The sequence below is a fragment of the Rutidosis leptorrhynchoides genome, chromosome 7, assembly GCF_046630445.1.
Source record: "Rutidosis leptorrhynchoides isolate AG116_Rl617_1_P2 chromosome 7, CSIRO_AGI_Rlap_v1, whole genome shotgun sequence".
Classification (NCBI taxonomy): Eukaryota; Viridiplantae; Streptophyta; class Magnoliopsida; order Asterales; family Asteraceae; genus Rutidosis; species Rutidosis leptorrhynchoides.
Window position 1 is genome coordinate 260,781,836 of NC_092339.1, and position 72,089 is coordinate 260,853,924.

Sequence of the window (72,089 nt, forward strand, 5' to 3'; positions counted from 1 at the left end):
AACGAGGGCCTCGTAACAGAGACTCATAATCATAATTCAATGTATCTGATAATTCAATCATTTGATATTATCTTCTAATTTCATCGATAACTATAATAAACTTATATGGAAACAAAATACGTTCATGTAAAGTATTATATATCTAATACGTTTTCAATTAATAAGTGTATATTATATATACATATCTATATACACATAATTGTTCGTGAATCGTTAGGCATGGTCAAAGGGTAATTGATTACATGATTATAAAATTTCAAAACTTTCGAGACTCAACATTACAGATTTTGCTTATCGTGTCGGGAACATATAAAGATTAAAGTTTAAATTTGGTCGGAAATTCCCGGGTGATCACAGTACCTACCCGTTAAAGAAATTTCGTCCCGAAATTTGATCGAGGTCGTCATGGCTAATTATAAAAATGTTTTCATGACAAATATATGTTGATAATAGAGTTTTATCATCCTTGAGTAATATAGATAAAACAATTTGATTATGCGAAGAGTATAAGTGAAGCTATCGCAAGAGAGTGGAATGAGTAAATGTAGAATCGTTTTAACTGATCACGTATTTATGATTGATTTCCTAAATTCAAGGGATCTAAAGAAAATCTTTGCGATAAGATTTGGTTCTTCGGCAATTAAGGAAATTAGGATTTTCTTTGATTAAATGCGATGATCTGTCTTGATTGCTTTGTCTGATATTTCACCATAAATCCATTTTTTTCTCTCAACTCACACCTTTTATTCTTTCTCCTCAACTCATACTTTAAAACATTCGTTAATTTGCTCCATTCCATTCTGATCCTTAATATCCTCTTAACTTTCATATCTGTCATTCTTCTTTTTCATCTGCCACCAGAAGAAGTTACTTTCTTCTACCATTACTTGGGGTTATAGTGTTTTTTATTTTCCCGTGTCTTTATATTGCTATACGCGTTAATATATATGGTTTGCAATTTCGGGGTTGCTATTAGGATTTATATTCTCTATTATATTTCGGAGCTTCATGATTTCATTTTCTCTTCCCGTCCGCGAGTCAAGCGAATAATGGTCCAGAATTCGTAGATATGAAGTTTTTTTGGATGAACATAGTCAATGTTTTAAGAAGAAAATCGTAATGGCACGATCTTGATTTGGTAAATTATCAGAATATCCGAAAAGATAGAACTATCAAAAAGATAAGTTCTTAATATGCTTGGAGATTGGGTAGAATGTAAGAGTCGTGTAAATGGCACATGATGACGGTATGTTCTGTGAATCATCACGTTCCATTAGAAACTCAGCATAAATTACTGTAATATAATCACGTTGATCAAGTGTCATTATATTATACTAACTCATGCATCAGTTCCCAACACTACTTCAAAAACATTCATATTTTAAATTCGAAGGTTCGCAGAATATAGAAACTAAAACAATTTCCTTTTATGATATAATTCGGATAGTGCAGAGAGATATTTAATATCGAACGAGAATATTTATGAAGATATCTTCAGAAATATTGAGGATATTAATAAATAAAGGTACGATGATATCTTAGTATTTCAGAATCAAGTTGTGACGAAGAAATTTATTCACGATGATTTAGAGCGATTAAGGAGTAAGGTATTCGTTAATGACTTCAGCAGGTACTGAATCATTTGGATTCTTTGAGGGCAAGTTTAGTCTTTGTGATTTGTCCACGGCTTCCTTCCTAGTTTCACATAATCCGCTTTTCGAAACTAAATTTTTTTTTTATTGAATTTTTCCAACCTTCCATTCATTTTTATCAAACTTTTGGCCGTTTAGACCATCTACAATTTTGCTGTTTCCTCTGCATTTAATGCTACCATAACTGAATCGTCGGTTGTCAATGCGAGGTGGTTTCAAATGAAATGTGTTTTTAGATGATTAAACCTTGATGGTAATACGGTGGAATATAAAAGGTTCTCCGGTAACGATAAAAGAGCATATATATAATCAAGGTGATAATAAGGTTGTTTCGAACGAAAATTCGAAGTTGACTTGCTGGAGCTGTGACAAAATTTGCTACTTTGAAAGGAATTACCAAGTTATTTTGGGTAATAATAACACTAAAGGAATTAGCACAGATACGTGTTAAACGTTTACTCAGTTTCTGAGAGTTTTTCAGGTGCATATCTATGCGCATCAATCTTTTCTTCCGTAGATGAAGTGCGATTGGTTCATCCTCCCGATTGAGGTGTTTTCAAGAATTATGAAAGGTTTGAACGCAGATTGTAATCGTCAATATACAAATGTGGTTTAAGATGAAATCAAGTGACAAACTTGAAGAATTGTTTAGTTTCATATGTTATAACCAATATTTTAATTCATTTTAATTGTCCACTGTTGATAGTCCTTAGTTGATTAATCCACAGTTAGCTAGGAGCAGTTAGCTAGGACTTTGTTAGCATGGATTCTTAACAGAATTTCTCATAGTTAATTTGTTTGTTTCTAACAAATTTTATTCCGTCAAATGTTTTCTTCATTATGCCACTTGTTGGATTCTGATAGGTCAAAATCCAAATATGAAATTTGAATGGAAATGGTTATTCTGTGGTGAACGGATTTCATATATCTGTGGATGTAACTAGGATAGGAAATGACTGTTGAATCAGATTTTAAGAATGTACAGTGTAACTTATTAATGTGAAATCTTAAATATTCCTCGGGTATTACCTACCCGTTAAAATATTTTCATCATTAACAGTTTTTATGAAAGAATTTTTAAATCACAATCTTTATGAAAATATATATATATACATATATGTTTTCTTCAGATGTAATTATGGATTTAACGAGTCAGTATAATATTAGACTCATTTGATTTTCGATTTGAGCTAGAATAAGTAATCTCTAAAAACTATTAGGATCCACATATTCTTCGCAGAATATTGATGAAGTTATGCATCAATACTTCATTGTTAATTGCTGTTGGTACTCCTTGATATCTATGGTGCGTATGATGTTGATGTTCGTTGAACAGATTGTGAAATTAAGGCTTGTGATGCGGATGATGTTGTTGGTGGTGGTACTGTTGGTGCCAGTGATGTTGCTGAAGCTGGTACGTTTTACACCATACTTTTCAAGGCTACAACTTAGGTGCGAAGCTCGTTGACTTATTACTCCGGGATGATTGTCGGTAGAAACGAGCGAGTGAATAAGGTCTAGAATTTGAGATAGTATATAATCATAGCGAGATATTCGGAAAATGATGGTGAAAATGGTGTTTCTAATAGGTTCACCGGTAAGTGCTTCAGGTTCTTCGCCAAGAGGGGAATGTGGTGGATGGAAGGGATCACCTTCTTCTTGTCTCCAATGGTTAAGTATATTACGAACCCATCAGATGAATTGGGGATGGCTGATTGATTGATTCATTCTGGTGACGCTGCTTTCGGAGCTGGAGTGGGACTCCATATTGGAATCCGAGGGACTTGAGCTAGTTGTGAGTTCCATTGCGTATGATTGAGTAAAAGATTTTTCGATATGAAATGATTTTTGAATATCGGATGATATTCTAATTACATAGAATACCTATATATATATAGAACAAAAGATTTCATAGATTACGGAGAAATTTACGAAATATATCAGGCAAAGTTTATAGTGACAGATACACTAAGATATGGATTAGCAGATACGCTACGATATGAATTTTTGTCTATACACTATTCATGCAATCAATGCAGTACGATGTGTCTAGACTAAGAATGATAAGAAGGTAATTTTTGACAAGAAATGATAAGCAAAACTTTTGACATGCAGACCAGGTTCAAGTCCAGACTCATTAATATAACCTAACAACTACTAGGTCGAAGTCCAGACTTCACTAATGCATCCTAACAACTCCTGGTTAGACACACTAAAGTAGACCTGGTTCGCTAAGACCACCGCTCTGATACCAACTGAAAGGACCCGTTCATATACATTATAAACGATTCACAATAGTTGATTACATTGCGAGGTATTTCACCTCTATATGATACATTTTACAAATATTGCATTCGTTTTTAAAAGACAAACTTTCTTTACATCGAAAATTGACAGGTATGCATACCATTTCATAATATCCAACTATAAATGACCTAATCCGTCATTTACTTAATAATAATCTCTAAAGGACTTCAACGATTCGAATACAACGTCTTTTGAAATATATCATGAATGACTCCAAGTAATATCCTTAAAATGAATTAATGCACAGCGGAAGATTTCTTTCAAACCTGAGAATAAAATGCTTTCAAGTGTCAACCAAAAGGTTGGTGAGTTCATTAAATATAGTAATCATTTCATTTTCATCATTTTTAATAGACCACAAGATTTTAAATATCATAAAACGTGCAGAAGCCCCATTCCAACCGCATAAAAAAATATCTTTCATATGAAGAACACCTGGTGAGGATTCAAAATATAATAGTAACCATCTGTGCCGGTCTTTCACCCCACAGCTGAATACATGTGCCTTCAAAATATAGAACCTCTGTGCCGGTCTTTACACTCCACGGCTGAACACATGTTTATAAAATATAGGACAACTTGTGCCAAAATGTCATAAATAATAAACCATTCATATCAACCAACCATCTCATGGCAAGCATTTCGCATTGTACTAGAGATAAAAATCATTCATATCAACCCCAATCCCAGATAATTCTATCATAGAATGCAGTTAAGGTACTTGTGTCTATTGTGTCAAACATTTATAAAAGCGCATGTATTCTTAGTCCCAAAAATGTAAAGAGTAAAAAGGGAATCAAATGAAACTCACCGTATTGTATTTTGTAGTAAAAATACATATAACGAATTGAACCACTAAACAATGCAAGGTTGACCTCGGATTCACGAACCTATATTATTCATATATTTATTAAAGCATAATCTTGAAATCGAACAATTTTATATATTACTAGTGATATAGTTATTATATTTAATAACTTATAGGTTTTATTAATTAATTAGGTACTTTTATTTTATATATACTTTAAATAAGTAATTATTATTTATTATAAACATATTAATATATTTATGTTATATGTATTAAATATAGTTTTTATATAACTTAATAGTTATTTGATAAAATAGTATTAATGATAATAATTATAAGGTTAAAAAATAATATTAATAATGATATTAAAAATAAAATAACCATAATAATAATAATATTAGTAATTCATTTAAATTGTAACTTAAATGTGATTTTTATCATTTTCATATTAATATCCTTATTTATAATCTTTATATTTATATTCATAATAATAAAAATAATAATCTATTTTAATAATGATAATAAAGACAATAATAATAAAAAGTAAAAATTCTACCTTAATATGAAAAAGACTTAAAGGAATGCCCCAGCCCAGGCTCGAACCCGCAACCTCTCGCTTAAACCCAACACACTACACCATCCATCTACCCTTACTTTTCTGATTATAACCAGATACCGATTATACTTAAACCAAAATTTACGGTTTCCTTTTTCTTCTTTTAAATTCAAAACCTATTTAATCTTTTCATCATCCCTTTTCATCTCATCTTTGTTTCTAACCCGTATATCATCTAACAGCAATTTGATATTGGCATAACTAATATAACGGCCAGACTGATTTCGTGGCCCAACAATAGGAGAAGACCCGGCCCATCTGGAATTTTGTATTAGTTCACGGCCCAACTCGTATAGTTATTAGAAAAAAAATAAATACTAAAATGTAGGAGTTTGGACTCGAACTCAAGACCTCTCGGTTAAAGGCAATCACACTGAACCGTCCCTCTATTTCTATATTTCTCTTTAGTACCACAGAAAATAAATATATAACCTGTATATATCGATTTCTTATTCCTCTCTCATCAGTATTATCCTGGCCCAATTCCTCGACCCAACATCATAAACACGGCCCGAGAAAGAAATCAATCATGGTTGTCCGTAATATATCGGCTAAACCATACAAGTAAATGCATGGAATGGTTTAAAAGATTGTATAGGACTCTAGCTGCCGTATTAATAAATCACGAGTGGGTTTTCGGTTTGTTTAATATATATAAAGGGATCATGTAGTGTTAAAATAAATTGAGCTGCAAGTTGCTAATGTGATCTATCTTGGATCCAACTTTTGGACTTTACAGCTACCATGCGTCGCCTTTCCATTTGGTATGTGGGTCTTCATCTTTAACTCTAGCAACACTTTTGTGATACATAACACTTCATGAATCATTTTCAAATACTCGCATTATATTAAAAGTATACCATTTGTCGGCCACAAATAAAGTAGTACCCCCTTATAAATGTAACATAAGTGTATTAAAATCTTCACAGGAAATGTTGATAGTTGTTGCACAGCTTTGTAAACGAAAAGCAGAAGCTGACATATAGCAGAGAAAGGATATGGCAACAAGCAGTGTTATTTGTAACACGCAATAAAAATAAACAGAAATTTGTTGCAGTGGTAGAAGAGGATCGGACGATTGTTGGGTTATTTTAATCGTCACATATAAACAACAATGATAGTAGGTTCAGTTGTTGTTATGGTGGTCAAGGTGGTGATTGTGTTTGTTGTTTGTGGTTCATGAAGAAGAAAGACAATAAGAAAGAAGAGAGAGAGAGAAAAGAGAGAGTTCAGTGATGTTGTGATCGTGGTAGTTGTGCAGCAGGATATCAAAGGGGTTTAGTTTGAACATTGGTTGTGGTTAGAACCTACGGTGACGAAGTGGTGGTGGCATGGGTTGTCGATGGCTTAACCAAGGTGGTGAAGTGGGTTTCGATGAAACAAGGGTTTTAGAGAGAGTGTGAGATAATAGATAAATAAGTTACTACCCTACTAACTGAGTAATTCAATCCCCTTATGGAACCTGAAGTGAAGTCGACAGGAGGACTCACCAGGACAAAAAAATATATATAAAATAATAGAGTTGTTATCGTAATGTATCTGATTCTTATTAGTTGAAATTGACGTTAAACAGATTGCGGAAAGTTACAAAATTGTAATACAGTTTGATTGGTAAATAAGGAATTTCCTATGGTTGACAAATACAGAGAGATACAAACAAAATAAGTGAAAACGATGCCTAACAAATTTTGTAGTCTTGTGATTGTTTGGAATCGATTCGTACTGGTTTCAGACAGGAAAAGCAGAATCATCTAAAGGCTGAAAACGATTGAACTGGTTACGCTCTTTTCTGTTATTTATATAGATATATCCGTGTATTTATATCTTTATATATATCTGAATCCCGTATTCTGTATATGTATATGTATATATATAATCTGCGTATATTCGTATTTTATATCTATATATCTCTTTATCTTCAATATTTATATATCTAATTATGGCTGTATTTTACATATTAAGTGAACATAATATTATTAATGATACAAACATTAATATTAATTATTAATATCAATTTTACTAACCAAACTAGTAATACTAATAATAAAGATAATAATAATATTAATTTCCTAATAATACTAGTAAGAATAATTATAATAACAATAAGGGTAATAATACATGTAACAAAAATAATGATAATAATAATTTGTATTATTTTTATAATAACATAATGATATCTTTAATAATTATATCAATATATTATATAATAATATTAATATTAATATTACATATAATAATACTATTATTAATCATAATAATTAACATTAAAATTTTACTATTTGTCATAATGATAATATTAATAATAATAACAATAATAAATCAAATGTATCAAGTTTCAGTATTTTCATAATATTAATAATACTAACTAATGAATTTAATAATGATATACCAACTTATATTATAGTTTGTAATTGATATTTACATATTATTAATTATATTTGTATCCAATAATATATAATGTAATTCAATATATATATATATATATATATATATATATATATATATATATATATATATATATATATATATATATATATATATATATATATATATATATATATATATATATATATATATCTTTATAATTATTTATAAAATTCATACATATTTATATATAGCTTTATTTAAATAACCCATTTATTATCAAGTATATTATTTTACTCACTTAATCTTACTTATAATCACTTTTACCATTTATTCCGAATATCGTTAAAAAGAAACGATTTCTCAAATCAACGAAGGCCTCGTAACAGAGACTCATAATCATAATTCAATGTATCTGATAATTCAATCATTTGATATTATCTTCTAATTTCATCAATAACTTTAATAAACTTATATGGAAACAAAATACGTTCATGTAAAGTATTATATATCTAATACGTTTTCAATTAATAAGTGTATATTATATATACATATCTATATACACATAATTGTTCTTGAATCGTTAGGCATGGTCAAAGGGTAATTGATTACATGATTATAAATTTTCAAAACTTTCGAGACTCAACATTACAGATTTTTCTTATCGTGTCGGGAACATATAAAGATTAAAGTTTGAATTTGGTCAGAAATTCCTGAATCATCACAGTACCTACCCGTTAAAGAAATTTCATCCCGAAATTTGATCGAGGTCGTCATGGCTAATTATAAAAATGTTTTCATGACAAATATATGTTGATAATAGAGTTTTATCATCCTTGAGTAATATAGATAAAACAATTTGATTATGCGAAGAGTATAAGTGAAGCTATCGCAAGAGAGTGGAATGAGTAAATGTAGAATCGTTTTACTTGATGACGTAGTTATGATTGATTTCCGAAATTCATGGGATCTAAAGAAAATCTTTGCGATAAGATTTGGTTCTTCGGCGATTAAGGAAATTAGGATTCTCTTTGATTAAATGCGATGATCTGTCTTGATTGCTTTGTCTGATATTTCACCATAAATCCATTTTTTTTCCTCTCAACTCACACCTTTTATTCTTTCTCCTCATCTCATACTTTAAAATATTCGTTAATATGCTCCATTCCATTCTGATCCTTAATATCCTCTTAACTTTCATATCTGTCATTCTTCTTTTTCATCTGCCACCGAAAGAAGTTACTTTCTTCTACCATTACTTGGGGATATAGTGTTTTTCATTTTCCCGTGTCTTTATATTGCTATACGCGTTAATATACACGGTTTGTAGTTTCGGGGTTGCTATTGGGATTTATATTCTCTATTATATTTCGGAGCTTCATGATTTCGTTTTCTCTTCCCGTCCGCGAGTCAAGCGAATAATGGTCCAGAATTCGTAGATATGAAGTTTTTTTAGATGAACATAGTCAATGTTTTAAGAAGAAAATCGTAATGGCACGATCTTGATTTGGTAAATTATCAGAATATCCGAAAAGATAGAACTATCAAAAAGATAAGTTCTTAATATGCTTGGAGATTGGGTAGAATGTAAGAGTCGTGTAAATGGCACATGATGACGGTATGTTCTGTGAATCATCACGTTCCATTAGAAACTCAGCATAAATTACTGTAATATAATCACGTTGATCAAGTGTCATTATATTATACTAACTCATGCATCAGTTCCCAACACTACTTCAAAAACATTCATATTTTAAATTCGAAGGTTCGCAGAATATAGAAACTAAAACAATTTCCTTTTATGATATAATACGGATAGTGCAGAGAGATATTTAATATCGAACGAGAATATTTATGAAGATATCTTCATAAATATTGAGGATATTAATAAAGAAAGGTACGATGATATCTTAGTATTTCAGAATCAAGTTGTGACGAAGAAATTTATTCACGATGATTTAGAGCGATTAAGGAGTAAGGTATTCGTTAATGACTTCAGCAGGTACTGAATCATTTGGATTCTTTGAGGGCAAGTTTAGTCTTTGTGATTTGTCCACGGCTTCCTTCCTAGTTTCACATAATCCGCTTTTCGAAACTAATTTTTTTTTTTATTGAATTTTTCCAACCTTCCATCCATTTTTATCAAACTTTTGGCCGTTTAGACCATCTACAATTTTGCTGTTTCCTCTGCATTTAATGCTACCATAACTGAATCGTCGGTTGTCAATGCGAGGTGGTTTCAAATGAAATGTGTTTTTAGATGATTAAACCTTGATGGTAATACGGTGGAATATAAAAGGTTCTCCGGTAACGATAAAAGAGCATACATATAATCAAGGTGATAATAAGGTTGTTTCGAACGAAAAGTCGAAGTTGACTTGCTGGAGCTGTGACAAAATTTGCTACTTTGAAAGGAATTACCAAGTTATTTTGGGTAATAATAACACTAAAGGAATTAGCACAGATACGTGTTAAACGTTTACTCAGTTTTCGAGAGTTTTTCAGGTGCATATCTATGCGCATCAATCTTTTCTTCCGTAGATGAAGTGCGATTGGTTCATCCTCCCGATTGAGGTGTTTTCAAGAATTATGAATGGTTTGAACGCAGATTGTAATCGTCAATATACAAATGTGGTTTAAGATGAAATCAAGTGACAAACTTGAAGAATTGTTTAGTTTCATATGTTATAACCAATATTTTAATTCATTTTAATTGTCCACTGTTGGTAGTCCTTAGTTGATTAGTCCACAGTTAGCTAGGAGCAGTTAGCTAGGACTTTGTTAGCGTGGATACTTAACAGAATTTCTCATAGTTAATTTGTTTGTTTCTAACAAATTTTATTCCGTCAAATGTTTTCTTCATTATGCCACTTGTTGGATTCTGATAGGTCAAAATCCAAATATGAAATTTGAATGGAAATGGTTATTCTGTGGTGAACGGATTTCATATATCTGTGGATGTAACTAGGATAGGAAATGACTGTTGAATCAGATTTTAAGAATGTACAGTGTAACTTATTAATGTGAAATCTTAAATATTCCTCGGGTATTACCTACCCGTTAAAATATTTTCATCATTAACAGTTTTTATGAAAGAATTTTTAAATCACAATCTTTATGAAAATATATATATATATATATACATATATGTTTTCTTCAGATGTAATTATGGATTTAACGAGTCAGTATAATATTAGACTCATTTGATTTTCGATTTGAGCTAGAAGAAGTAATCTCTAAAAACTATTAGGATCCACATATTCTTCGCAGAATATTGATGAAGTTATGCATCAATACTTCATTGTTAATTGCTGTTGGTACTCCTTGATATCTATGGTGCGTATGATGTTGATGTTCGTTGAACAGATTATGAAATTAAGGCTTGTGATGCGGATGATGTTGTTGGTGGTGGTACTGTTGGTGCCAGTGATGTTGCTGAAGCTGGTACGTTTTACACCATACTTTTCAAGGCTACAACTTGGGTGTGAAGCTCGTTGACTTATTACTCCGGGATGATTGTCGGTAGAAACGAGCGAGTGAATAAGGTCTAGAATTTGAGATAGTATATAATCATAGCGAGATATTCGGAAAATGATGGTGAAAATGGTGTTTCTAATAGGTTCACCGGTAAGTGCTTCAGGTTCTTCGCCAAGAGGGGAATGTGGTGGATGGAAGGGATCACCTTCTTCTTGTCTCCAATGGTTAAGTATATTACGAACCCATCAGATGAATTGGGGATGGCTGATTGATTGATTCATTCTGGTGACGCTGCTTTCGGAGCTGAAGTGGGACTCCATATCGGAATCCGAGGGACTTGAACTAGTTGTGAGTTCCATTGCGTACGATTGAGTAAAGGATTTTTCGATATGAAATGATTTTTGAATATCGGATGATATTCTAATTACATAGAATACCTATATATATATATATATATATATATATATATATATATATATATATATATAGAACAAAAGATTTTGTAGATTACGAAGAAATTTACGAAATATATCAGGCAAAGTTTATAGTGACAGATACACTAAGATATGGATTAGCAGATACGCTACGATATAATTTTTGTCTATACACTATTCATGTAATCAATGCAGTACGATGTGTCTAGACTAAGAATGATAAGCAGGTAATTTTCGACAAGAAATGATAAGCAAAACTTTTGACATGCAGACCAAGTTCAAGTCCAGACTCATTAATATAACCTAACAACTACTAGGTCGAAGTCCAGACTTCACTAATGCATCCTAACAACTCCTGGTTAGACACACTAAAGTAGACCTAGTTTCCTAAGACCACCGCTCTAATACCAACTGAAAGGACCCGTTCATATACATTATAAACAATTAACAATAGTTGATTACATTGCGAGGTATTTGACCTCTATATGATACATTTTACAAACATTGCATTCGTTTTTAAAAGACAAACTTTCTTTACATCGAAAATTGACAGGTATGCATACCATTTCATAATATCCAACTATAAATGACCTAATCCGTCATTTACTTAATAATAATCTCTAAAGAACTTCAACGATTCGAATACAACGTCTTTTGAAATATATCATGAATGACTCCAAGTAATATCCTTAAAATGAATTAATGCACAGTGGAAGATTTCTTTCAAACCTGAGAATAAACATGCTTTCAAGTGTCAACCAAAAGGTTGGTGAGTTCATTAAATATAGTAATCATTTCATTTTCATCATTTTTAATAGACCACAAGATTTTAAATATCATAAAACGTGCAGAAGTCCCATTCCAACTGCATAAAAAAAATATCTTTCATATGAAGAACACCTGGTGAGGATTCAAAATATAATAGTAACCATCTGTGCCGGTCTTTCACCCCACGGCTGAATACATGTGCCTTCAAAATATAGAACCTCTGTGCCGGTCTTTACACCCCACGGCTGAACACATGTTTATAAAATATAGGACAACTTGTGCCAAAATGTCATAAATAATAAACCATTCATATCAACCATCCATCTCATGGCAGGCATTTCGCATCGTACTAGTGATAAAAATCATTCATATCAACCCCAATCCCAGATAATTCTATCATAGAATGCAGTTAAGGTACTTGTGTCTATTGTGTCAAACATTTATAAAAGCGCATGTATTCTCAGTCCCAAAAATGTAAAGAGTAAAAAGGGAATCAAATGAAACTCACCGTATTGTATTTTGTAGTAAAAATACATATAACGACATTGAACCACTAAACAATGCAAGGTTGACCTCGGATTCACGAACCTATATTATTCATATATTTATTAAAGCATAATCTTGAAATCGAACAATTTTATATATTACTAGTGATATAGTTATTATATTTAATAAATTATAGGTTTTATTAATTAATTAGGTACTTTTATTTTATATATACTTTAAATAAGTAATTATTATTTATTATAAACATATTAATATATTTATGTTATATGTATTAAATATAGTTTTTATATAACTTAATAGTTATTTGATAAAATAGTATTAATGATAATAATTATAAGGTTAAAAAATAATATTAATAATGATATTAAAAATAAAATAACCATAATAATATTAATATTAGTATTAGTAATTCATTTAAATTGTAACTTAAATGTGATTTTTATCATTTTCATATTAATATCCTTATTTATAATCTTTATATTTATATTCATAATAATAATAATAATAATAATAATAATAATAATCTATTTTAATAATGATAATAAAGACAATAATAATAATAAGTAAAAATTCTACCTTAATATGAAAAAGACTTAAAGGAATGCCCAGCCCAGGCTCGAACCCGCAACCTCTCGCTTAAACCCAACACACTACACCATCCATCTACCCTTACTTTTCTGATTATAACCAGATACCGATTATTCTTAAACCGAAATTTACTGTTTCCTTTTTCTTCTTTTAAATTCAAAACCTATTTAATCTTTTCATCATCCCTTTTCATCTCATCTTTGTTTCTAACCCGTATATCATCTAACAGCAATTTGATATTGGCATAACTAATATAACGGCCAGACTGATTTCGTGGCCCAACAATAGGAGAAGACCCGGCCCATCTGGAATTTAGTATTAGTTCACGGCCCAACTTGTATAGTTATTAGAAAAAAATAAATACTAAAACGTAGGAGTTTGGACTCGAACTCAAGACCTCTCGGTTAAAGGCAATCACACTGAACCGTCCCTCTATTTCTCTATTTCTCTTTAGTACCACAGAAAATAAATATATAACCTGTATTTCTTATTCCTCTCTCATCAGTATTATCCTGGCCCAATTCCTCGGCCCAACATCATAAACACGGCCCGAGAAAGAAATCAATCATGGTTGTTCGTAATATATCGGCCCAACCATACAAGTAAATGCATGGAACGGTTTAAAAGATTGTATAGGACTCTAGCTGCTGTATTAATAAATCACGCGTGGGTTTTCGGTTTGTTTAATATATATAAAGGGATCATGTAGTGTTAAAATAAATTGAGCTGCAAGTTGCTAATGTGATCTATCTTGGATCCAACTTTTGGACTTTACAGCTACCATGCGTCGCATTTCCATTTGGTATGTGGGTCTTCATCTTTAACTCTAGCAACACTTTTGTGATACATAACACTTCATGAATCATTTTCTAATACTCGCATTATATTAAAAGTATACCATTTGTCGGCCACAAATAAAGTAGTACCCCCATTATAAATGTAACATAAGTGTATTAACATCTTCACAGAAAATGTTGATAGTTGTTGCACAGCTTTGTAAACGAAAACAGAAGCTGACATATAGCAGAGAAAGGATATGGCAACAAGCAGTGTTATTTGTAACACGCAATAAAAATAAACATAAATTTGTTGCAGTGGTAGAAGAGGATCGGATGATTGTTGGGTTGTTTTGATCGTCACATATAAACAACAACGATAGTAGGTTCAGTTGTTGTTATGGTGGTCAAGGTGGTGATTGTGTTTGTTGTTTGTGGTTCATGAAGAAGAAAGACAATAAGAAAGAAGAGAGAGAGAGAAAAGAGAGAGTTCAGTGATGTTGTGATCATGGTGGTTGTGCAGCAGGATATCAAAGGGGTTTAGTTTGAACATTGGTTGTGGTTAGAACCGACGGTGACGAAGTGGTGGTGGCATGGGTTGTCGATGGCTTTTGGTTACAAGGTGGTGAAGTGGGGTTCGATGAAACAAGGGTTTTAGAGAGAGTGTGAGATAATAGATAAATAAGTTACTACCCTACTAACTGAGTAATTCAATCCCCTTATGGAACCTGAAGTGAAGTCGACAGGAGGACTCACCAGGACAGAAAAAAATATATAAAATAATAGAGTTGTTATCGTAATGTATCTGATTCTTATTAGTTGAAATTGACGTTAAATAGATTGCGGATAGTTACAAAATTGTAATACAGTTTGATTGGTAAATAAGGAATTTCCTATGGTTGACGAATACAGAGAGATACAAACAAAATAAGTGAAAACGATGCCTAACAAATTTTGTAGTCTTGTGATTGTTTGGAATCGATTCGTACTGGTTTCAGACAGGAAAAGCAGAATCATCTAAAGGCTGAAAACGATTGAACTGGTTATGCTCTTTTCTGTTATTTATATAGATATATCCGTGTATCTATATCTTTATATATATCTGAATCCCGTATTCTGTATATGTATATGTATATATAATCTGCGTATATTCGTATTTTATATCTATATATCTCTTTATCTTCAATATTTATATATCTAATTATGGCTGTATTTTACATATTAAGTGAACATAATATTATTAATGATACAAACATTAATATTAATTATTAATATCAATTTTACTAACCAAACTAGTAATACTAATAATAAAGATAATATTAATATTAATTTCCTAATAATACTAGTAAGAATAATTATAATAACAATAAGGGTAATAATACATGTAACAAAAATAATGATAATAATAATTTGTATTATTTTTATAATAACATAATGATATCTTTAATAATTATATCTATATATGATATAATAATATTAATATTAATATTACATATAATAATACTATTATTAATCATAATAATTAACATTAAAATATTACTATTTGTCATAATGATAATATTAATATTAATAATAATAACAATAATAAATCAAATGTATCAAGTTTCAGTATTTTCATAATATTGATAATACTAACTATTGAATTTAATATTGATATACCAACTTATATTATAGTTTGTAATTGATATTTACATATTATTAATTATATTTGTATCCAATAATATATAATGTAATTCAATATATATATATATATATATATATATATATATATATATATATATATATATATATATATATATATATATATATCTTTATAATTATTTATAGAATTCATACATATTTATATATATCTTTATTTAAATAACCCATTTATTATCTTGTATATTATTTTACTCACTTAATCTTACTTATAATCACTTTTACCATTTATTTCGAATATCGTTAAAAAGAAACGATTTCTCAAATCAACGAGGGCCTCGTAATAGAGACTCATAATCATAATTCAATGTATCTGATAATTCAATCATTTGATATTATCTTCTAATTTCATCGATAACTATAATAAACTTATATGGAAACAAAATACGTTCATGTAAAGTATTATATATCTAATACGTTTTCAATTAAAAAGTGTATATTATATATACATATCTATATACACATAATTGTCCGTGAATCGTTAGGCATGGTCAAAGGGTAATTGATTACATGATTATAAATTTTCAAAACTTTCGAGACTCAACATTACAGATTTTGCTTATCTTGTCGGGAACATATAAAGATTAAAGTTTAAATTTGGTCGGAAATTCCCGGGTCATCACACTACCCACTCTGCCTAGTGTGCTTTTTTCTCAAGACTTATGTCACGACCTTACTTTTTTCATTATCTTTTTCTGTTAAGTATTTAACTTTTGTTAACTGGTATCCTTGCCATGTCATTATTATGTGACTAGATTATATTCTATATAAATTAAATAATATTCCTATATTATTTATTAAATGAAAAGGTGTGACTATGTATTAGTACGTTCCTACGTATAACGTTTTTATTCGAAGAATCGTCTCGGTTTCCAAATCGACAATCGTCACTTACGACTTCTCTTAATTCTCATCACTAGCAAGACATTCTTATGTCAAGTGATTCTATTAAATAATTATTACTTAATAATTATGAATTCTCTATATTTTATTTTATACGAGATATTTTATTTTCAGCCTCGGGTTACGAATCGAGAAACGTCAATTTATACCTACATACTAAAACACGCGCCAGATTTCGTTGTTTCAGTTCTATTGAGCTTGCGCTCACACTACGAATGGTCCCTCAACTTCGGCTCAATTTACACGGCCCCTCAACTTTACACTTTCTCAGGGGTAAAAAACGTAAATATATATAATTTTATTAAAATAATTTTATTAAAATAAAAACAACTAATTTCACCCGAACTTTTTAACCGGCCGTATCTTCTCGCTCGGTGCGAGTTAAATTTTTCCGAGACCACTGTTCAACTCGGAAAAATCTAATGAACACAACGGGACTAACTACGCGCAAAACGGATATCGTTAAAAAAATACTAGATAACGGGCCCTATATTCTCGCTCGGTTTTCATGTATCCCGACATATCTAATTACATTTCAATACCGTACTATGTTCATAATTATTATTTGTAATAATACATGCATTTATGTGCTATTCCTAGTACACCGTTAAGAAAATTTACCGCTTCACTGTTTTTAGCATATATCGCTCATTCGAACTCAAAACGAGTTGAATCAAAAGCCCAAACTTTCGTATTTTGATGGGCTACAATGTTTCTCAGTTAAAATACCCATGTGGGCTCATATTTTGGACGGACATGATAGGAAGGAATGGGCCACATGTGTTATTTTGCTAACTAGGTATTTAAACCACTTAACTTGCTTCTTAATCCAAAACCTAGATCAAATTTGCAGCCATATTTTCTCTCCTATTCCTCTCCCATTCAATTGTTTGCATAATCGGAATCACCTCATCGCGATCTACAATCCTCTTCCTTTCAATCTTTTATTTGGGTAAAATCATAAACCCTAGCTTTTTCAATTTTAATTATTTTTACTATTTTATTGCTTATAGTGATGTATTAGTACTTTTTTGTGATTGTGGTGATGCTTGGTAAATTATAAACGCGATTAATCTCATGTTTTCGGTCAGATCCAAAACGAACAGCCGTTTAATTGGTATTTTCGGGAAACTTAAGATGTTTTTCTAATAAAAATAAGTTGCTCAATGGGTCCTCTCATTGAGTAAATCAATTTGCACATAAGATTTGCGTTAATCGCATATACGGATCAAAAGATACGGTTGATTTAAGTTTATATAATGAATTAATAAATTTATATATTTTAATCAGGTCCCACTTCGGTTTTCGTGCCATTTTCACACGTTTTAACATATGTTAATGTATTGGGATGAATGTTTTGAATCAAAGGTATATAAGGCGCGAAAAAAACTGACGAACGGATCAAAGGTTATGAATTTATTAAGTTTTGATCTTGAATTTCTATTAAATCCGATTTTTATTATGTTTATTGTTAAAATAAATTAGTAAATAATAAAAATGATATAAATAGAATTTAAATATTATTATTAAATTATAGAATAATTTTAATCTAGAATTAAAATTGTTAGTTAGTTGTAAATAGATATTGTTCCTTAAATTAAGGGATTTCAAAATCAATTAATAATTAGTAGTGATAACTTTTCTAAATTATCTAAATCATATTATTTATACATATTAAATGATTATAAATATTATTATTAATATTAAATTTTAATTAATATTATAAATAATAAAACTTATGATTATTAATAATTAATTAAATACTTATGATATATTCTTATATCATTTAAACTTATAATAACTTATTAAATTTAATTAATGAAACTTATGTTATTAAAATAAATACTTATATTATATCGAATAAAATTATAATATATGATATTAAAATTAATTTATTGTTAAATATTAAAGTTGACTTAGGTTGACTAAAGTTTGACTTTTGAGTTGACTTTTTCAGTTGACTTTTACGTTTGCCTTTCATTTGACTTTTGAGTTGACTTTTTCGATTGACTTTTACATTTGACTTTAATTTGACTTTTGGTTGACTTAAATTGACTTTCTAATTAAAGAAACTTTCTAAATGAAGAAACTTTCTAATTAAAGAAACTTTTCAAAATTTGAAACTTTTTAAAATAGAAACTTTCTAAAAATGGAAACTTACTATAAATAGAAACTTACCTAAACGGAATATTTCAAAAAATGGAAACTTACTAAAAATAGAAAGTATATGTAATACTTTAACTTAATCAATTATAATGTCGCGTACTACTAAACCACATCAATCACTAGGACTATCATACTATGACCCGACCTAAGTTAGATATACTCTGACCTACTTTATTATTTAGGTTGGAGTCTAGATCACTCTTGATCTACTTTATTCGTGTACTTGTTAACTCTTTAGTGCATTCTAAAGTGAGTTATAGTCCCATCTTTTTCTACTATTTTAAGTCTTTTTGGGATGAGAATACATGCTTTTTGTTTTACATATTAGACACAAGTAATCAAAAATGGTAAATTATTCATTTGTGAGTTGAACAAAAATATACCTTAGCTTGGTAACATGTAGCTACAGACTCTGTACCGTAAGCACGAATCCTATTAATAGATCTATCGGGCCTGACCACCCCATTCCTTGCTAGTCGCACTAGTCTTCAAGGGAATGTTTAGTACTTCATTAGAAGATACACCTATTCAGTGTATGATCCATAAAAGGGTAGATAAACCGAGTTAAGTTGGGTTACCAGGTTCTCATGAGATAAATGTAATAATATTTTTAAGACGTTTCTCAACATTAAATCTTGTAGTCTAATTTAATTCAAGTTGTTTTATTAAACCTATATCTCACTAACATTCTTATATTGACAGTTTACTCGCATGTTTCATTCTCAGGTGATGATTGATTATTTGCTTCCGCTGGCTAGAGAGTCTGCATATTGTGTCACAGATTTCATTTAAACAATTATTACCGTTGCATTCACTTTTCATACATTTCATTGTTATGGTTATTGGTTGACGTTTTGAGTCAACATTTGTTACAATTGGTTGTCTTTAAAACTTTTAAAATGTTTGGAGTTCCTTTTTGGGTAATCCCTTTCAATAAATGAATGCAATGGTTGTTTAAAAATGTTCATATAGAGTTTTCGATCAAGGTTATGGGACCAAGTAAACGTTGGTTGTCAAGGTTAATTTGACGGGACGTTTCAACTTATGGCACAACCGTCTTAAACGTCATGGCGAGAGTATCATTAAGTATCTTAGGAATAAAATTTGTGTTCATTACAATTCTAGTAATAATCATAATGTTTGTCAATCTTGCATATTTGGTTAACATGTACGTCTCTTTTTGACATTATTCACAGTGACTTATGGACTTCTCCAATTACTAGTTGTGGTGGTCATCGTTATTATATCTTGTTTCTAAATAATTTTACCAATTTTATGTGGACCGTACCTATTACTTCTAAATCAAAAGTATATCACACTTTTATTTCATTTCATAACACGAATCACACACTATTCAACAGATCTATCAACACCTTCCAAAGCAACAATGGCACCTAATATAACAATCACCAATTTCACACTTTTTGCAAACAAAATGATATGCTTTTTGCTTCTCGTACATATACACATCATCTCAAAATGGCCAAGCTGAAAGGAAAATTCGAGCCATTAACAATATTATTTGTACTCTTCTTGCACGCTCTGTTGTTTCCTCTTCCTTATGGCACAATGCCCTCTAAACCGCCACATGCATCATCAATATTCTACCTAATAAACAACGTAACAATCTATCTCATGCTCAACTTCTCTATCATCGTACTCCATCTTATGACTCCTTGCAAGTTTTTCAGGTACCTTTGCTATCCTCTCATTACATCATCTACTATACACAAGCTTCAATCTCGTTTCAATCCTTGTGTCTTTCTAGGATATCCTCAAGTTCACCTTGGCTACAAATGTTTTGACTTATCTTCTAAAAAAGATCTTTTTATTTTGTCGCGTTATTTTTTATGAAAATATTTTCCCATTCTCAAATTCATTCGCAAAAGCACACCTAACTATAAATTTCTAACTAATAGTATCAATCCTCTTTTCTATGATATGGACTACGGCATAATCTCCATCCAGTGTTGTAAATCTCCTTATTTCTCCCCGAGATCTCCCTGAAATCTCGTTTTTCGAAGGCAACCGAGACGAGATGTCCATCTCCCCAGAATCCTGGTCAACGGGGTCAAACTTGGTCAAAGCCACAATTTCTCGGATTTTCTTTCTTATTTCTCGAATTTTCTCGTAAAATCTCGTAATTTCTCAGATTTTCTCACTTATATCTCGAATTTTCTTGTAAAATCTGGTAAAAGTGTATATAAATTGTAACGACCCAACCCGTTATCCACTCGATCTTTCGCATTTTTTTTAAAAGCAGTCCCTGCCACGCCTTATGGCGCGGCGCGCCCCCAACCTGCGCGGCTCGCAATAATCTTATAATGGACCTGTTTGTAGTGACTCGAACTTTTCCATGTTTATATATATTAAATGAAATTTTTATTTACATGATTAAGTGTTTCCAACATGTTAAGCAATCAAACTTATTAAGACTTGATTAATTGAAATAGGTTTCATATAGACAATTGACCACCCAAGTTGACCGGTGATTCACGAACGTTAAAACTTATAAAAACTATATGATGACATATATATGATTATATATATAGTTAACATGATATTATGATAAGTAAGTATCTCATTAGGTATTTTAACAATGAGTTATATACATAAAATTGAGTTTATTGAATTAAGAAACTCGAAACGATATATATATAACGATTATCGTTATAACAACGTCTTACTAAATACATATGAATCATATTAAGATATTGATACACTATATTTAATCATGATAAATGATAAGTAAACATGTCATTAAGTGTATTAACAATGAACTACATAAGTAAAAACAAGACTACTAACTTAATGATTTCAAAACGAGACATATATGTAATGATTATCGTTGTAACAACATTTAACTGTATATATATCATACTAAGATATATTAATATATCATAATATCATGATAATGTAATAATTTAACATCTCATTAGATATAATAAACATTGGGTTAACAACATTTAACATGATCGTTAACTTAAAGGTTTTAAATCAACATTTACATGTAATGACTAACGATGACTTAACGACTCAGTTAAAATGTATATACATGTAGTGTTTTAATATGTATTCATACACTTTTGAAAAACTTCAAGACACTTATCAAAATACTTCTACTTAACAAAAATGCTTACAATAACATCCTCGTTCAGTTTCATCAACAATTCTACTCGTATGCACCCGTATTTATACTCGTACAATACACAGCTTTTAGATGTATGTACTATTGGTATATACACTCCAATGATCAGCTCTTAGCAGCCCATGTGAGTCATCTAACGCATGTGGGAACCATCATTTGGCAACTAGCATGAAATATCTCATAAAATTACAAAAATATTAGTAATCATTCATGACTTATTTACATGTAAACAAAATTACACATCCTTTATATCTAATCCATATACCAATGACTAAAAACACCTACAAACACTTTCATTCTTCAATTTTCTTCATCTAATTGATCTCTCTCAAATTATATCTTCAAGTTCTAAGTGTTCTTCATAAATTCTACCAGTTCTAGTTTCATAAAATCAAGAATACTTCCAAGTTTACTAGCTCACTTCCAATCTTGTAAAGTGATCATCCAACCTCAAGAAATCCTTGTTGTTTACAGTAAGATATCATTCTAAATCAAGGTAATACTCATATTCAAACTTTGATTCAATTTCTATAACTATAACAATCTTATTTCGAGTGGAAATCTTACTTGAACTTGTTTTCGTGTCATGATTCTGCTTCAAGAACTTTCAAGCCATCCAAGGATTCTTTGAAGCTAGATCTATTTTTCTCATTTCCAGTAGGTTTATCCACAAAACCTAAGGTAGTAATGATGTTCATAACATCATTCAATTCATATATATAAAACTACCTTATTCGAAGGTTTAAACTTGAAATCACTAGAACATAGTTTAGTTAATTCTAAACTTGTTCGCAAACAAAAGTTAATCCTTCTAACTTGACTTTTAAAATCAACTAAATACATGTTCTATATCTATATGATATGCTAACTTAATGATTTAAAACCTGGAAACATGAAAAACACCGTAAAACCGGACATACGCCGTCGTAGTAACACCGCGGGCTGTTTTGGGTTTGATAATTAAAAACTATGATAAACTTTGATTTAAAAGTTGTTCTTCTGGGAAAATGATTTTTTTATGAACATGAAACTATATCCAAAAATCATGGTTAAACTCAAAGTGGAAGTATGTTTTTCAAAATGGTCATCAAGACGTCGTTCTTTCGACTGAAATGACTACCTCTTACAAAAACGACTTGTAACTTATATTTCCAACTATAAATCTATAATTTTTCTGTTTATATTCATAAAATATAGTTCAATATGAAACCATAGCAATTTGATTCACTCAAAACGGATTTAAAACGAAGAAGTTATGGGTAAAACAAGATTGGATATTTTTTTTGATTGTTGAAGCTACGGGAAATATTGTAACAATTCTATACAAATCATATCCTAGATAACTTATATTGTATTATACATGTATTCTAATATATTATGTAATCTTGGGATACCATAGACACGTATGCAAATGTTTTGACATATCATATCGACCCATGTATATATATTATTTGGAACAACCATAGACACTCTATATGCAGTAATGTTGGAGTTAGCTATACAGGGTTGAGGTTGATTCCAAAAATATTTATACTTTGAGTTGTGATCTAGCCTGAGACGTGTATACACTGGGTCGTGGATTGATTCAAGATAATATATATCGATTTATTTCTGTACATCTAACTGTGGACAACTAGTTGTAGGTTACTAACGAGGACAGCTGACTTAATAAATTTAAAACAGTAAAACGTATTAAAAATGTTGTAAATATATTTTGAATATACTTTGATATATATGTACATATTTGTTATAGGTTCGTGAATCGACCAGTGGCCAAGTCTTACTTCCCGACGAAGTAAAAATCTGTGAAAGTGAGTTATAGTCCCACTTTTAAAATATAATATTTTGAGATGAGAATACATGCAGTTTTATAAATGTTTTATGAAATAGACACAAGTAAATGAAACTACATTATATGGGTGAATGATCGAAGCCGAATATGCCCCTTTTGCTTGGTAACCTAAGAATTAGTAAACCGATCTACTAATTGACGCGAATCCTAAAGATAGATCTATTGAGCCTAACGAACCACATCCAAAGTACCGGATGCTTTAGTACTTCGAATTTGTTTTTATCATGTCCGAAGGATTTCCCGGAATGATAGGGGATATTCTTATATGCATCTTGTTAATGTCAGTTACCACGTGTTCACCATATGAATGAATTTTATCTCTATGTATGGGATGTATATTGAAATAGGAAATCTTGTGGTCTATTATTATGATTTGATAATATATAGGTTAAACCTATAACTCACCAACATTTTTATTGATGTTTTAAGCATGTTTATTCTCAGGTGATTATTAAGAGCTTCCGCTGTTGTATACTAAAATAAGGACAAGATTTGGAGTCCATGCTTGTATGATATTATGTAAAAACTGCATTCAAGAAACTTATTTTTGATGTAATATATTCTTATTGTAAACCATTATGTAATGGTCGTGTGTAAATGGTATATTTTAGATTATCATTATTTGATAATCTACGTAATGCTTTTTAAACCTTTATCGATAAAATAAAGGTTATGGTTGTTTTAAAAATGAATGCAGTCTTTGAAAAACGTCTCATATAGAGGTCAAAACCTCGCGACGAAATCAATTAATATGGAACGTTTATAATCAATATGAACGGGACATTTCACTGTTACCAGACAGTGGGCTCGGCATCAAAAATTAGAGATACGGCGCGGCGCGCCCAAGCCTTGCGCGGCGCGTAGAAGTGCCTGACCAGATTCTGATCTTGATGCTCAAAATGAGCAAGCGGAAATCCCGCTTCACGGCACCTTGAAATGGAACTATTCATCACAACACTTCATAACAAGTATATTAAACAAGGTTTCTCAGTAAAACGAGTTTTACGACACCCGAGCCCACCTTGGCCCATTTTACCAATTGAGTTACAAAATACAAGTTCCGACCACATTAGTTTAAATTCCAAACGACACTAGAGCATGGTGTTTGGGGGTTAAACTACCCAAGTCTTGGTTGAACTTCAAAAGCTAATCTCCAAAAGTGTCCTTTATCATAACAAAAGCGGGTGGCCACTAATCCAAAAACGAATACCCTTACCTTTATCCACGCCGGAGCCTAAAAGAGTAAACAACGAGAGGGTAAGCAAAGCTTAGTGAATGCAACAATTATACATATACATATATAATATACTTATTTGCAAAAACTTACACAAATACTGCATACGAGCTAGCAATTTAACCACCATGCATTAACAACTTGTACTGCTAAATACTCACAATTTATAACAAGCTAGCATCAACATTAGCATATATTTATCGTAATATAAAATGCCAAATAAACAACATACACCCACCATATGGTTAACCATACATGCACCATGGTGCTACCGGCTCCGTGGTTCGCACTATACGCAATTGTCATGATGCTAACGGCTCCGTGGTTCGAATCACAACTTGAGTCATACTCATGCTAAGGCGTTACCGGCTCCGTGGTTCATACCTTAACAACTCGTACTATAGTGCTACTGGCTCTGTGGCTCACACTACAACATACCTACCATGATGCTTCCAGCTCCGTGGTTCGCATCATAGCACACCCGCACATACTATGGCACTACCGGCTCCGTGGATCATGCCATAGTATACAAATAAATACACTATATACATACACATATAATTATTCCACTCACCTTGTATCTGAAACGAAGGTAAGCCAACAAGCTCCTTAACCGTCAATGAAATCACCTATTTCATTAACACAAAATCAACACTTATCTAAATAGGACTCTCAACCCGCCCTAGTAGACACCTAGTGCAGTTGTTCACCATTTGCACTCACAATGGCAATTGTAGGTCTACATCACCAATAATCACTAAAGTTAGTGACCATGGCATTAAATTACCCAACTACACATCACTAGGTCATCAAATTCGTGCTAGTGCACTTTTGACCTAAAACCCCATTTTGACCTAATAATGGGTCAAACTCTATACTTGTAAGTCTCATCTTCCAAATAAATAGTTAATCAAGTTCATTAGTGAACTTTAACCAAGATTAACTCATTTTATTAGTAATTTCCTCAATTAACTCAAAATCACCAATTTTAGGTTACTTACACTTTCACCCTAACTATAATCGGAGCGCGTTCTCGCGATCTAAGCAATATGACAAGAAGGAAGATATACTAACACAAACTCTTCTTGTTCCCATATAAGTTCGGAACCTTTACTTCGACGCCATTGAACTTTAAAAGTTCATACTTCTTTATTTCTCAACATATTCACTTTTTCGTCGAGTATAGCAATCGGCTCTTCAACATACTCTAACTTGTTGTTTAGCTCAATCTCATCTAATGGCATCCATGTTGAATCATCCGTGAGACACTTACGAAGATGGGAAACATGAAATGTATTATGATCCCTGCAAGCTCTTCGGGCAATTCCAAACGATACGCGACTTCACCAACACGAGCCAAAATTTTAAATGGCCTAATAAACCGAGGAGCCAACTTTCCCCGTTTTCGAAATCGAATAATACCATTCCATGGCGAAACCTTAAGCATCACCATGTCACCTTCTTGGAACTCAATCGGTCACCTTCGTTTATCGGTATAAGATTTTTGTCTATCTTGCGCCGCCTTTAGTCGAGCCCGAATCATCTCGATTTTGCCATTCGTCTCTAAAACCAAATTGGTACTCCCGACTTCCTTTTGCCCCACTTCACCCCAACAAACTGGAGTTCGAAACCTTCGCCCATAAAGCATCTCATAAGGTGGCATCCCGATACTAGTATGATAACTATTGTTGTACGAGAATTCCACCAAAGGCAAATGATCATCCCAACTACCACCGAAATTAATAACACACGCCCGTAACATATCCTCCAATGTTTGATTCATACGTTCAGTTTGACATCCCGTGTGAGGGTGATACGCCGTGCTCATCTTTAGTTGTGTACCCATATCTTCATGAAACTTATTCCAAAATCGAGACGTGAAAAGAGTATCCCGATCCGAAACAATAGATATAGGAACCCCATGTCTCGATATCACTTCCTTGATAAACAGCTTCGATAAGGTCTCCGACGATATCGTTTTCTGGATAGGAAGAAACAATGCACTTTTTGTTAACCGATCAACTATCACCCAAATTGTATCAAATTGAGTTCTCGCCGTCTTTGGCAACTTTGTAATGAAATCCATGGTAATGTGCTCCCATTTCCATTAAAGGATTTCCAACGGTTGCAACATACCATACGGCTTTTGGTGCTCGACCTTAACTTACAAACACGTAACGCATTGTTCAACATATTTAACCACGTCACGTTTCATTCCGGGCCACCAATACTCTTTCTTCAAATCAAGGTACATCTTTGTCACACCAGATGAATGGAATACTTTGACTTATGTGCTTCATCGAGTAGCACTTGTAGGTAACCACCCATTTTAGGCACCCACACTCTACCTTGAAAAGACAACAAACTATGCGGGCCTAAAGTAATAGACTCCGCTTGCCCCATAATCCGCTCTTCATGTTTGTTGTTAATGAAAGCTTCGATTTAAATCTCACCAAGCTTTTCGAGGAAATCGTTTGTAATAGCTATGAGAAACGATCCCACTCGTATTGCCGGATATTGACTCTTTCGACTCAACGTGTCCGCAACAACGTTCGCCTTACCCGGATGGTAAAGTATCTGACAATCGTAATCTTTCAACAAATTGACCCACCTACGTTGACGATTGTTCAAGTCTCGTTGATCAAAGAGATGTTTCAAACTCTTATGATTCGAATAATTCATACACTTAACACCATACAAGTAGTGGCGCCAAATTTTCAATGCATGAACCACTACCGCCAATTCAAGATCATGAGTTGGATATCTCTTTTCGTGTTCCTTAAATTGTCTAGAGGCATAAGCGATGACTCTACCTCGTTGCATTAGAACACATCAAAGCCCATTTATCGAGGCATCACAATAGACCGTCATATCTTCAATTCCTTCCAGTAACATCAGCACCGGAGCTTGACACAATTTCTCTTTTAACAATTGAAAAGCAATTTCTTGCTCGTTCTCCCAATTAAATCTTACAATCTTCCTCGTCAACTTTGTCAATGGAGAAGCGATTTTAGAAAAGTCCTGGATAAACCGACAATAATAACCGGCCAATCCGAGAAAACTTCGAATCTCCGTAGGTGTATTCGGTTGTCCACAATCCTTCACCGCCTCTATCTTCCCCGGATCTACTTGAATACCTTCCTTGTTCACAATATGGCCAAGGAATTGCACTTCCCTTAACAAAAATTCACACTTGGAGAATTTAGCATACAACTTCTCCTTCCGTAACGTCTTCAACACTTCGCACAAATGATGTTCATGCTCCTTCATACTCTTAGAATAGACAAGTATGTCATCAATGAACACAATTACCGACTTGTCCAACATAGGTTGGCACACTCAGTTCAGAAGATCCATGAATGCCGTCGGTGCATGCGCAAGACCGAAAGGCATAACTACAAACTTAAAATGCCCATAACGAGTTTGAAAGGCCATTTTCTCAATATCTTCCTCACGGACCCGAATCTGGTGATAGCCGGACCGTAATTCAATCTTAGGAAAACAAGTCGCGCCTTGGATTTGGTCAAACAAATCATCAATCCGAGGTAAGGGATAACGATTATTGATTGTCACTTTATTCAACTCCCGATAATCGATGTATATCCGCATACTACCATCTTTCTTCTTTACAAACAAAATTGGAGCACCCCATGGCGAAGCACTCGGTCGGATAAAACCCTTCTCAAGCAACTCTTGGGTTTGATTCAACAACTCTTGAATTTCCATTGGTGCTAAACGATAAGGAGTTTTAGCAATGGGAGTAGCCCCCGGAACCAACTCAATGCGAAATTCAACTTGTCTTTCCGCCGAAACACCCGGTAACTCGTCCAGAAAAACATCTTCGAATTCATTAACCACCGGAATCTCACGAATGGATGGTGGCTCTTCGCGAGTATCAACTACATGGGCAAGAAAAGCCATCCCACCCCTATTAAGGAAACGAGGTGCGCGTGCATAAGTACATAATGGCACAAGTCTTCTCCGTTTCTCGCCATGAATAATTAACTCTCCCCCACTTGGGATCTTTACACGAATGAACTTTTCATGGCATGCGATATCGGCTCTATAACGATCGAGCCAATCCATACCAATAAAGATATCAAACTCACCCAAAGTCATCGGAATAAGATCGATTTTAAAGGTTTCGGAACCAAACACAACATTTCAATCTATACACACATCAACCCATAGCACCGTCTTACCATCCGCTATTTCAACTTCTACCAGATGACTTAACTTAACTAGCGGTTTATTAAGCTTAGACACAAATCGTGGAGACACAAACGATAAATTAGCACCGCTATCAAATAGTATCCTTGTCAGATTAGAGTTAAGCATGAAAGTACCTGAGACAACTTCATTGGATTGTTTGGCTTCATCATTGGTCATCAAATAATTTCATTCTCGAGCCGTACCCACCGCTTTCTCTAGCTTCTTTACTTGGTCATTCCGCAAATCGTGACACTCCGTCCTTCGGTGCCCTTCCTTTTGACAATTATAACAAGTGAGTTTGTTTGCGGTAGATGGGTTCGTACAATCACGAGCCATGTGTCCTTGTCATCCACAATTATAACACTTGGGTCCATAACCCCCGGACGCACCCTTCTTCACACTACCGACGTTCTCGGCCGCACCCCTACTTTTCTTGTTGGAATGACTAGTAGATTCAAACTTTCTTTTGCTAAAGGTGAAGTAACTCTTTTTCAGAACGAGCGACTCAAAACCCTTAGCTATGTCAAACAACTCATCAAAAGTTTTCACCGAGTTTCTACTAATCTTTTCTTGATAGCTGTCATCCAAGGTTCGATAGAAGTCTTCCTTCAACATATGATCATTCCCGACATACTCCGGGCAAAATTGGGTCTTCGATAAGAAAGTGGACTTGAGAGTGTTCGAATCCATTGACCCTTGATTTAAGGCCCGCAACTCGTCCTTAAGCCTCGAAAGATCTATCGAAGTTCGGTACTCTTTGAAAAACTCTGCCTTGAATTCATCCCACGTCAGACTCATACTTTGCTCTTCATCATAAAGTCGGATTTTTGCGTCCCACCACAACTTGGCATCACCCCTTAGCATACTACTTCTGTTCCTCATCTTCTTATCAAGAGGGCATTCACTAGTACGGAAAGCCCCCTTCCACACTGGAGACTCAACGAGCACTTTTGAGCAGGTCTCGTTCACCATCGAAGGTGGGAGGTTGAGCATCCTTGAAATTCTTACAGTGGAAATCTCGCCTTCCAACATTATCGTCTTGAACAATAGCATTAACTCGTTCTTTGATTTGATAAGTTACTTGTTCGTCAACTAACTCTAGGAACATCTTTTTAACATCCGCTAGAAAAGTCGCATGATGCTTTTGCAAAATGGCCTCAACCTTGGCCGTGAACTCGGAGTCTTCACTCGTACCTCCATTATCGGTATCGTGCCCGTCTCTCATCTTCATTCTAAGAAACGAAGTAAATTAATTAACGAAACACACAAAATGCACACAACATCCCATCTTTCTTAAAAATCATCGTACATCACTCGTTTGATACGATTTGGATCCCGTAGCAATGGTAGCTAATCATTGCTACGCGAGCACGTCGCATCAACTCGTTAGTACAACGATCATCTCGTCCGATGATAACAACCACAACACAATACAATTATCTTATAGCTAGTTAACCTACGCTAAGGCACTAACCAAATCCCGGTCTGACCCGCATCCTACAAGTCCCGCATAAAATGTACACACAATGAAGTTTAAGTCTAGGTACCTATATCAAGTCGCCTAAATCCTTTAGACCATGCTCCGATACCACTTGTAATAACCCAACCCGTTATTCACTCGATCCCTCGCATTTTTTTTAAAAGCAGTCCCTGCCATGCCTTATGACGCGGCGCGACCCTAAACTGCACGACGCACAATAATCTTATAATGGACCTGTTACCAGACAGTGGACTCGGCCTCAAAAATCAGAGATACGGCGCGACGCGCCCAAGCCTTGGGCGGCGCGCAGAAGTGCCTGACCAAATTCTGATCTAGATGCTCAAAATGAGTAAGCGGAAATCCCGCTTTACAGCACCTTGAAATGGAACAAATCATCACAACACTTCATAACAAGTATATTAAACAAGGTTTCTCAGTAAAACGAGTTTTACCACACCCGGGCTCACCTTGGCCCATTTTACCAATTGAGTTACTAAATACAAGTTCCGACCACATTAGTTTAAATTCCAAACAACACTAGAGCATGGTGTTTGGGGGTTAAACTACCCAAGTCTTGGTCGAAATTCAAAAACTAATATCCAAAAGTGTCCCGTGTGACGACCCGAAAATTTCTGACCAAATTTAAACTTAATCTTTATACAATTTCGACACGATAAGCAAAGTCTGTAATATTGAGTCTCAAAAATTTTTGAACTATTTATATGGATTCAGTTAACCTTTGACTATTCCCGACGATTCACGAACAATTATTTTTAAATAAATGTGTGTGTGTGTGTGTATATATATATATATATATATATATATATATATATATATATATATATATATATATATATATATATATATATATATATATATTCTATACATAAATTATATTATATATTGTAATCAATAAAAATTAAAGATTCAATATATTAATTACTAAATAGGATATAATTAATAAATTGTATTACGAGTTTGAATATAAATGTTATACTAATAATATATTCATTACTTTTATTATTATTATTGTTAATATTAATATTAATAGTGTATCATTAATATTATTATATAATATATATATATATATATATATATATATATATATATATATTGTTATTACTAATATTATTATTATCATTAATAATATTAGAATTAGTATAATTATTATTATTATTAATATTAATATCAGTATTATTAAAAATTATTATTTGTATTATTTAATTGAAATATATAAATTTTAATATTTAGGGTGATAAGTAATAATATTACTATTATTATCAGTTTTATATTAACGCTATTATTATTTCTATTATTATGGTTATTAACATTAATATTTATATTATTATCAGTGTAAATAATATTATTATCATTAATACAATGATAATTATTAATATTAGCTAAACCTAAATATATATAAATACATATACAATATACAATTATATATAAATATATATATACAGATATAGTTATAGATAAATACAGTCATACATAAGTAAATACATAGTTACGTATTCTGTTTCCATCACAATCAACTTTCACAAAATTCTTCATCTTCTGCTCATGAATTGTACTACATCTAAATCATATCGATCTCCATTCGGAGATACAAAATAAAAATGTGTCAGATATCAAAATAATAAATTGTACGAATTTGTTACATCTGACTTATATATTCTTGTTCTCTTCTTCTTGTTTGAAGAACCTTCTGTTACACGTCGACTTCACAATCGTCCTTCAAATCTTGTTACTGTATAACCCTGTCAGAGTATTGTTACCCGTCGACCTCAATAAACACTACACAATAAAATTGATCGACTATAAGTATTTTCATTCATTCATTACTCAGAAAAACCCAAAACCTCACAGTAAATTTAAAAATCAAATAGGAATATTAAGATACATATACATAGGCATATATTACTTACACACATATTATGTATACACATGAAATGCATCTTGATCATCACTCTCACAACTGAAACATCACCAATTGTATTCGGAACACCCACCATCATCAACTTGGTATTTTCTTTTGCTCTTTTTTGTTTCCTGTTTCTTTTTGAATCATAAACACCACTAATCATCGTGTTAGCTAGTCAAGAAACAATCACCACGATTATTTAATGCAAGAATGATCGAACCATGAACCACTTCACCTTTCCTTCTCCTACTTTTGTTATTATATAAGACGTTTTCTTTCTTTTCGATTAAATGTTGTCCATCAAACTATTTGATCAGACCCTCACCTATTACCTTCACCCTACGGATCCAACCCACCACAATTCACCTTCATCATCACATCCATGCTCGATCAAACTTCAATCATAACCTTCCCCATAACCATACACACGTACGTACATACCACTGTTGAAAGGACCCGTTCATATACATTATAAACGATTCACAATAGTTGATTACATTGCGAGGTATTTGACCTCTATATGATACATTTTACAAACATTGCATTCGTTTTTAAAAGACAATCTTTCTTTACATCAAAAATTGACAGGCATGCATACCATTTCATAATATCCACTATCCAACTATAAATTGATTTAATAATAATCTTTGATGAACTCAATGACTCGAATGCAACGTTCTTAAAAATATGCTATGAAAGACTCCAAGTAATATCTTTAAAATTAGCAAATGCACAGCGGAAGATTTCTTTAACACCTGAGAATAAACATGCTTTAAAGTGTCAACCAAAAGGTTGGTGAGTTCATTAGTTTATCATAATCATTTATTTCCATCATTTTAATAGACCACAAGAATTTCATTTCCAGTTCTCATAAATATACGTCCCATGCATAGAGACAAAAATAATCATTCATATGGTGAACACCTGGTAACCGACATTAACTAGATACATATAAGAATATCCCCTATCATTCTGGGATCCTCCTTCGGACATGATATAAATTTCGAAGTACTAAAGCATTCGGTACTTTGGATGGGGTTTGTTAGGCCCAATAGATCTATCTTTAGGATTCGCGTCAATTAGGGTGTCTGTTCCCTAATTCTTAGATTACCACAATCCTAATGCTCGAGACTAATATGCAAAAGTCAACAAAAGTAAATTTGACTCAAAATAATTTCCAAAAATCTATACATGATTAATATATAGTTTAAATATCGTTGTTTTATATTTTTAAATATTTTTAAAAGATTTATTTGAGTAAATAATATAATTTATTTATTAATAAATAAAATTTTATATTAAATTTATATAATAAAATATACTTTTATATATATTAAGTAATAAAATTTATAGGGTTCATTTAATATCATAAAGATAATATGATAGGTATTATCAAAGTAAGTTATTACACGTAGTAAAATATGTTTGTATCACATATTTATTTTATAAAATAATATCTATAATGATAGTAAGTAAAAGTTGTATTATTTTGTAATAATAATTATTATTATAAAAATAACAATATTTATAATTACTAAGATGATGTTATGATAAAACGATAATTCTAATTATGATAACTTTAATATTTATGATAATTTTTAATATTATCTTTAAAATAATAATTCTATTTAAAATAATAATAATAATGATATTTTATAGTAACAATGACATTTCTATTAAAATGATAATTTTTGTTAAAATGATAGTTTTAATACTAACGATACTTTTAATAATAATAGTAATGATAAAAATAATAAGAACGATAATTTTATCTAAATCAATATCATATAATATTTTAATTTCATCATGATACTCTTACCCATTATTTCCTAATCATTTCGTTTAATAGCTTTTAATCGTCTTTTATATCGTGTTCATAATAATGATAATAATAGTAATCAAAATAATTAGGTGTTACAAATATTTGTTTTAATTACACTAATATTAATAATGATAGTTACTATAACATTATTAACGATAATACTAATAATTATCTTAATGATAATATAGTAATAATAATAATAACAATAACAATAACCATTTTTAAATAATGATATATATATTAATAATGATAATAATAATAATAATACCAATAATAATAATAATAATAATAATAATAATAATAATAATAATAATAATAATAATAATAATTGGATAATAATAATAATACTAATTATAACTTTAAAGATAATAACGATAGTAATAATAAAAAAAAATAACAATTTTTAATGATAAATCCCTTTTATTGATAAAGAAAATAATAATGATAATAATAAGATAAAACTAGAACGACGATAAAAATGACGATAATAATAATCATTTTTAATAAAAATATCGAAAATTCAATTGATTATAACTTCTAATCCGTTCATCGAAACCATTCGATATCTAAAAGAAAAGTTCTTAATTTTTCGCTAGATTTCCAAGGACATGCATATCTTATACCTTATCTCAACCGCAACTGTAACTAATTCAACATTCAACCTAACCTGTCTAATGGCAATATCAAAAGTACAAGCATGCATAATCCTAAATACTCGAGCACTAGTCAGGGATACACTATTAGTATGTAAAAGTTAAATTATGAGTACTCACGTATCAATATTGAGATTCAATATTGCAGGAAAGGTACGTAGATGAAACGGAAATGATAAACACTATATTGACCTCACGAGCATACCCATGAACCATACTCAATCACCTCCATAGCTATAACCCATAATTTCCTTAATCCTATCCCACTCGAAAAAACAATTTCGAAATCACTCGGACAGTACTCCGTCGTAATATTTTATGTATAATAATAATATCTTGAAATAATACGGAGTAAATATATATATGTAAATCGATTGAGAGAGTTTAGAGAAAAATATTTTCAAGTTTCTATGAAATAATGAAACCTATTGAATTCTATTTATAATAGATTTTTGAATTATTAAAGTGAATTATTAAAGTATGAATTATTAAAGTGAATTATTAAAGTATGAATTATTAAAGTGAATTATTAAAGTATGAATTATTAAAGTGAATTATTAAAGTGAATTATTAAAGTATGAATTATTAAATGAATTATTAAAGTTAAAGTAAAGTAAAAATAAAGTAAAGGTAAAGTTTAAGTATAGTAAAAGTATAAAACTATGTACGTATAATACGCGTATAAATATATAATATTAATTTAAATCGTTATATATATTTAATAAAATAAAATATAAATATCGTTATCTTTATCATACTAGTTAAGTAATGAGTTGTCAAAAGTGGTTCTAGATATTTATAAAAGTTAAATACGTTTTAATAATTGATGCGAAGCGAGGTGTATATAAAATAGTTATTATTTTACTAGGAAAACACTATTAAATACGATACAATTTTACACAAGATATTTATTTATTTATAGAATGGATATACTTAAACCTTGCTACAACACTTATAGGCAGTGTACCTAATCGTACAGTAGTGTAGTTTTTAGTAAGTCCGGTTCGTTCCACAGGGAAATCTTTAAACAAAGCTCAACGCTATATTAGTTTACTTTTATAAAAATACAAATATATATATAAGTAATATTATTATTATAAAGGGGGGTTTTTTACCGTTTAATGACCGGTTTGTCGATTTTAAAACTTTAGTCGCAGTTAAAACCTAATGTAAAATATAAAATAAATACAAGACTTTAAATTAAAGCGTAAAGTAAATAATGATAATGAAATTGCGAATAATAAAAATGCGATAAAATAAAATTGCGATAATTAAAAAGTACGATAATTAAAAATGCGATTAAATATAAAATAAAGTAAATTAAATATGAAATAAAAGAATTATGCTTATTTAAACTTCCGTAATCATGATGTTTGACGTGTTGATTTTAGTTTTATGCCCATGGGTTAATTGTCCTTTGTCCTGGATTATTCAATATGTCCGTCTGGTTTTTGTCCATAACAGTCCATCAGTCATAAATATAAATTGCAAGTGTCCTTGTCAAATTATTATTATACCCGAAGTTAAATATTCCAACTAATTGGGGATTCGAATTGTAACAAGGTTTTAATACTTTGTTTAATGAATACACCAGGTTATCGACTGCGTGTAAACCAAGGTTTTACTACTTTGTTAACAATTACACCAATTACCCTTGAATGTAATTTCACCCCTGTTTTAATTATTCTAGTGGCTATTAATCCATTCCCGTGTCCGGTTAAATGAACGATTATTCGTACATATAAATACCCCGCCCATCGTGTCCGATCGAGTGTATATGGTAATTTATAGGGACGCCCAATTGTAAATCTTTATATTAACATTAACAAATTTTCATTTAGTTAAACAAATATAAAGCCCATTAATAGCCCATAGTCTAGTTTCCACAAGTGTCATTCTTTTATCCAAACCCCAATTATGGTACAAAGCCCAATTACCCAATTTTAGTAATTAGCCCAACATCATGATTACTTCGTTTTAAATAAGCATAATAATAACTTAGCTACGAGACATTAATGTAAAAAGGTTGAACATAACTTACAATGATTAAAAATAGCGTAGCGTTACACGGACAAAATTTCGACTTACACCCTTACAACATTCGCTAACATACCCTTATTATTAGAATTAAAATTAAAATTAAAATTAAAATATAAATTATATATATATATTACTCGTATGAATGAGAAGAAAAAAGATGATGATATTTGATCAGAATTCGGTTGGCTTTATAGCCAGAGTTGAAAATTGGGGCTCCGCGACTCGCGGCAAAATGCCCTTAAAACTCCGCGAGTCGCGGAGATATATTTACAGCTCACACCCTTGGAGTTTCTTGCTGCCGACGGTTTTTAATATATATATATAATATATATATATAATTAATATAATTAATTATATATTATATTATATTTATATACATAGTTAACTTGTAAACTTTAGTCGGTTGCGTCGAGCGTTAAGAGTTGACTCTGGTCTCGGTTCCGGATTTTCGAACGTCCTCGCGTACAATTTAATATCTTGTACTTTGCGTTTTGAATCTTGTACTCTTGTGATTTCGAGACGTTTCTTATCAATAATTGGAACCTTTTTGATTGTCTTTTGTTCTTTTGAGCTTTTTGGTCGTTTGCGTCTTCAAATCGTCGAATCTGTCTTCTGTCTTCACCTTTTATTATTTAAACGAATATCACTTGTAAATAGAACAATTGCAACTAAAAGCTTGTCTTTCTTGAGGAATAATGCTATGAAATATATGTTCGTTTTTAGCATTATCAAATATTCCCACACTTGAGCGTTGCTTGTCCTCAAGCAATATTGTCTTGAAATACTAGAATCACTTCTTTATTCTTCACACTTTGTACATCAGTGATTTCTATATGGCGGTATAAACAATGGTAGTAACGATATGGTTTACAGTCCCACATGACTATAAAAATTTAGATCCATTAAGGAAATTGGATCTTTATGAAAACATTTGATCTTTTGAAAATTAAATCTAGTTTTTACCCTAGATAAGTTTTCCGGAATAACCCTTTACCGGTGTTTGCAAAATATTTTTGTGGATTTGGTGGGTTACAGATTTGAAAATTTTAGCTCAAAACTTGCGGTTTTGTGTCACCCACTTGCTAACCTTGTATTTGGAAAGCAACACGTCCAGTTTACTTGTTCCGTATATTACCTTTCGGCAAACTACCGTCCGGTTGTAAAGGAAAGCGTTAAACAAGCAACTGTTTAAGGCAATGTCCCGTGACATGCTTTTGATTATGGTCTATAACGTGTCAGACGCAATTACTATCCTTGGTAGGAGCAATAGTAAAGCTCACCCTTATAATTTTTCGGTCTGGCACAAGGTCCTGTCTTTGACCATGCTATGCAACCGCCGTTCTTACGGTTGACACCCGATTTAGTTCAGGTGACCTAATGAATTCCAGGTGAATTCCTAGGATTTTACGTTCAATGGTAATGAACGTATTGAAAATAGGGTTTTCAGAAAACAAATCGGTTTGTAATTTTGATCAAAATATTTTCTCGTTTAAGCTCGAGTTTAGATATCATCGAATTCCATGAGTTTGTGATTATCCTTTCTGGGGATCTGATTCATTAGTCTTATCAAGCTAATTTGCACGGTGCCCCCCCATTGTACGAGATAAATCCTTCTCATGGTTAGGATAAATCTGACCACTTGGCGACCCTGTTTAATGCTGAGGTCCGTGGATTTCCTGCTGATTTTAGTGATGACTTTTCTAGATTTTTCGTCAACCTACAGCTGGTCTGGACGACAACTTCATGACCTAAATCAAGAAGCGCGTGTCTTTTTCGGAAGACTTTACTTCCTTTTAATGATGGAATTGATTCATCGTGTAGATCCATCTCTTCTTTTCTTTCATTGGGTAAAACAGTTTAGTTTAGTCCAAAGCAAAAGTATTTTCAGTTATTTGTTACAGATATATGTGACATATGTTTAAAATAATTTGGTAAATTTTCCCACACTTGGCTTTTATTTTCCTTTTTATCGTCCTCTATTCCATTTTAAATGAATTTTAACATTTTAGTTTGTTTCTCAATTTATGTCCTTTCCGAGGTAACAATAATTTCGGTGTTAAAACCTAGTTTTATCGTTCATAAATATGTATAAACATGATTTTGAATTCATTTAATTGAAAATTTTGAAAATTTTTACTAGAATTGGGTAGTCAGTATATAAGACTAGGGCTGTTCTTTTTTATCAGAGAGCACTAGATTCTAATACAACTACTGCTTTACTAGTATTTTTAATGGTAACCAAGTGTTTAATATAAAAATTTTAAAATCCGAAAGAATTTAATCCCTTCCCACACTTAAGATCTTGCAATGCCCTCATTTGCAAGAAATCAGTAACAATTTATATTATTGAGGGTGATTTGTGTGAAAATGATTAAATTTTTACCAAAGTTTCCAAATATATTGTTGTTTGTTTGCTGAATGATAAATGGTGCACATCATTTGTTCATCCCGTCTTGTTGTTATTTCACATATATTTTGCATCTTGTCGTCAAAATTAGTTGCTTTTGCTGAACTTAATGCCAGTCTTTGAAAATGCGTTGTTTTACCCTGTTGTGTAAATAAGATAAACTGCAAACATATATACATATTTTTGAAGTTTGGTTTATTACCCCACATTCAAAAATTATTAAAGTCTAAAAAGTTAGATAATTATAAAAATGATTACAATATTAACAAAAATATTAAATGTATCAATAATTACAAATTACAAAATAATAAAAAAAAATAATAAGTAAACTAAGGATGATATTGGTACCAATAGGGGTTCCAGGCATACCCATACGTGCTATAGAATGCTTCGGCAGGATCATACGTAGGATATGGTGGCTGCATCTCTATCGACCAAGGAGGGAAGACGGGTTTCGGTGTAGGAATATAGTTTCTACCTATATGTTGGCAATGCGCTATGATCTGGTTCTGATGAACTTGCCAATCTTCAAATGCTCTCTGTCTAGCATTTTCGTATTCCTGAGAAGCTATAAACCTATGCATTTCTTGCATCTCATTCCCCCCTCCTACATTACCTTGTTGCTGGTTTCTCTCTACCTGTGGATGTCTACCATTGTATCGTACTGCGGCGTTATTTCGCCGCTTCAAAACTTTCGCACCATGGTATACATTTAAACCTATAGTGTCGCGGGGTTCCGGCTCTTCTACTAATAATCCCCCCCGACTTATATCCACACCGAGATATTCACCAATCAAAGTAATAAAAATACCACCTCCTATTATGCTATGTGGACGCATCCCCCGAACCATAGCTGATAAATAATAACCCACACAATATGGTATACTTACAGCGCTGTGTGGGTCTCGAATACACATATGGTAAAACAAATCTTGTTCATTTACCTTTTCTTTGTTTTTACCCCTTTGTGTAATCGAATTAGCTAAAAACCTATGTATTACTCTTAATTCGGCTCTATCTATATCCAAATAAGAGTAGTTTCCCCCTTTGAAACGGTGATGGCTTGTCATTTGACTCCACACACCGTGTGTATCAAAATTCTCATCTATCTTTCTACCGTTTAGTATCAATCCTCTACAATCGGCAGACGCTAATTCCTCAGGCGTATATATACGTAAAGCCTGAGCCATGTCCAGTAAAGACATGTGGCGCATCGAACCGCCTAACAAAAATCTAATAAAAGAACGATCGGTTAAACTAGCTACCCGATCATTCAACTCTATACTACATAACAACTCTTCACACCATACTTTATATACAGGTCTGCGTATGGTGAATAAACATATCCAGTCATTAAAAGAAGAATTACCATACCTCTGTACCAGTAATTCCCTAATTGGCCCGGCCAATTCTACAGCTTCCAAGGGTCCCCATTCTATGACCCTCGGTACCTCAACAACCTTGGAATGAAGAGTATGCAAACCCCGTTGATATTTTGGATAATCTATCCAAAGTCTGTCAAATCTCAGGTTCGGGTGCAACTGTTCCAAGTGCATATCTGAAAAGGTCATGACTGGATGAGGTACATCCTGCTTGTAGTAGTTATCTACCTCCTGTTGTTCCAAGTTCTCAGCAGGAGCATGGCGGGCTTGGGATGAAGATTCACCCCTTTCATTCTGCAAAACACATCAAACACAAATTTTGTGCATCCAAATATGCATTAGTGTCAGCAAAATCATCAATCAAAATAATTACAATGACATTATCAATTTATATCAAACTTAAGCTTATTTTCACATTTTTATCAAATCTACACTTTTTCAAATAAGCATATACGAAAATTTTCGCCAAGTTCATAAGCATTCAACTCAAATAACATGTCAAAATAATCATTACTAGCAAATAAACAAGTCTCAAATGGCATTATCTTTCAAAAATCAAGTTCATGAATTTTGGACTTGAAAAAGTCCACTTTAATTCTCAAAATCATGTTTAGGCTCAAAGTTTGGATCATTTAACTACCTAGACATGTTATACTACTCAATTTAGCAACAATTCATGACAAAAATCGGCCATAACCTGTTTATATCAAAAAGCCCCAAATTGCTCAAGAACACAAACCCTAGATTATTCAAAATTTGAAGTTTAAGGCTTCTAATCATGTTAAACAGCATCAATCTAGGTTATACAAGCATAATACATAAACAATTTAAGTCTAATTACACTAAAAAGCATCAAAATCAAATTGGGGAAAAAATAGCTCAAGAACACTAAAATTCGAATTAAATGGTGTTTAGGTGTAGAAATTTACCGTTTTTCTTGAGTAATTCTTAGATATCATCCTTCTCAACATGATTTTAGCAAAAAATTTGGTGATTAACGGTTAAAAATTGAGATTTTTGGGGGTGATTTTCGGTGGTTTTCGGGTGCAGTTTCGAGTGTTTATGCAGTGTGTTTGTGTGTGGGGGAGTGACTGATCGAGCAGCTCTTTTATTTTTTTTTTTCTGGGTTTTGGACCCTCCGCGAGTCGCGGAGTTTACCCTTTTTTTTTTTTTTTTTTTTTATAATCTTTAACTTATAAAACAATTAAGAAATTAATTTTAAAATTTTGTTTCCCTTGTTATTTAGGACGAAGTCGTTTCGGATCGATGTCCTAGTCCGTCCCTCGACAAAATTTTAAAATTTGTCTTTTTGTAGCGATTGTTTTAAAAGCTAAGATTTTTGGGTTTTTTAATGTTTTTGACATACTTTAAATAAATAAGATTAAAAATAATGATAATAAAAGTTCTCGTCCCTCCCTCGGGTAAAGCAATTTCGGTTCAAAGACCTAGTCTTCAACTTACGACGAATTTTAAAAATCATATTTTTAACTTAATGAGATAAAGTAAATTTTTGTTTTTAAATTCACACAACATAAATATAAAATTCAAAATTAATATTAAAAATTCACACCAAACTCAAAATTTAAAATGCATAAAATTAAAAATTAATATTTTAAAAATTCACACCAAACTTAATTTAAAAATTTATAAATTCATACCAAACTTATATTAATTTTTCAAATATTTACAATTTTAAATATATTGTTTTTACAAAGTTTACAATATTAATTTAAGATTTAAATATTAATTTTAAAAACATGGTAAAAATAAAATTAAAAATCTTTTTGTCTTTTTATCCCACTTTAATCAATCAAATATTATCAAAAATATGCGCCCCTCTTTTCGGTAAAGTAATTTCGGTTCCAAGACCTAATTTGACTCATGACGAATTTTTGAAATATTTTGGGTTGATTGATTAAAGATATTTATACCTTAAGAATAAACGTTAAATTTCGCAGTGATGTAATAAATTTTTGAAGGATATCAATAATTTCGGTCGCCAAACCTAATTTTATTTAATACCAATTTAATACTTTTTAGCGAACAAATTAGCGTTTATTATCAAAAGGTTAAAAATAAAAATAAAAATAAAAACTGTACAGACATACCTGTGAAATAGATTTCTTAGTTATATGATCTATTATATTCATAAGATAGTCGGTTTAATTGGTTTTCCATGGCTGCATAGGCGTAACCTCGAGCATTCATTGTCTTTTCTTCTAAACATATGAACGGTCCGTCTCTGCATAAAGTAACAAATTCGGTATTTGAATAGGTTTGATTATTTGAACATTTACCTCCATGTGACCATTTTCCGCATTTGTGACATCGTTCTAGGTGTCGTGCTCTTCTTTTCGCTGCGGATTTTGATTTTCCTTTACCAAATTGTAACTTATTATCTTCGCATCTGGATCCTTTTCTAACTCCGTCCATTCTTTCTCTGATTACTGATACTAATTCGCTCGGTAGTATGTCATTATTACGTTTAGTGATCAAAGCGTGTAGCATTAGACCATGGTTTAGTTCACAGGCAGTCTTCATTTCGTAAAAACCTAAAAAAATAAAAATTCAGAATGGGGGGAGAAGACTAGTTCTTTAGGGTCTGCTAGGGAAAGACCATTCGGGTTCCATTTTCGAAAACTACACGAAAACAGACAATCTAACTCTAACAGAAATACATATTCTCCTTTAAAGACTTGATTCTCCCCACACTTAGTTAGCTGTGGTGTCGAAATTGTGATTAACTTCGTTGTCGACTTCCATCGGACCATGTATGTAATGTTTAACTCTGTGACCATTAACTTTAAATTCAATCCCATTTGAATTTATCAATTCTATCGTTCCGTATGGGAAAACTCTTTTGACTATGAATGGTCCAGACCATCTTGATTTCAATTTTCCAGGAAATAGCTTGAATCGTGAATTGAAAAGAAGAACTCTGTCTCCTTCTTTGAATTCTTTTGAACTTCTGATTCTTTTATCATGCCATTTCTTCGTTCTTTCTTTATAGATTAACGAATTTTCGTATGCTTCATGTCTTAATTCTTCTAATTCGTTTAGTTGACTTAATCGTAGACGTCTATAACGACCCTCATTTTTTTCCATTCTATATTTTTCCAATATTAAAAGCCCAAACAATATAATTAAAACTTAATGATTAAACTTTAATCAACAATTGTTAAGTGTTAAGAGTTAGAAAACATATTAATTAACTTTGTACAAAAATTGACAAGTTAATAAAAGATGAAAATAATAAACTGTTAGTCAACACTCACTGCTAATTAAAATTTATGCATTTATGTAATATTATAACTAATAACCTATAAGTAATAAATAAAAAGTGACATTTATATAAATAATAAAACAATTGGGAACTAAATATATGCAAGTCATGAATTAGTAAAAAGAAAATAATACTTATCATGTAGTAAATGTAAAAATAATAATAGTAATAATAGTAATAATAATGAGACTAAAAAAATCTTACATCCTTATGTTGACTAAAAATAAAGTGTAAACTAGTACATCCTTATGTTGACTAATTATAAACTAGTACCACCTATTGTTGACTAAAACTTATAAAACAAAATAAAATCATTAATTAGAACATCCTTATGTTGACTAACACTCTAATACTTGCACTATATAAACACCTAGTTTCTCATTCACAAATCACACCAAAATCCTCTCTCAAAAACAATCTCTCCCTCTCCCTCTCTTGTGGTATTCGGATCTTCAAGCTTGTTCTTCGTGTTCTTCAAGAATCTTCAAGGAGTTCTTCAAGATTTTCAAGGCTTTGATCTTCCATCTTCATCGTGTTCATCTTTTCTTTGTTAATTATCTTGAATCTTCAAAGGTATAACATAAACCCTAAACTATTTACATAAACTTTGATCTTTGATAATTCATATTCATATTATAAACTTGTTATTCATAAGTATATACATAAACATACCTAGATTTATATATACATATATACATGTAAAAAAAATATTTATATATATATATATATATACATATATATACGAATTATATATACATATACATATTAAAACCTTAAACCCTAATTACACCTAAACTATAATTCTTAAACCCTAATTAATTAAACTCTAAACATTTATGAAACCCTAGGACATTAATTACTAAACCCTAGTTATTAATTACTACTTTAATTAACTAACCCTAATTAATGAAACCCTAATACTACTTATACTAGTACTTAACATGTATACACTATTACTATTACTAGCACCTATAACCTACTAATTATATTGTAGCACAAAAACATTTTGGGATATGTATTAGAGATGTATAGATCTTCGAACTTTCTTGACGAATGGTTTCTACGAGATTCTAGGCAGAGGGTTTGGATTTCCGATTTAAAGGGTCCTATGGCTCAAGCCCCTAGATCTAAATTAGCCATTCGAAGGGAAAGGGATGATTGGAAGCTTATCTAATACGGCAAGTATCCTAAAATGGAAACACTCATAAAAGTAGAAACTCTCTAGTCATAGAAACTTAGTAAAATAAGAAACTTTCTAAAAATAGAAACTTTATAAAAATAGTAACTTACTAGGAATAGAAACTTAGTAAAACAAACTATACTTAAACACATACTTAAACTTAAACATGGGCAAAACACTTAACTACTCTTAAATGTCAATAGGTTGACTTTCCTGCTCACTCGTTCAACTCTCTATTCCGAGGAATAACTCTCTCTACTTACTAAGGTGAATTCATAGCCCCACTTTTTACTATTTCATTACTGTTTTGAAACTATGGGGTGAGACACATGCTTGCTTTTAAATTTTTAACATGCAATATTTTAATAACTGTTTTACAATATTTATATACGTGAATTCATAGCCCCACTTTTTACTGTTTCATAACTGTTTTATAACTTTTGGGGTGAGAATACATGCACAACTTTTATAACTGTTTTACACGTATTAACTATTAAACTGTAATATTTTGGGCTACGACCAGCAAGCCCCCAACCGATAAGCATAAACGATAACTTGTTACGGGGTAAACTTGAAAGTCTAGTCTAAATATCAGTACTTACACGTATCAACTATTAAACTGTGATATGTTGGGCTATGACCAGCAAGCCCCCAACCGATAAGTATAAACGATAACTTGACACGGGGTAAACTTGAAAGTCTAGTCTAAATATTAGTACCAACTGTTAAAACTATGCTATACCCGGCTATGTCCGACTAAGTCCCTACAGTGATATTTTTAATTGCTGCGGCATTCTTAATTATTGGGGATAGGCCTATCGGGAGTAACGTCCCCGATACATTTGACTCAGTCTTTGTATTACTTGATAATGAAATTTAAACCGACAAGGACAGACACAACTTGTCATGGGGCAAACTTGAACGTTTAGTCTAAATATCACGCACTGGCATAACTTTTGGATCTGCGAGATCTACTTTTTGATCCTGCGGGAGATCAACTTTACAACTAAATCTTGTGGTCTAAAAACAACGATAACTACTTTTGTTAAACCTATGAACTTCACTCAACCTTTTTGGTTGACACTTTAGCATGTTTTGTCTCAGGTGCTGTTTGATTCAAGCTTTCTTATCTACTACTTATGTGATGCTACTTGGACTTAGGATCAAGAGATATCGCATTTATTACTTCTGCATATGAACAATTACTTTATCGTTATTTCCATTATTGTAACGACATTTCATTTTCCGCTGCGTACTCAATAAAGTTAAATTTTCTCATTTAGTATTGTTCTCGTATTATAATATGTTGGTTTATTTGATATTAGTAACGTTTCTTCCAGACCCTATTGAGAGGACGTTACAGATTGGTATCAGAGCATAACCAGGCTGTTATAGAGAACCAGGATTGCAATTTTATGTGTGCCTTACTTGCTAGCTAGGGTGCCTTAGCAATCTAGGAAACTATAACCTTTCCTGCCTTACACTTAAAGCACTTAGGATTGCCTTATAATCTTAACAATCATGCTTTACCAAACTTGACTTAAAGATTCTAATCAAAGTCTCTTTCCTAATGTAGGACTACAACTTTTCTTGACCATAGTGCCTTTAATTGTTGCCTTTAACTGTTAAATGCTACACTATACTTTATAAACTTTACTTATCTTAGAATGACGAGCTAATCTAAGAACTCTGCTCACTTTCCTGAGTACTATCCAATTACACCACCGCATCTAAATGCGACACAATGATTTCAGAAATTCTTGACATTCATAAGTCATCTATCATGGTTATGTGTATTACATATGTATTACATGAAATATTATCCATGATTTTGAAACTCTTATAATTGTTACTACTCACACACAAACGTATATAACTCCCTGTTATATCACGTACCTATATGCCTTATGCCTTTATGCATCGGTTTATGAATCGAAAAATGTCATTGGGTTATCACAGTATACGAATTGAAAGTCTTTAATCAAAAGATTATTAGATTACATACTTATCACTTTATGATCTCGACACGTCATACTGCCATTATTAAAGTATAGACACATCATATCTTATTATATCTTATCGTATCTATCCCAATAGATTTTGTCTAACACTTTTCCTAAATTCCCTCCGTAAATTACGGAAATCTTTTTGCTATATACACGTATTCGAGGAGACGAATATATCATCCAGTATTCAACACTAATCTCATATCAAAAACCCTAATTCCAAACACATAATATGGATTCCTCGAACTCTTCGAGCTCCAATGGCAGCGTAACCGGAATGAACCAACCAATCAGCCATCATCTATTTTGGATGAATTGGGGATGGGTTCGTAGTAAACTTAATCAATGGAGACAAGAAGAAGGTGATCCCTTCCACCAACCGAATTCACCTCTTGGTGAAGAACCTGAAGCACTTACTGGCGAACCCGTTCGGAACACTATTTTCACCCTCATTTCCAGGATATCCAGTCACGAATATATAATATCTAAAATTTTAGATCTTATTCATCCACTTGTCCGAACCGCCAATCATCCCGGAATAATAGAAGAAGTCAACGAGCTTCGCGCTCGAGTAGTGGCTCTGGAGAATATGGTGCGAAACCTACGAACACCAGCAGCAGCACCAGCAGCATAACCAGTACCACCAGTACCATCAGCATCACCACCAACATCACCACCAACATCACCAGCTTCACCAACGACAACATCCGCATTCCACGCCTCAACATCGCACTCAGTACCTCAAACATCAACATCATACGCCCCATAGATACCAAGGAATATTATTAATAATGAGTTAAGATGTATTGACTCATTCTTCCTGAAGAATTACATATGTATACTTTATATATATGGATTGGAACAATAATAAATCTTTTCGTACTAAGCTATTACGTGTGAATCTTAACTAGTATGTACTACATGGTTAATTCATATCACAATATGCTATGATGTACATCTTTTGTTAATAACTTAACAATCGTTAATCATTGCTTCAATACAATAAACTCCATTTCGTAATAAACCAAGTGTATTACTCAAATATATGATTGATTGTATACTTTAATTTTCGATGTACTCGAAACTTTCTAGAAAATATCATTAGTGCCTTATGAATTTCACAAGAATTCCAAGAGCACCAACATCATATACCGAAGTATATCAATAACAATGAACGATGAAGTATTAATTCATAACTTCATTAGCGAAATATTTCACGGCAATTATGAAATCTCTAAGGTTTTGGAGATTATTTATTCTCGTTTCAACAGCAAATCAAATGAGTTTAATATTATATTAGCTCATTAAAACCATGATTACATCTGAAGAATACATATATGAACGTATATCTTCTCTTTTGTACAAACTGTTAATTGTAAAAAATATTTTAACGGGTAGGTAAAACCCGAGAGATATTCATATCTCATATAAATATGTTACATTGTACATTCTTCCATTCTGATTCAGCAGTTGTTAACTATACTACTTACATTCACATGATATATGTATATGTTCACCAAAGAAAAACCATTTTCATACAAATTCAGTTACATACTCTGATTTTGACATATCGAAACTTAAGTAAAGCTTTAGCAAGTGTTATCTTCCTAAAGATCACTACATTCATGAATTATATTCATTCGTATTCTATGATGAATTATCAAATCAAACCACCGAACTTACCATTCCTTACTTTTGAAAATCACAACATTTCTTCGTCAACCGTTAGATCCATTGATGGATGCATCTTACGCTTAAACACTTCAAATTTAAAATTCTTGAAAACATCCTTTGAATCTTGACGATCGCAATCAGCGTTTAATCATCTAAAAATGAAATTTCTTGAAACCATTTCGGATTGATAACCGATGATTCAAATATGGCTGCATTAAATGCAGAGGAAACAGAAAAATTGTAGATGGTCTTAAGGGCCAACAGTTTGATAATAAAGAATGGTACGTTAGAAAAGCTCAAAAGAAAATTTGGAACTGAAAAACGGATTGAGCTAACCATGGAGGAGACCAAGGACAAACACAAGGGTCAAACCCTATATTCAAAGAATCCAGGTAATTTTGGATCCGGTGAAATCTTTAGAGAATATCTTGCTCCGAAGTCATGTTAAAAGCTTGCGGAAAATTTTTCTTCATCAACTTTCGAACTTAGAAATTCCAAAATATCATCATAAATATCCTCTATATTTCGAAAGATATCTTCATAACGATTCATGTCCGCAATTAAGTATCTCTTTGCGATATCTTTATAAAGGAAACTGTTTTAGTTTCTATATTCTGTAAAATTCGAGTTTAAATTATAAATGCTTTGAAGAAGTGTTGGGAATTGAAGCATGAGTTAGTATAATATAATGACGTCAGGCCAACGTGATTATATTACAGTAAGTCATGCTAAGTTTTTAATGGAAGATGATGATTCATAGATTTTATAATCATCATTTTCCATGTTACACGACTCTTACATTCTATTTAACCTCTAAATATATCAAGAACATATTTTTCTTGATGATTCGGTCTTTTCCGGATATTCTGGTAATATGACAAATCAAATCGTGCTATTACATTTCCTTTCTACTTTATATATTATGATCATTCGAAACTTCATACCTATGAATTCTGGACCATTACTCGCTTGACTTGAAGTCGGGAAGAAGAAACAAAAGCATAAAGCTCCGACATATAAGGGAAAATATAAAGCCCGATAACGACTCCGAAATTACAAACCGTGTATATCAATGCGTATAGCAATATAAAGACACGGGATAATTAAAAACACTATAACCCCAAGAGCATAGTAGAAGTAAACAGATTCCTCTGGCGGTAAAAGAAAAAGAAGAATGACTGCATAGATGGTCAATATAATAACCAGGATCAGAACTGGATTAAGCATTTTCTTAATCTTTTGGAAGTTTGAATTGAGAAAGAAAGTATAGAAGTGGTGAAGATAATGAAACGAAAGAAGCTAATTTATAGCAAAATTTCAAACACATCAATCGAGGCAAATCACCGCATTTAATCAAACAAATCTCAAAATTTCGTAAATACCGGAGAAACAAATCTTATAGATTACGAAGATTTCCTTTAATTCCTTGAATTCCGGAAATCAATCGTGACTACGTCAAAAGTTAAGGCGAACATTTAATTTTCTCATTTCACTCTTTTATGATAGCTTCATTTATACTCTTCCTATAAACGAATCGTTTTATCCATATTATTCAATAGTGATAAAACTTTATTTTTCAACTTATATTCATCATTAAAATATTCTTGTTGTAAACAATGAAGATCTCTATCAAATTTCATGACTGTGATTTTCACGAACTCCTCTTTGTTTGTCTGCCCTAATATTGTGGCATAAAATGCTCAAGGTTTTAAATGAGCTCAGTACTATTCATAACACATTTCATGTATCTAATTTACTGAAATGACTTGTATAACATCATCATTTTGAATGATATTCGCATTAATGATAAAATGCACTTCGTTGAATAACCTATAGAAATCATGGAAGGAGAGGTCAAACAAACGCGTAAAAGCAATATACCTATCGTTAAAGTCCGTTGGAATTCGCGTAGAGGCCCCGAATATACCTGGGAACGCAAAGACCATATGAAACGGAAATATCCCCATCTCTTCTCAACTGCTGATGCAAACGAGGAAACTACCTAAAAACTTCGGGACGAAGTTTTCAATAACGGGGAGGTACTATAACGACCCTCATTTTTTTCCATTCTATATTTTTCCAATATTAAAAGCCCAAACAATATAATTAAAACTTAATGATTAAACTTTAATCAACAATTGTTAAGTGTTAAGAGTTAGAAAACATATTAATTAACTTTGTACAAAAATTGACAAGTTAATAAAAGATGAAAATAATAAACTGTTAGTCAACACTCACTGCTAATTAAAATTTATGCATTTATGTAATATTATAACTAATAACCTATAAGTAATAAATAAAAAGTGACATTTATATAAATAATAAAACAATTGGGAACTAAATATATGCAAGTCATGAATTAGTAAAAAGAAAATAATACTTATCATGTAGTAAATGTAAAAATAATAATAGTAATAATAGTAATAATAATGAGACTAAAAAAATCTTACATCCTTATGTTGACTAAAAATAAAGTGTAAACTAGTACATCCTTATGTTGACTAATTATAAACTAGTACCACCTATTGTTGACTAAAACTTATAAAACAAAATAAAATCATTAATTAGAACATCCTTATGTTGACTAACACTCTAATACTTGCACTATATAAACACCTAGTTTCTCATTCACAAATCACACCAAAATCCTCTCTCAAAAACAATCTCTCCCTCTCCCTCTCTTGTGGTATTCGGATCTTCAAGCTTGTTCTTCGTGTTCTTCAAGAATCTTCAAGGAGTTCTTCAAGATTTTCAAGGCTTTGATCTTCCATCTTCATCGTGTTCATCTTTTCTTTGTTAATTATCTTGAATCTTCAAAGGTATAACATAAACCCTAAACTATTTACATAAACTTTGATCTTTGATAATTCATATTCATATTATAAACTTGTTATTCATAAGTATATACATAAACATACCTAGATTTATATATACATATATACATGTAAAAAAAATATTTATATATATATATATATATATATACATATATATACGAATTATATATACATATACATATTAAAACCTTAAACCCTAATTACACCTAAACTATAATTCTTAAACCCTAATTAATTAAACTCTAAACATTTATGAAACCCTAGGACATTAATTACTAAACCCTAGTTATTAATTACTACTTTAATTAACTAACCCTAATTAATGAAACCCTAATACTACTTATACTAGTACTTAACATGTATACACTATTACTATTACTAGCACCTATAACCTACTAATTATATTGTAGCACAAAAACATTTTGGGATATGTATTAGAGATGTATAGATCTTCGAACTTTCTTGACGAATGGTTTCTACGAGATTCTAGGCAGAGGGTTTGGATTTCCGATTTAAAGGGTCCTATGGCTCAAGCCCCTAGATCTAAATTAGCCATTCGAAGGGAAAGGGGTGATTGGAAGCTTATCTAATACGGCAAGTATCCTAAAATGGAAACACTCATAAAAGTAGAAACTCTCTAGTCATAGAAACTTAGTAAAATAAGAAACTTTCTAAAAATAGAAACTTTATAATAATAGTAACTTACTAGGAATAGAAACTTAGTAAAACAAACTATACTTAAACACATACTTAAACTTAAACATGGGCAAAACACTTAACTACTCTTAAATGTCAATAGGTTGACTTTCCTGCTCACTCGTTCAACTCTCTATTCCGAGGAATAACTCTCTCTACTTACTAAGGTGAATTCATAGCCCCACTTTTTACTATTTCATTACTGTTTTGAAACTATGGGGTGAGACACATGCTTGCTTTTAAATTTTTAACATGCAATATTTTAATAACTGTTTTACAATATTTATATACGTGAATTCATAGCCCCACTTTTTACTGTTTCATAACTGTTTTATAACTTTTGGGGTGAGAATACATGCACAACTTTTATAACTGTTTTACACGTATTAACTATTAAACTGTAATATTTTGGGCTACGACCAGCAAGCCCCCAACCGATAAGCATAAACGATAACTTGTTACGGGGTAAACTTGAAAGTCTAGTCTAAATATCAGTACTTACACGTATCAACTATTAAACTGTGATATGTTGGGCTATGACCAGCAAGCCCCCAACCGATAAGTATAAACGATAACTTGACACGGGGTAAACTTGAAAGTCTAGTCTAAATATTAGTACCAACTGTTAAAACTATGCTATACCCGGCTATGTCCGACTAAGTCCCTACAGTGATATTTTTAATTGCTGCGGCATTCTTAATTATTGGGGATAGGCCTATCGGGAGTAACGTCCCCGATACATTTGACTCAGTCTTTGTATTACTTGATAATGAAATTTAAACCGACAAGGACAGACACAACTTGTCATGGGGCAAACTTGAACGTTTAGTCTAAATATCACGCACTGGCATAACTTTTGGATCTGCGAGATCTACTTTTTGATCCTGCGGGAGATCAACTTTACAACTAAATCTTGTGGTCTAAAAACAACGATAACTACTTTTGTTAAACCTATGAACTTCACTCAACCTTTTTGGTTGACACTTTAGCATGTTTTGTCTCAGGTGCTGTTTGATTCAAGCTTTCTTATCTACTACTTATGTGATGCTACTTGGACTTAGGATCAAGAGATATCGCATTTATTACTTCTGCATATGAACAATTACTTTATCGTTATTTCCATTATTGTAACGACATTTCATTTTCCGCTGCGTACTCAATAAAGTTAAATTTTCTCATTTAGTATTGTTCTCGTATTATAATATGTTGGTTTATTTGATATTAGTAACGTTTCTTCCAGACCCTATTGAGAGGACGTTACAACGTCCGGCTTCATGTAAATCAAGATTACATGTCTTCAAAGCCCAAAATGCTTTGTGTTCAATTTCTACTGGAAGATGACATGCTTTTCCATACACAAGTCTAAAAGGTGTGGTTCCAATTGGAGTTTTGTAGGCTGTTCTAAAAGCCCAGAGTGCATCCTCCAATTTAATGGACCATTCCTTCGGATTTGATCCTACGGTTTTCTCTAGAATACGTTTTAAAGCTCGGTTTGTATTTTCAACTTGTCCACTTGTTTGTGGATGATATGCGGTGGAGATTTTATGAGTTACTCCATATCTTTTAAGAACTTTCTCAAGTTGATTATTACAGAAATGAGTACCCCGATCACTTATTAAAGCTTTCGGTGTTCCAAACCTTGCAAAAAGACGTTTTAAAAAGTTGACTACAACTCGTGCATCGTTAGTTGGGAGAGCTTGTGCTTCCGCCCATTTAGATACATAATCAATGGCTACGAGTATATATAGATTATTATGAGATTTTGGAAATGGACCCATAAAGTCAATACCCCAAATGTCAAATACTTCACATACTTGGATGACATTTTGTGGCATTTCATCACGTTGACTTATTTTTCCGGCCCTTTGACATGCATCACAGGATTTGCAAAGAAGGTGTGCGTCTTTGTAAATTGTAGGCCAATAGAATCCAGCTTCATAAACTTTTCTTGCTGTTAGTTGAGGCCCATAATGCCCTCCTGTTGGTCCTGTGTGACAATGGTTTAAAATTTTACTAGCTTCATCTCCAAATACACATCGGCGTATTATTCCATCGGGACAACTTTTAAACAGATGTGGATCTTCCCAGAAATAGTGTTTTATATCACTGAAGAATTTCTTTCGTCTTTGGTACGATAATCCTTTTTCAAGGAATCCACAAACTAAGTAGTTTGCATAGTCTGCAAACCATGGGATTTCTTTATAATCTATCTTCAATAGATATTCATCAGGAAAGTTGTCTTGTATGGCCGATTCATTCAGAACTTCTAATTCGGGATTTTCAAGATGAGAAAGATGATCAGCGGCGAGATTTTCTGCTCCCTTTTTATCTCGGATTTCAATATCAAACTCTTGTAAGAGTAAGATCCAACGGATTAATCTTGGTTTAGCATCTTGTTTTGAAAATAGGTATCTAAGAGCAGAATGGTCGGTATAGACCACCGTTTTTGCTAGAACTAGATATGATCGAAATTTGTCAAAAGCAAAGACAATAGCAAGGAGTTCTTTTTCAGTAGTTGTATAGTTCGTTTGTGCTCCTTGTAATGTCTTACTAGCATAATATATAGGTTGAAATCGTTTTTCAATCCTTTGTCCTAAAACGGCTCCCATTGCAAAATCACTTGCATCGCACATTAGTTCAAATGGTAGATTCCAATTTGGTGTTATCATGATCGGTGCATTAGTGAGTTTTTCTTTAAGAATATTAAAAGATTTGATACACTCATCTGAAAAGATGAATGGCGCATCCTTTTCTAGGAGTTTATTCATAGGAGTGGCAATTTTAGAAAAATCTTTTATGAAACGTCGGTAAAAACCGGCATTCCCTAGAAAACTCCTAACTCCTCTAACATTGGTGGGATGTGGAAGTTTAGCAATTACATCTACTTTAGCTCTATCCACTTCAATTCCTTCTTTTGAAATTTTATGTCCAAGAACGATGCCTTCTTTAACCATGAAATGGCATTTCTCCCAATTAAGTACTAGATTTAATTTTTCGCATCTAATTAGCATTCGTTCCAGATTAACTAGACATGATTTAAATGTATCACCGAAGACTGAAAAGTCATCCATGAATACTTCCATGCATTCTTCTATCATGTCGTGAAAAATCGCCATCATACACCTTTGAAAGGTTGCAGGGGCGTTACAAAGTCCAAATGGCATGCGTTTGTAAGCAAACGTACCATATGGGCACGTGAATGTGGTTTTCTCTTGATCTTCGGGTGCTATTGGAATTTGAAAATATCCGGAAAATCCATCTAGAAAACAATAGTAACTATTTCCGGCTAATCTTTCCAACATTTGATCTATGAAAGGTAAGGGAAAGTGATCTTTTCTGGTGGCGTCATTTAATTTTCTATAATCAATACATACACACCATCCTGTTACAGTCCTAGTAGGAATAAGCTCATTTTTCTCATTTGTAATGACAGTCATGCCACCCTTCTTAGGCACGCATTGAACTGGGCTTACCCATGGACTATCAGAGATTGGATAATTAAACCTGCATCTAGCAGTTTAATAATCTCTTTCTTAACTACATCTTGCATATTAGGATTTAGTCTTCGTTGGCGTTGCACATACGTTTTATGACCTTCTTCCATAAGGATTTTATGTGTGCAATACGAAGGACTTATTCCTTTAATATCATGAATCTTCCATGCAATGGCTGGTTTATGAGCTTTCAACACAGAAATGAGTTGTGATTTCTCATTTTCAGTAAGAGAAGACGATATTATTACAGGTAATTCAGATTCACCATGTAAATAAGCGTATTCCAAATGGTTTGGAAGTGGCTTTAACTCTAATTTCGGAGGTTCTTCTATCGATGATTTATATCGATATCTGTCTTCTTCTTTTAGCATTTGAATTTCTTCTGTTGTTGGTTCATATCCATTAGCTATAAGTGTAGCTAACATTTCAGCTTCATCAATTGGTTCATTACCTTCTCCTAAAGAACATTCTCCTGTTCCTTGTAATTCTGGAAATTCTTCTAATAATTCTGCATGTGCATCTATAGTTTTAATATAATAACATGTATCATCTGCAGATTGTGGTTGTTGCATTGCTCTATCAACTGAAAAGGTAACACTCTCATCCTCTATACTTAGGGTCAGTTTCTTACCGAACACGTCTATCATTGCTTTAGCCGTGTTTAAGAATGGTCTTCCTAATATGAGAGGAACTTGAGAATCTTCTTCCATGTCCAAAACAACAAAATCTACTGGAAATACTAAAGTACCAACTTTAACTAGCATGTTCTCCATTATCCCTCTAGGATATTTTATTGATCTATCGGCTAGTTGTATGCTTATTCTGGTTGGTTTTAATTCTCCAAGGTCTAGTTTAGCGTATAGTGAATACGGCATTAGATTTATACTAGCACCTAAGTCTGCCAATGCTTCTATTGAACTAAGACTACCCAGAAAACATGGAATTGTGAAACTTCCTGGATCAGATAGTTTTTCTGGTATCTTATTCAACAGCACTGTTGAACAATTTGCATTCATAGTAACAGCCGAAAGTTCTTCCATTTTCTTTCTATTCGTGATTAGATCTTTCAAGAATTTAGCATACCTTGGCATTCCTGAAATCACATCAATGAAAGGAAGATTTACATTTATCTGTTTAAACATATCCAAGAATTTGGATTGCTCGGCTTCAAGTTTTTCCTTCTTCATTTTACTCGGATAAGGAAGTGGTGGTTGGTATGGTTTAACATAAGGTTTATCCTTAACTGTGTTATCTTCATTAACCTTCTCAACTACCGGTTCTTTTTCCTTATCTTGATCAGGTTGTGGTTCTTGTGGAGTAGGAATAGTTTCATCAGAAGTTACAGGTATTTCAGGTGATTTAAGTGTTGTACCACTTCTTGTGGTAATAGCTTTAGCTGTTTCATTCCTGGGGTTAGCATTTGTATCACTAGGTAAACTTCCCGGTTTTCTTTCACCTATTAACCTTGCTAGGTTACTCACTTCTTGTTCCAGATTTTGAATAGAATCTTGTTGATTTCTAAATGCTTGAGCATTTTGTTCATTGGTTTGTTTTTGAGATGTGAAAAACTGCGTTTGAGTTTCAACTAGCTTCGTCATCATATCTTCTAAATTCGGCTTTTTATCATCGGTTTGTTGTGGTGGTTTGTTTTGAAAATTTGGTCTTTGCTGATTGTAAGTATTATTGGATACTTGTTGATTGCTAGGACCTTGTTGGTTGTTGTATGGAATATTTCGGTTATAATTCTGGTTTTGATTGTAAATCGGTCTTGGCGGTTGATAATTATTCTGATAATTATTTCCAGGCCTTTGGTTTATGTATGAAATATTCTCTCTTTGTTCCATTGTTAATTCAATACTGAGACAATCTTTTGTCAAATGTGGTCCTCCACACTGCTCACAACTAATTCGTATTGAGTGAATATCCTTAGTCATCTTTTCCATTCGTCTCTCGAAAGCATCTATCTTTGCTGAAATGGAATCTAAGTCATGGCTAGAATCGGCTCTAGCTGCTTTAGATGATCTAATGATGTCTTTTTCTTGGTGCCACTCATGTGAGTGGGAAGCAGTGTTATCAATAATTTTGTAAGCATCAGTTTCGGTTTTCTTCATAATAGAACCACCAGCTGCTATATCTATGTCTTTCCTTGTAGTGATGTCGCATCCTTGGTAGAATATTTGTACTATTTGACAGGTGTCTAAACCATGTTGCGGACATCCTCTTAACAACTTTCCATATCTTGTCCACGCCTCATATAGAGTTTCATTTGGCTTCTGTGTGAACGTAACAATTTCTGCTTGAAGTCTTACGGCTTTTGATGCAGGAAAGAATTGTTTAAGAAATTTGTCAATTAAAACATTCCATGTATCAATCGCCCCTTCAGGTAACGATTCCAACCAATCTTTGGCTTCTCCCTTCAAAGTCCAGGGAAATAACATGAGATATATCTGTTCATCCTCCACTTCTCGTATTTTAAATAGTGTGCAGATCCTATTAAAGGTACGTAGATGTTCATTTGGATCTTCCTTCGGCGCACCACTAAATTGGTATTGATTAGTCACCATGTGTAAAATTTGTCCTTTGATTTCATAATCTGGCGCATTAATGTCTGGATGAGTAATTGCGTGACCTTGGCCAGTGCGTTTAGCTCTCATTCGGTCTTCCATACTTAAAGGTTCCAGATTCTCCATAATTGAATTTGTTGAATCGGTATCACTAGATGCTTCAGATTTAATGGTTCGTTCCTCAACAATCTCTGTTTGAATGATTGGTGGTTCCGGAGGAAAGTTTAATGGTTCAGGATCTACGAACCGTTCCTGAATATTCTCTGGATTCTCAATTGTGAGGTTGGGTTCAAAAAATGGATTATCGGAAATTTGAACTGAAGTACTTGGTCGACTGGATGACGATTCTAAAGAAAAATCAACGGCGGTTATATTTGTTAAACGATGTCTTGATCTAGTTACAGGTGGTGAACGTACAAAAGGTGATGAACGTCTTGCTCGGTGCATTCACTGAATATCTTATTAGTTTTAAAAAGGAAAGAAAAATTATAATAAGTTATCCAATTAATAGACTTTTCTGATTTTGCCCACGTTTCGAATAGCCAAAAGATGCAGCAGAGGGGCAGGATTCGTTTGGTCTCAATATAATTGAGGACTGTTTGGCTCCAATAACCCGGTCCACGTACAAATCCAACTATTACTACGAACCAGAAAATTTTGATGTCTATTAATTTAACCACTTAAAATAAGTTTTCGTAATTTTAAGAAATTTAGATAAGAAGTAGAATAAAATTCTAAGTCCTAAAAACTAGAATGGCGAGAAATAAGAGAGAAAAAGATTGCGCGTCGAAAAATGTCGAAAAAGAAAAAATGGTTGAAAAATAAAAGGTGACGGAAAAATAAAAGAAACTTATCAAAACTTAAAAATACTTAACTAATTTAACCTTATTACTACAACTAACTTAAAATTATAATCGCAAATTGAAATTACTAATTGGAATGATAATTGGTACATAGTAAAAGGTCTCTAAAAATATTAAAGCTTACAGGAAAAACTAAATTCCAAATGGAAATAACTTAAAAAAGAAACTAAAATTTAAAAAGGCGTCGCAAAATTCTAAAGCACCTAAATCTTAGTCTAAAGAAAAAGCACTTAAGGAATTCTACGGCAAAGCCTAAAAATCTAGGAGTAAAAATAACTATAGCAAAAACTAAGTTTAAAATTAAATATGAGCTAAAAAATACAAATATTACGCTACAACGATTAAAAAGGAACAAAATATAAAAATATACAAAAAGTTGTAAAAAGTACAATTTTTATAAAAATATTATTTTTATATTATTTATTTTATAAAACTATTAATTTTACAATTTAATAAAATCTTAATTAATACTAAATACATAAATAAATAAAAAGTAAAAATAAAACTAAAACTAATAATAATAATAATAATAATTATAATTAGGTTTAATAATTAATAATAATTAAAAATAACCCGTAATCAATGCTTGATTAGGGTTTTGTCCGTGTGTCAGAAGGTCTCCGCGAGTTGCGGCAAATAAAGAAGAACACCCCGCGACTCGCGGGGTTCAGGAATTCAGTTGACAGCTTTGTGTTTTTACGCGTTTTTTTTTTTTATTTTTTATTTTTTTTTATTTTATGTTTTCTGTTTTTAATTTAAATAAACGATTTTAAAATAAAACTTATATTTTTATAAACTAAAATAGAAATAAAGAAACTTAAAAAACTTAAATATTTACAAAATCTTAAAAATACATATATTTTTGTTTTTCTTTTTATATTTTTGAATAATTAAAACGTATTTTTACAAAAGCGAATTTTTAATAAAAGTAACTAAAAATCTTTTTTTTTTTTTTATATTAGCGTTGCGCTTCCGGCGTTTAAGAGTTTTTCCCCGGCAGCGGCGCCAAAAATAACTTGATGCGAAGCGAGGTGTATATAAAATAGTTATTATTTTACTAGGAAAACACTATTAAATACGATACAATTTTACACAAGATATTTATTTATTTATAGAATGGATATACTTAAACCTTGCTACAACACTTATAGGCAGTGTACCTAATCGTACAGTAGTGTAGTTTTTAGTAAGTCCGGTTCGTTCCACAGGGAAATCTTTAAACAAAGCTCAACGCTATATTAGTTTACTTTTATAAAAATACAAATATATATATAAGTAATATTATTATTATAAAGGGGGGTTTTTTACCGTTTAATGACCGGTTTGTCGATTTTAAAACTTTAGTCGCAGTTAAAACCTAATGTAAAATATAAAATAAATACAAGACTTTAAATTAAAGCGTAAAGTAAATAATGATAATGAAATTGCGAATAATAAAAATGCGATAAAATAAAATTGCGATAATTAAAAAGTACGATAATTAAAAATGCGATTAAATATAAAATAAAGTAAATTAAATATGAAATAAAAGAATTATGCTTATTTAAACTTCCGTAATCATGATGTTTGACGTGTTGATTTTAGTTTTATGCCCATGGGTTAATTGTCCTTTGTCCTGGATTATTCAATATGTCCGTCTGGTTTTTGTCCATAACAGTCCATCAGTCATAAATATAAATTGCAAGTGCCCTTGTCAAATTATTATTATACCCGAAGTTAAATATTCCAACTAATTGGGGATTCGAATTGTAACAAGGTTTTAATACTTTGTTTAATGAATACACCAGGTTATCGACTGCGTGTAAACCAAGGTTTTACTACTTTGTTAACAATTACACCAATTACCCTTGAATGTAATTTCACCCCTGTTTTAATTATTCTAGTGGCTATTAATCCATTCCCGTGTCCGGTTAAATGAACGATTATTCGTACATATAAATACCCCGCCCATCGTGTCCGATCGAGTGTATATGGTAATTTATAGGGACGTCCAATTGTAAATCTTTATATTAACATTAACAAATTTTCATTTAGTTAAACAAATATAAAGCCCATTAATAGCCCATAGTCTAGTTTCCACAAGTGTCATTCTTTTATCCAAACCCCAATTATGGTACAAAGCCCAATTACCCAATTTTAGTAATTAGCCCAACATCATGATTACTTCGTTTTAAATAAGCATAATAATAACTTAGCTACGAGACATTAATGTAAAAAGGTTGAACATAACTTACAATGATTAAAAATAGCGTAGCGTTACACGGACAGAATTTCGACTTACACCCTTACAACATTCGCTAACATACCCTTATTATTAGAATTAAAATTAAAATTAAAATTAAAATATAAATTATATATATATATTACTCGTATGAATGAGAAGAAAAAAGATGATGATATTTGATCAGAATTCGGTTGGCTTTATAGCCAGAGTTGAAAATTGGGGCTCCGCGACTCGCGGCAAAATGCCCTTAAAACTCCGCGAGTCGCGGAGATATATTTACAGCTCACACCCTTGGAGTTTCTTGCTGCCGACGGTTTTTAATATATATATATATAATATATATATAATTAATATAATTAATTATATATTATATTATATTTATATACATAGTTAACTTGTAAACTTTAGTCGGTTGCGTCGAGCGTTAAGAGTTGACTCTGGTCCCGGTTCCGGATTTTCGAACGTCCTCGCGTACAATTTAATATCTTGTACTTTGCGTTTTGAATCTTGTACTCTTGTGATTTCGAGACGTTTCTTATCAATAATTGGAACCTTTTTGATTGTCTTTTGTTCTTTTGAGCTTTTTGGTCGTTTGCGTCTTCAAATCGTCGAATCTGTCTTCTGTCTTCACCTTTTATTATTTAAACGAATATCACTTGTAAATAGAACAATTGCAACTAAAAGCTTGTCTTTCTTGAGGAATAATGCTATGAAATATATGTTCGTTTTTAGCATTATCAAATATTCCCACACTTGAGCGTTGCTTGTCCTCAAGCAATATTGTCTTGAAATACTAGAATCACTTCTTTATTCTTCACACTTTGTACATCAGTGATTTCTATATGGCGGTATAAACAATGGTAGTAACGATATGGTTTACAGTCCCACATGACTATAAAAATTTAGATCCATTAAGGAAATTGGATCTTTATGAAAACATTTGATCTTTTGAAAATTAAATCTAGTTTTTACCCTAGATAAGTTTTCCGGAATAACCCTTTACCGGTGTTTGCAAAATATTTTTGTGGGTTTGGTGGGTTACAGATTTGAAAATTTTAGCTCAAAACTTGCGGTTTTGTGTCACCCACTTGCTAACCTTGTATTTGGAAAGCAACACGTCCAGTTTACTTGTTCCGTATATTACCTTTCGGCAAACTACCGTCCGGTTGTAAAGGAAAGCGTTGAACAAGCAACTGTTTAAGGCAATGTCCCGTGACATGCTTTTGATTATGGTCTATAACGTGTCGGACGTAATTACTATCCTTGGTAGGAGCAATAGTAAAGCTCACCCTTATAATTTGTCGGTCTGGCACAAGGTCCTGTCTTTGACCATGCTATGCAACCACCGTTCTTACGGTTGACACCCGATTTAGTTCAGGTGACCTAATGAATTCCAGGTGAATTCCTAGGATTTTACGTTCAATGGTAATGAACGCATTGAAAATAGGGTTTTCAGAAAACAAATCGGTTTATAATTTTGATCAAAATATTTTCTCGTTTAAGCTCGAGTTTAGATATCATCGAATTCCATGAGTTTGTAATTCTCAATCTTTAAGGTCAATCTCTAGGATTGAGTAATATCAGTCTTAAAAGCTGATTTTTAATCTTTAAGGAGATTATCCTTTCTGGGGATCTGATTCATTAGTCTTATCAAGCTAATTTGCACGGTGCCCCCCCATTGTACGAGATAAATCCTTCTCATGGTTAGGATAAATCTGACCACTTGGCGACCCTGTTTAATGCTGAGGTCCGTGGATTTCCTGCTGATTTTAGTGATGACTTTTCTAGATTTTTCGTCAACCTACAGCTGGTCTGGACGACAACTTCATGACCTAAATCAAGAAGCGCGTGTCTTTTTCGGAAGACTTTACTTCCTTTTAATGATGGAATTGATTCATCGTGTAGATCCATCTCTTCTTTTCTTTCATTGGGTAAAACAGTTTAGTTTAGTCCAAAGCAAAAGTATTTTCAGTTATTTGTTACAGATATATGTGACATATGTTTAAAATAATTTGGTAAATTTTCCCACACTTGGCTTTTATTTTCCTTTTTATCGTCCTCTATTCCATTTTAAATGAATTTTAACATTTTAGTTTGTTTCTCAATTTATGTCCTTTCCGAGGTAACAATAATTTCGGTGTTAAAACCTAGTTTTATCTTTCATAAATGTGTATAAACATGATTTTGAATTCATTTAATTGAAAATTTTGAAAATTTTTACTAGAATTGGGTAGTCAGTATATAAGACTAGGGCTGTTCTTTTTTATCAGAGAGCACTAGATTCTAATACAACTACTGCTTTACTAGTATTTTTAATGGTAACCAAGTGTTTAATTATTATTAATTATTAAACCTAATTATAATTATTATTATTATTATTATTAGTTTTAGTTTTATTTTTACTTTTTATTTATTTATGTATTTAGTATTAATTAAGTTTTTATTAAATTGTAAAATTAATAGTTTTATAAAATAAATAATATAAAAATAATATTTTTATAAAAATTGTACTTTTTACAACTTTTTGTATATTTTTATATTTTGTTCCTTTTTAATCGTTGTAGCGTAATATTTGTATTTTTTAGCTCATATTTAATTTTAAACTTAGTTTTTGCTATAGTTATTTTTACTCCTAGATTTTTAGGCTTTGCCGTAGAATTCCTTAAGTGCTTTTTCTTTAGACTAAGATTTAGGTGCTTTAGAATTTTGCGACGCCTTTTTAAATTTTAGTTTCTTTTTTAAGTTATTTCCATTTGGAATTTAGTTTTTCCTGTAAGCTTTAATATTTTTAGAGACCTTTTACTATGTACCAATTATCATTCCAATTAGTAATTTCAATTTGCGATTATAATTTTAAGTTAGTTGTAGTAATAAGGTTAAATTAGTTAAGTATTTTTAAGTTTTGATAAGTTTCTTTTATTTTTCCGTCACCTTTTATTTTTCAACCATTTTTTCTTTTTCGACATTTTTCGACGCGCAATCTTTTTCTTTCTTATTTCTCGCCATTCTAGTTTTTAGGACTTAGAATTTTTTTCTACTTCTTATCTAAATTTCTTAAAATTACGAAAATTTATTTTAAGTGGTTAAATTAATAGACATCAAAATTTTCTGGTTCGTAGTAATAGTTGGATTTGTACGTGGACCGGGTTATTGGAGCCAAACAGTCCTCAATTATATTGAGACCAAACGAATCCTGCCCCTCTGCTGCATCTTTTGGCTATTCGAAACGTGGGCAAAATCAGAAAAGTCTATTGATTGGATAACTTATTATAATTTTTCTTTCCTTTTAAAAACTAATAGGATATTCTGTGAATGCACCGAGCAAGACGTTCACCACCTTTTGTACGTTCACCACCTGTAACTCGATCAAGACATCGTTTAACAAATATAACCGCCGTTGATTTTTCTTTAGAATCGTCATCCAGTAGACCAAGTACTTCAGTTCAAATTTCTGATAATCCATTTTTTGAACCCAACCTCACAATTGAGAATCCAGAGAATATTCAGGAACGGTTCGTAGATCCTGAACCATTAAACTTTCCTCCGGAACCACAAATCATTCAAACAGAGATTGTTGAGGAACGAACTATTAAAACAGAATCATCTAGTGATACCGATTCAACAAATTCAATTATGGAGAATCTGGAACCTTTAAGTATGGAAGACCGAATGAGAGCTAAACGCACTGGCCAAGGTCACGCAATTACTCATCCAGACATTAATGCGCCAGATTATGAAATCAAAGGACAAATTCTACACATGGTGACTAATCAATGCCAATTTAGTGGTGCGCCGAAGGAAGATCCAAATGAACATCTACGTACCTTTAATAGGATCTGCACACTATTTAAAATCCGAGAAGTGGAGGATGAACAGATATATCTCATGTTATTTCCCTGGACTTTGAAGGGAGAAGCCAAAGATTGGTTGGAATCGTTACCTGAAGGAGCGATTGATACATGGGATGTTTTAATTGACAAATTTCTTAAACAATTCTTTCCTGCATCAAAAGCCGTAAGACTTCAAGCAGAAATTGTTACGTTCACACAGAAGCCAAATGAAACTCTATATGAGGCGTGGACAAGATATGGAAAGTTGTTAAGAGGATGTCCGCAACATGGTTTAGACACCTGTCAAATAGTACAAATATTCTACCAAGGATGCGACATCACTACAAGGAAAGATATAGATATAGCAGCTGGTGGTTCTATTATGAAGAAAACCGAAAATGATGCTTACAAAATTATTGATAATACTGCTTCCCACTCACATGAGTGGCACCAAGAAAAAGATATCATTAGATCATCTAAAGCAGCTAGAGCCGATTCTAGCCATGACTTAGATTCCATTTCCGCAAAGATAGATGCTTTCGAGAGACGAATGGAAAAGATGACTAAAGATATTCATGCTATACGAATTAGTTGTGAGCAGTGTGGAGGACCACATTTGACAAAAGATTGTCTCAGTATTGAATTAACAATGGAACAAAGAGAGAATATTTCATACATAAACCAAAGGCCTGGAAATAATTATCAGAATAATTATCAACCGCCAAGACCTATTTACAATCAAAACCAGAATTATAACCGAAATATTCCATACAACAACCAACAAGGTCCTAGCAATCAACAAGTATCCAATAATACTTACAATCAGCAAAGATCGAATTTTCAAAACAAACCACCACAACAAACTGATGATAAAAAGCCGAATTTAGAAGATATGATGACAAAGCTAGTTGAAACTCAAACGCAGTTTTTCACATCTCAAAAACAAACCAATGAACAAAATGCTCAAGCATTTAGAAATCAACAAGCTTCTATTCAAAATCTGGAACAAGAAGTAAGTAACCTAGCAAGGTTAATAGGTGAAAGAAAACCGGGAAGTTTACCAAGCGATACAAATGCTAACCCCCGGAATGAAACAGCTAAAGCTATTACCACAAGAAGTGGTACAACACTTAAATCACCTGAAATACCTGTAACTTCTGATGAAACTATTCCTACTCCACAAGAACCACAACCTGATCAAGATAAGGAAAAAGAACCGGTAGTTGAGAAGGTTAATGAAGATAACACAGTTAAAGATAAACCTTATGTTAAACCATACCAACCACCACTTCCTTATCCGAGTAAAATGAAGAAAGAGAAACTTGAAGCCGAGCAATCCAAATTCTTGGATATGTTTAAACAGATAAATGTAAATCTTCCTTTCATTGATGTGATTTCAGGAATGCCAAGGTATGCTAAATTCTTGAAAGATCTAATCACGAATAGAAAGAAAATGGAAGAACTTTCGGCTGTTACTATGAATGCAAATTGTTCAGCAGTGCTGTTGAATAAGATACCAGAAAAACTATCTGATCCAGGAAGTTTCACAATTCCATGTTTTCTGGGTAGTCTTAGTTCAATAGAAGCATTGGCAGACTTAGGTGCTAGTATAAATCTAATGTCGTATTCACTATACGCTAAACTAGACCTTGGAGAATTGAAACCAACCAGAATAAGCATACAACTAGCCGATAGATCAATAAAATATCCTAGAGGGATAATGGAGAACATGCTAGTTAAAGTTGGTACTTTAGTATTTCCAGTAGATTTTGTTGTTTTGGACATGGAAGAAGATTCTCAAGTTCCTTTCATATTAGGAAGACCATTCTTAAACACGGCTAAAGCAATGATAGACGTGTTCGGTAAGAAACTGACCCTAAGTATAGAGGATGAGAGTGTTACCTTTTCAGTTGATAGAGCCATGCAACAACCACAATCTGCAGATGATACATGTTATTATATTCAAACTATAGATGCACATGCAGAATTATTAGAAGAATTTCCAGAATTACAAGGAACAGGAGAATGTTCTTTAGGAGAAGGTAATGAACCAATTGATGAAGCTGAAATGTTAGCTACACTTATAGCTAATGGATATGAACCAACAACAGAAGAAATTCAAATGCTAAAAGAAGAAGACAGATATCGATATAAATCATCGATAGAAGAACCTCCGAAATTAGAATTAAAGCCACTTCCAAACCATTTGGAATACGCTTATTTACATGGTGAATCTGAATTACCTGTAATAATATCGTCTTCTCTTACTGAAAATGAGAAATCACAACTCATTTCTGTGTTGAAAGCTCATAAACCAGCCATTGCATGGAAGATTCATGATATTAAAGGAATAAGTCCTTCGTATTGCACACATAAAATCCTTATGGAAGAAGGTCATAAAACGTATGTGCAACGCCAACGAAGACTAAATCCAAATATGCAAGATGTAGTTAAGAAAGAGATTATTAAACTGCTAGATGCAGGTTTAATTTATCCAATCTCTGATAGTCCATGGGTAAGCCCAGTTCAATGCGTGCCTAAGAAGGGTGGCATGACTGTCATTACAAATGAGAAAAATGAGCTTATTCCTACTAGGACTGTAACAGGATGGCGTGTATGTATTGATTATAGAAAATTAAATGACGCCACCAGAAAAGATCACTTTCCCTTACCTTTCATAGATCAAATGTTGGAAAGATTAGCCGGAAATAGTTACTATTGTTTTCTAGATGGATTTTCCGGATATTTTCAAATTCCAATAGCACCCGAAGATCAAGAGAAAACCACATTCACGTGCCCTTATGGTACTTTTGCTTACAAACGCATGCCATTTGGACTTTGTAACGCCCCTGCAACCTTTCAAAGGTGTATGATGGCGATTTTTCACGACATGATAGAAGAATGCATGGAAGTATTCATGGATGACTTTTCAGTCTTCGGTGATACATTTAAATCATGTCTAGTTAATCTGGAACGAATGCTAATTAGATGCGAAAAATCAAATCTAGTACTTAATTGGGAGAAATGCCATTTCATGGTTAAAGAAGGCATCGTTCTTGGACATAAAATTTCAAAAGAAGGAATTGAAGTGGATAGAGCTAAAGTAGATGTAATTGCTAAACTTCCACATCCCACCAATGTTAGAGGAGTTAGGAGTTTTCTAGGGCATGCCGGTTTTTACCGACGTTTCATAAAAGATTTTTCTAAAATTGCCACTCCTATGAATAAACTCCTAGAAAAGGATGCGCCATTCATCTTTTCAGATGAGTGTATCAAATCTTTTAATATTCTTAAAGAAAAACTCACTAATGCACCGATCATGATAACACCAAATTGGAATCTACCATTTGAACTAATGTGCGATGCAAGTGATTTTGCAATGGGAGCCGTTTTAGGACAAAGGATTGAAAAACGATTTCAACCTATATATTATGCTAGTAAGACGTTACAAGGAGCACAAACAAACTATACAACTACTGAAAAAGAACTCCTTGCTATTGTCTTTGCTTTTGACAAATTTCGATCATATCTAGTTCTAGCAAAAACGGTGGTCTATACCGACCATTCTGCTCTTAGATACCTATTTTCAAAACAAGATGCTAAACCAAGATTAATCCGTTGGATCTTACTCTTACAAGAGTTTGATATTGAAATCCGAGATAAAAGAGGAGCAGAAAATCTCGCCGCTGATCATCTTTCTCGTCTTGAAAATCCCGAATTAGAAGTTCTGAATGAATCGGCCATACAAGACAACTTTCCTGATGAATATCTATTGAAGATAGATTATAAAGAAATCCCATGGTTTGCAGACTATGCAAACTACTTAGTTTGTGGATTCCTTGAAAAAGGATTATCGTACCAAAGACGAAAGAAATTCTTCAGTGATATAAAACACTATTTCTGGGAAGATCCACATCTGTTTAAAAGTTGTCCCGATGGAATAATACGCCGATGTGTATTTGGAGATGAAGCTAGTAAAATTTTAAACCATTGTCACACAGGACCAACAGGAGGGCATTATGGGCCTCAACTAACAGCAAGAAAAGTTTATGAAGCTGGATTCTATTGGCCTACAATTTACAAAGACGCACACCTTCTTTGCAAATCCTGTGATGCATGTCAAAGGGCCGGAAAAATAAGTCAACGTGATGAAATGCCGCAAAATGTCATCCAAGTATGTGAAGTATTTGACATTTGGGGTATTGACTTTATGGGTCCATTTCCAAAATCTCATAATAATCTATATATACTCGTAGCCATTGATTATGTATCTAAATGGGCGGAAGCACAAGCTCTCCCAACTAACGATGCACGAGTTGTAGTCAACTTTTTAAAACGTCTTTTTGCAAGGTTTGGAACACCGAAAGCTTTAATAAGTGATCGGGGTACTCATTTCTGTAATAATCAACTTGAGAAAGTTCTTAAAAGATATGGAGTAACTCATAAAATCTCCACCGCATATCATCCACAAACAAGTGGACAAGTTGAAAATACAAACCGAGCTTTAAAACGTATTCTAGAGAAAACCGTAGGATCAAATCCGAAGGAATGGTCCATTAAATTGGAGGATGCACTCTGGGCTTTTAGAACAGCCTACAAAACTCCAATTGGAACCACACCTTTTAGACTTGTTTATGGAAAAGCATGTCATCTTCCAGTAGAAATTGAACACAAAGCATTTTGGGCTTTGAAGACATGTAATCTTGATTTACATGAAGCCGGACGTCTACGATTAAGTCAACTAAACGAATTAGAAGAATTAAGACATGAAGCATACGAAAATTCGTTAATCTATAAAGAAAGAACGAAGAAATGGCATGATAAAAGAATCAGAAGTTCAAAAGAATTTAAAGAAGGAGACAGAGTTCTTCTTTTCAATTCACGATTCAAGCTATTTCCTGGAAAATTGAAATCAAGATGGTCTGGACCATTCATAGTCAAAAGAGTTTTCCCATACGGAACGATAGAATTGATAAATTCAAATGGGATTGAATTTAAAGTTAATGGTCACAGAGTTAAACATTACATACATGGTCCGATGGAAGTCGACAACGAAGTTAATCACAATTTCGACACCACAGCTAAATAAGTGTGGGGAGAATCAAGTCTTTAAAGGATAATATGTATTTCTGTTAGAGTTAGATTGTCTGTTTTCGTGTAGTTCTCGAAAATGGAACACGTATGGTCTTTCCCTAGCAGACCCTAAAGAACTAGTCTTCTCCCCCCATTCTGAATTTTTATTTTTTTAGGTTTTTACGAAATGAAGACTGCCTGTGAACTAAACCATGGTCTAATGCTACACGCTTTGATCACTAAACGTAATAATGACATACTACCGAGCGAATTAGTATCAGTAATCAGAGAAAGAATGGACGGAGTTAGAAAAGGATCCAGATGCGAAGATAATAAGTTACAATTTGGTAAAGGAAAATCAAAATCCGCAGCGAAAAGAAGAGCACGACACCTAGAACGATGTCACAAATGCGGAAAATGGTCACATGGAGGTAAATGTTCAAATAATCAAACCTATTCAAATACCGAATTTGTTACTTTATGCAGAGACGGACCGTTCATATGTTTAGAAGAAAAGACAATGAATGCTCGAGGTTACGCCTATGCAGCCATGGAAAACCAATTAAACCGACTATCTTATGAATATAATAGATCATATAACTAAGAAATCTATTTCACAGGTATGTCTGTACAGTTTTTATTTTTATTTTTATTTTTAACCTTTTGATAATAAACGCTAATTTGTTCGCTAAAAAGTATTAAATTGGTATTAAGAAGATTTTCTTCAAATTCCTTGAAATCTGGGAATCAATCATATCTACGTCAAATGATAAGATGAATCTACACTTACTCATTTCACTCTTCTATGTTAGCTTCATTCGTACTCTTCATATAAATGGATTGTTTATCCAAATTATTCGCTGATAATAAAACTCTAATTTTCAGCCAGTATGCATCATGAAAACATACTTATTATCATTCACGACCTTTCCACTCAAATTTCGGGACGAAATTTCTTTAACGGGTAGGTACTGTGACAACCCGGAAATTTCCAACCAAATTTAAACTTTAATCTTTATATGTTTCCGACACGATAAGCAATATTTGTTAAGTTAAATTTCAAGAATTTTAAACTATGTTCATACATTCATTCAACCTCGACCAAGTTCCAACGATTCACGAACCATTAAACGAATATGATTATATATGT